A 72,089-nucleotide genomic window follows, 5' to 3' on the forward strand; every position below is an offset into this window, starting at 1 on the left:
TTTTTACCTTGCAATCACATTCGTCTTAGTGTTTTCATTTCTGTTTTGATTTTTTTTTTCTTAAGAGACCTATGCTTTCACCTGTGTACATTAGTTCTGTCTTGATAGGTCTTCATGTCCAAGTTTGGGGGACGCCGTTGCGCACTCACATAGCTGAACATCTACGTCGTCGTCACTCCACTTGGTATTATTGTTCTTTTACCCTCTTTGCGCTTAGTTTGATTTACTTGTCTTCTCACATTGAGGACAATGTGACATTCAAGTTTGGGGGTGCATTTATGTATTTTTGGTTTTACATTTTTGCTAAGCAATGATAATGGAATTTGAAACCTGTTGGAGATGAAAGCATATGTTTAAAACTTTGTGTATAGAAACAGCTGATATTTTTGAAAATAAAGAAAATTTGAGTTGAAATGATCATGTAGATTCAAATTAGTCTGTATAAATGTCTTAATTAAATTCTCGCTGGATTTGACACTCTTTTAAGCTTCACAATGCACAGATGCACATTGGAAACTTAACTGTGAGGCATGCAACTTGATTGACCTTGACCTTGCCCTAGTTAATCTGATTTGATGAACCTAATGGATGAATACTTTTGGCATGAATCAAAAAAAAAAAAAAAAAAAAAAAAAAAAAAAAAAAACTTAGAAAGAAAGAAAATAATGATCAGTTGACGTTCGTAGCCTTTCCAACTCGAGTTATTAAGCCCTAGGAGTGTCTCTACACTTAGCACCCTAAAACCGTCTGGTTTGGGAGTTGTTGGCCTAACGCTTGCTACAAGGGTTGGTTAGAAAGCTTAAGGGACTTAAACATTGCACGGTCATTCAAAAAAATAAACTGGTAATAAACATGGTTCGTTGGAGTTCGTAGCCTTTCCAACTTGAGCTATTAAGCCCTATGGAGTGTCTCTACACTTAACACCCTAAAGCCATCTGGTTTGGGAGTTGTTGGCCTAACGCTTGCTACAAGGGTTGGTTAGAAAGCTTAAGGGACTTCAGCATTGCACAACCATTCTATGTTTCGCTTGAGTTACAATAAATTGTCAACAAGCAACAAAAGTTGTCTTGTAAATAAAATCATGCCTTAGGGACCTCATTTAAAGGGGAATTCAATGATTTGAAAACTTGCGCTTTGGAATTGGAAAAGAAAGTAAAAGCCGCATGTTGAGAATCTAATTCACTTTCACTGAAGCTAGAGTTGATTTCCATTCAAGAGATGATAATTGAGTTATTTATATAGACTTTGATGTTGATGCATGTATGTGGAAATGTATTTAGCCAATTTTTGTATCAACGCTTCATATATGCAAGGTAGTCTTCCCAATGACCCCATCTCTAGCTCTTTTTCTATTTCAAGTTATTTTTTGAGCAATGTATATATCTTATTTTACCATGGATGATATTTTTGCAGTAGCAAGCCCATGGTTGTCTTTTCATTAAATTTTTCATTGTAGTTTTGCTAAGGGACTAGAAAATGTAAGTTTGGGGGTGTGATAAGCGCCGAATATTATATATTCAAGCGCCCTAAATTGCATTAGTAAAGTCCGTTGTATGTTAATTTATGTAGATTATCTTCATTTCTATGTTTTTATGCATTTTCAGGTTCATTGGCCAAAATGGAACAAGAATAAGGCCTTGTGGAATCTTGAGCAACAAAAGGTGCCAATGCTGAATTCTGGCAGCAGTAAAACCTGGGATTTGCTCGCCATTTTGACCTTCCAAACTCGAGAACTGGACTTCCCTCATAACATAAAAGATTTAGAGCTCTGAATCAGCTTTCTAAATCTTCAAACGGTTTGTCATTCGGAGCTCGGAGCAGAGAGTTATGGCCTTGTTACCAGAGGCGCGCAGAACTGCCTGGCAGCAATGAAATTCTGCCTTGATCTTCATTTTCGACCAACCATCCTTGAGAATTGGATCTCCACCAAAACATGAAATATTTAGAGCTCTGAATTAGCTTTCTAAATCTTCAAACGGTTCATCATTCGGAGTTCGGACTGCAAAGTTATGGCTGTTTAACCAAAGTAGGTCTGGGCGGAGCAAGTGAAGCATGGGCATTTTTACACTAAATTCGAGTGCTCGAGGCCTTGCTTAGAGTGCTCGAATTTTGAGCAGAATGCCCTTCGGAAATGGCTCATTTCAGCCCACTTGCACCTTGGTTTCTTCACTTTGCTTTCCTCTTTAATGAAGTGGTTGGAGATGTTGGTTGGTGACCTTTTGGTGGTAGATAAGGCAAGGAAGGCCACACATATCATTATCCCATATTCTACAAGATTAGAAGAGAGAGAAGAGAGCAAGGAGATAGAGTTCTTCAAGCTTGAAGAAGGGAGCACGAAAATGGAGGAGGTCTTCAAGCTTCTTCCTTCTTCCATTGCTCCTATGGGTAACTAAATCTTCTCTAGGGAGGTGATGAAGCCCCTCCCTTGTAAGCATGTTCTAGTGTAGATTTTATTTTGGGATTTCAATGTATAACCTATGGTCTTTTCATGGTCTAGAGCATTTTGCTTCTTGTAATGGATCTTCATGTATTTTAATGATTATTGTTGAATTAATTATCTATCTTAGATGGTTTATTCTTTTAATCATAGTGTTTGCACTCTCATGGTGACAATGGTAGTGAGATCATGGAATAGTCTTAATGGCATGAAGTTAGAGAAATTTGATAGTCCATTGCTTAGGTTCCCCCTTTGATGGTCTATTCTTGATTCCTAACTTTATGTGCTTTTATCATTCAATTAAGGGCTTGATAATCTTTGGCTTAGGGAGCATGTTGAAGACTACACCCTAGTTTAGGTAGTTTAAGCATGTATTTCTTTGATGGATTATTCTTGTTTTTGATTCAATGACCCTCTTGAAGATATTATAGCAACCAAGGGTTGTTATGTATCATGACCATCGTTTATGTTGATTTCCCGAATTTAAATTTAGCCTAGCATGTGTATAGGGATGGAGACGGATTCACTTCCTTAGTTTCTCTTACTCGTATCTTATCTCGCTTCAATTATTGTAAGTTTCTATTTCATGCACTTCACATATTCAATTTAGTGACAAACAAACAACTCCTTATTTCCCCTTCATCATTCTAAAATGACTTTAGACACTTAGGTTGCCTTAAGACTAGCGCAGTCCCAGTGGTTCGACTTACCCGACCAATAGCCCTATTTTACAATGATTCGTGCTATTGCGAAGGTTGATGTATAGTTGATCAACCGATCAAACATCTAGACTGTGAGTTATGTCGCAGAATAAATTATGAGAAGTTTGAGTTATTATTGAGAGATGATTAATCACGTGTTTTTCTATTCAATCTACTCTACTAAAATTACTTGTTAATTAAACAATTGCATGCAAATTAAAAGCAAGTAAAATTTTGAATGACATCGGATTTTAGCGAGGAAACCAATTGAAAAATCTCGAGGTTTTGTACGATATCCAAGCATTAAAAGATCAACTATGTATGAAAACAAAGTACACCGAACTTTGACTCAAACTCAAACCCCTTCGCTCTACCAAGACTCAATTCGCTGAACGTCCAAAACTTTGCGATTTCCCGTCCAACAACTCTCGATTTCAGACTTATGCCTTAAACCTTGTAGAAGGATTGCTGGTAGATCAATGACACTCCACAAGCGCCTCAATCGCTTCAAATTATGATCTGAAATTCTTCTTATTTGAATCTAAATTTGACGTAGAAGAAATAAGATATGTTTTCTCTCATCGTTATAGATGCAATCTTCAATAGATTCGAACATGATTAGGATATAAACAACATCCTAAATTCACTCATGTGTATATAGTGTGTATACTCTTAAAAATCTCACAAAAAGACTTTTGATGGAAATTAGAATTTTAATACACACACAAACCTAAATGAGAAAATATGTTTATTTATATAGACTTTCAAAACCCTAGTTATATTTGGAAAATAAGTTAATTTGGTTTTTGGAAAGAAGTCTATGCAAAATAGAAAGTTAAAACATAGTAGGAAACAAGTTACCTAACACTGTAGAACACTTGAACCGGTTCAAGTTGGCCAATATAATTTATGTTTTAAAAAAAAAAAAAAATGAAACTTTACATTTTGAACCAATTCAGCTACCTATTTCAAAGAAAAACTTTTTCTTTGGACATTTCAAATGAACTCTCCTATAAGTTCCCCTGCTTTCGAGAATTGTGACGTTCATTGACATCATTGTACACATGATTTTATAGAAAATTCTCGTGCACACAATTTTGTAGAAAATTGAGCAATAGAGTTCTATATATTTACATGGTGTAGAATCGTGACAAAAAAACCTTTTGATTTTTCATTTTAAATAATTAGTTAAATGTTACAAATAAATTGTTTTACTATAATTATAATAAATAGTGTTCTAACTCTTTATCCAGAATTCAAAAATAATAAAAATATGATATATTATTTAAAGATGTCAGTCGAAAATAAAAATCAATCCACACTTTTTATCATTTAGTATAATAGTTGATGATGGGGAAAAATAAACCTAACCTACCTTGAGCTAATGATAGAGACAACTAAGTGTTGACCAGTCGCCAGACCTCTTCAACTTTCGAATGATAATATTTCCATTGGATAAGAATAATAATATTTTATTATCAAGGATAATAAAATATGACGTGGTTCAACAGGGTAAGGATAACCTTAGCACAATTTGAGGAAGTCAAAGGGTAAATCATATCCCCGACAAATTTGGCATCAAACGGATATCCTCTGATCTTGCACAAGCGGATCTCCTCTGATCCCGCAAATGAACTGAGGGAGAGCGACTATAAGAAGGAGATCCTACCAGTCAATAAAGGTATGAGAAAAAACCCCTAAACAAAAAATACATAATTATTATGTGATACGATTACAAGTACTAACTTGATCGTCGAAGGGTCCTCGGCTAGCACCCCATCGGTGCCATTCGAATTGACGTCCCTTTGTTTTGCAGGTAAACGTTGTCGTTCCGAGTCGTGAGGATTTTCGCATCAAAAGCTGGTGCCGTCTGTGGGAACGATTAGTTCTCTGAAGAAATAATAATCCTGACACGACTTGGCTCAAACGGCAAGACGAAAGTTCCCAATTATAGAAACCATCCCAAAGTTATCAGTTGACAATGGGTTTCCATGTTCTTATATAAGGACGGGTCTCTACATCATAATTACCCGTCTATCATATTGGGGGTAAACGGTGGGTTGCGTGATGTCACTCAGTGTACAATGACAATAATCAAAATTTGGCACATCAACCCAGGCAGTCCAATATGGTGTTTTCCATCTAGCGATGCTTGGTCCCCTCACTACTGAGGTTTGGTCATCTAAGACCAAACTCTATCTCATATCTAGCAGAAGCCAACTACTAAGGCCTGATCGTTGAAGACTAAGGCCTGATCCTTCTGCGCCTACATAAATGAGTAAGTCTCCACCCATCAAGAAGATCACTACCAATAAGGGGGTCTTTACTTACTAGTAAAGCCTCTACCACTGAGGATATATCTAGCAACGGAGTCTCATTACTCCGTCCGTTCATGCAATCAGGGTGGCCTTCTACACCCAAGAATGTATCGAGGCCTTCAGGTCCAAGGAGGTCCAATGTCCCTCAAGATCCCATGTCCAATGAGGTCTGTATTCCCAAGGAGTTTCCTAAGTTAAGGGCAATCATTAGACCCAACGAGGTACTGGCCACCAAACCATCATCTGTCAATCATTGGGTACCACACCCCCATCCACCAGGCATCAAGCCAATCGCTGGACACCAAGCCTCCACCTACCAGACGACAGTCATCACCTCTCTTCCCTTGCAGGAATTGCCTATCAATTTCAAATTATGCAGAATTTTGGATTGATAATCCATTGCAGGTTAATTTTCAGTAATCATGTGACGTTTCCGACTTTTAGCATTTTTCATTTTTCTGGAAATTTTGTCGCCACAAGGGCATTTCTGTCCTTTCACGTCTTGCGTACGGGATTGTGGTTGGGTCCAATTGCATTTTGTACATTTTAATTTATGAGAATTATGTGGTATTTGGATGATGTGTATTTATATGTTTATATGGTGTATAATGGAGGAATAAAGAAAAAGAAAAAATAAAAAGAAAATTGTGGGGCCCACCATCATTGGTTATAAGGCTAGAGACCATCCATTTTTGGTCTCACATTCTCTTCCTCTCTCGCTAGTTCTCTCTCTCTCTCTCCTTATTTTGCTTTTTCTTTTTCTTTTTCAATTACAACTTCAACTTTAGATCTCTCTCTCAATATTTGATCATTTTGGGTGCCGTTTGCGGCAAATTGAAGAGCACGTCGAGGGCTTCGAGTTGATCAGAGCCAATCTCCATTTGGCCACCCATTGAAGGATCTCTAAAATCCTAGGGTTTGAAGTAAATTGGGGTTTTTAGCTTGAATTGAGGTAGGGGTCTCTAATTCACACCCTTCTTGTACTTTAGTGAGTTATTCTCCTATGTTTGTGGCTAAGCATGCTTAATTTAAGTTGATCACTTGTCTAAATTATTCAATTGTGCATATGAAGAATATATGTATGTATACTTGTTGATTTACATGGAGATCATGCTTATTTGTTGATTAATTGTGCCTATCGTGTTTATTAAAAGTGCTAAATGATGTTGCGAACAAGCATGATAATTTTGTGATGTTAAATTCCCCATTTTATAGTATTGTCAAAGCATGTATATGCATTCAAAGCATTGGGCATGAAAAAGGAAAACACTATTTTGATATGAAAAATGGGGATTTTGGGGAAAGAAGTTTATTAAAGTGTTTTAGAAAAACCTGGTCGCCGTAGGGATACCAAAGGGCCGGAGGGTTAATATAGCCTAGAGGGAACTAGGGAGATTGCCCTAGCGTGGTTGAGCTAGCTGGGCCCAAAATGATGCCGCGGGGGTACCAAGGGTCAGGGACACTAGCCAATCCTTCTCTCGTATTGCTGCGGGGTCACCAAAGGGCGGGTTGTATTAACCGTTTGAAAATGATGATTTTGAATAATGAAAATGGGGAGTGACATTGGCACGCATTGCATTCCATTACATCATTTTGTGTATACATGAGATTGACTGTTATGCGATATTATCCCGACGTTGTATGATCCCTATCTCCCATTGTTTCATTCTTTGTTTGGATTCACGGGGCTGCAAGGGGTGTGCCTTAGGCGCTACCTACTGAGCTTTACGCTCACCCCATTATTTAGTATTTTTAGGAACCAGAAAAGACGTAGTAGAGGATGACTAGAAGTTTACCTTGTACCTTTTGTATATTTCTCATTCTTTTATAAAGTCCTATGTTCGTTGGAAGTGTATTTATTTGGTAAATTATGGTCATGTAATATAACTAGGACACTAAATGATTTTTGGATGTAAATTTGATAGAATATAAACACTTGTTGATAAATGGGAAAGGAAATCAAATTTTAATCTATTGTCGGAGTCATTAAATTGTGTTGCATCATGTATGGCTGCCATGAATTCGGATTTTTAGTTCATAACAAGTTCCTCAAAGGTTTAGCATGCAATGCATATAGACAGTATGCAATCCCAAAGAGTTAGGTTGCCTCCCAGGGCCTTTCGACCGACTGATCCTCTTCATCGACCGACCGAACCCATCGTCAACCGACCGAAACATCTGCACAGTGAAAGTCCCGAGAGCTATTTTCCTCACCATCGTTTCGGTTGACCGATCCAGCTTTGTTAGCCAGCCGACCATGGGCCATCAGCCGGCTGACAGTCCCTCTTTAACCTATAATGTTTAGACCTTCTTGTAAGCTTGATTTGGGACAATTCGGAACCTTGGTTTACCTTGTATAATGGTTATGAATCCAAGAAAAAAATTAACGGTGTGACCTAGTTGACCTCGTGTTCGGGTAAGGCCCCGGGTAACGGTCCGGATCCACGGATTCAGGTCGTTACAAATCATTTCTAACATAATCTAATATTTTTAAACAACTGTAAATTGTTGCAACACCAGGCATCCCGTCCGCTGTATAAACGTATATAGAATGGGTCATCATCCAAGATCCCACAATCGAGGGCAGAATAATGGATCACATGATATCAATCCTCGATCTACATATGATGACAAGGTTTAGAAAATTGACGTACCAACCATGGTACATCGAGCTAGTTGGGTTTCTAGTCTATCTCCTATAGCGACCCCTCGGGGGCACTCGTCGTCCAAGACCAGTGCCCGATCCTCCGAAACCATAACTTGGTAAGTCTCTACACACCGAGAAGAACTCTAAGTCCAATAAAGTTTCTACAATCAATAAGGCCACCGTGTCCAAGGTGGTCCCATGAGGTTTTTAACCATCAAGCACCAATGATGATCTGTTCTACTAGGAACCAAGCTTAGTCACATGCACTTCAAATTTCATGGGTCACTACCACCACAACCACAAAGCAAGGCAAGCATAAAAGATAAGTCCACGAAAGTGAAAAACTTTGACTCCCTTATTAAAAGGGCGAGCTGGGTAAAGCTCGTAAAAAATAACCCTTTATTAAAAGGGCGGGCTGAGTGAAGCTCGAAATTATTATTTCCCTTATCAATAGGGCATGCTGAGTGAAGCTTAAACATATTACAAACCCCTTACCAAAGGAGTAAGAACAACTACTTCCCTTATTAAAGGGTCAAGACATCAATGGTCAAACAGATCTAAATACGACTCTAGAACCCTTGGTTATCATAAATCAATGCTTGGTTATCCAAAACCAAGGCCTAATCCACCAAGATTAAGAATTGATTGCCCAAAGTCTACAAAGGCTCGATCATCCAAGATCAGTGCCTGGTCACCCCAAGTCTGGTCATTAGAGACCAAGACCAGGGCCTAACTGACAAAAGTATGGTCATCAGAGATCAGGACTTAACCTACAAAGGGTAACCTACAAAAGTATGGTCATTATTGATTGGTAATTCATTGTTTTACATGGAGAGTAGCTCCCTCACGTGTTATACCAATGTGGTAATTAATACTTTACAAAAAACTTACAAAAAAACTAATTCCCTTACTAAAGGAACGAGCTGAGTGAAGCTCGTAAAACCTAATTCCCTGATTAAAGGGACGAGCTGAGTGAAGCTCGTAAAACATAATTCACTTACTAAAGGGACGAGCCGAGTGAAGCTCGTAAAACCTACTTCCCTTACTAAAAGGACGAGTTGAGTGAAACTCATAAAATTTAATTCTCTTATTATAAGTGTGACTAGCTGAGTGAAGCTCGTAAAATTTATCCCTTGCCAAAGGGATGGGCTAACTGAAATCCATAAAGTTTACAACTAATATATTGGATTTTTAAAAGAAAAATCCAGTTTTACATCACTAAGAGTCATTGATCATGGGTTTGAATCCATGCCGTTCCAAAACAGAACCTTGATTTTGTATTTGTATTAATTCCACCATTGGGACTAGTACCTAAGGGAATATTACTCAAGAGAAGAGTACCCAAGGAAATATTACCCAAGGGAACATTACCCAAGGGACCATTACCCAAGGGAAGAGTACCTAAGGGAAGATTACTCAAGGGAACAGTACCCCAGAGAACATTACCCAAGGGAATATTACCCAGGGCAAAAAATAAATAAATAAATAAATAATAAAAATAAATAAATAAAAATTCACATTCCCGAAGCTAAACGAGCAAGCTTGGGAATGGGGGGCAAGTGATAGGGAAAAATAAACCTAACCTACATTGACCTAAGATAGAGGCAACTAAGTGTTGACCAATCGCCAGACCTCTTTGACTTTCGAACGATGATATTTCCATTGGAGGGGATAATAAAATATGACGTGGTTCAATAGGGTAAGGATAACCTTGGCACAATTTGAGGAAGTCAAAAGGGTAAATCATATCCCCGACAAATCTGGCAACAAACGGATATCCTCTGATCTTGCACAAGCGGATCTCCTCTAATCCTGCAAATGTACTGAGGGAGAGCGACTATAAAAAGGAGATCCTACCAGTCAATAAAGGTACGAGAAAAAACCCCAAAACAGAAAATACATAATTATTATGCAATACGATTACAAGTATTAACTTGATTGTCGGAGGGTCCTCGGCTGACACCCCATCGGTGCCATTCAAAATAGCGTCCCTTTGTTTTGCAGATAAATGCCATTGTTTCGAGTCGCGAGAATTTTCGCATCAACACTTAACACATGCAATCTTCTTATCTCATGTAGAAAATCAAACCATATTTTTATCATTTAGTCTGATACTCGCACCGTATGATTCTGAAAGTGTTTATGATTTATGAGCCTTCCAATAGACCTCCCAAACATTTTTGTTGTGGCTTGTCTAAAACATTAAGCCATTTAGGCCAACTACATAATCGGATCCACTAAGAAAACAAGATACGCTTAATATTTATTTTATATAAATATAAAATTTAGTAAAATAACCGGGTTTAATCCATTTTTCTCCGCGTAACCAGATCCAAAAATCTCCTCCCTCGAACCTTTTCTGGTATGAGAGAGAGAGAGAGAGAGAGAGAGGAAAAAAAAAAACTTTTTCTGGTACCATTGTAAGCTCTTGTGGGGCCCCCTAGTATATTGTACTTAAACTCAAGATGTCGGTACAACTAAGGGCTTTGGGAACTAAATTTAATTTCAGAACCATCCCTAAAAAGTCAATGTTGTTGTTAATTGGACTTACAGTTTTGTTGTTATTTGGACTTGTTTAGTTTATGTTTTTAATGATAATTACTTGATTTTATTGAAATTGTAAAAATGATTGAATATATATATAATCAAATTTCCTATGAAAAAATTAAAGCCCCTTGCTTGTAATTGGTTACAAACTGAACAAACCATTGCTTGTTTGCAGCTCTTCCACATAAGTTATTGGACAAAAGGACAAATACAAAAACGAAAGAAAATATTATCAAGGAAAATTGTCTCCATTAAAATAGATCCATCAACCAGAAAATAATATAGAATTCCCACCGGTAAAATCCCTCAAAACAACTACTACCCAAAACATCAAACAACAAAAAATATAAAGTATAATCTCCTAATAGGGTTAAAAAAAAATACTAACTACTTAATCAACCTCCTCAATTTTAGGGCCTGCACCACTTCCACCGGCCGAGGGTCCATCTTCAGGCATGCCACCAGCCATGTCGGGTCCGCCCCAAGAGTTTAAGGAAAAAAAAAAAAAAAAAACTACTACTAACTCATGCCACAAGCACCACAAGGCAAAAAGTGTATTAAATCAACTCATGCCACAGAAACAAAGGAAATCAATGTAACCACATCTAGAATCAAATTTAATGAGTCCTATAAAAGCGACCAATTTATCTTATTTATATGAATGAAGAAACCAAATCTGCAACCAAAACAAACAATATAAAGTATACTCGGCAATGATGCGGTTGCAGATGCTCTCAATCTCCTTCATCTTGTCCTCAAAACTCATCTGCCTTTCCAAGCTGGTTTCCTTCCAACCTTTGAATGGCCTCGTCAATAGCATCCTCAATTTTCTTCTTGTCTTCCGGTGAGAGATTAGAACTGATCTTTTCATCCTTCACAGTGTTCCTCATCTTATACGCGCAATCCGCCAAAGTATTCCTGGCCTCAGCCCTTTTCTTGTAGTCCTCATCTTCAGACTTGTACTTCTCAGCTTCCTGAAGCATCTTCTGAATCTCTTTCTTGGACAACCTGTTCTCTTCATTAGTGATAGTGATATTGTTCTTTTGACCAGTGCTCTTGTCCTCAGCCAAGACATTCAAGATACCATTGGCATCAATGTCAAAGCAGACGTTGATAACTGGAACTTTTCTAGGGGCAGGAGGAATGCCAGAGAGCACAAATTTGCCCAACAAGTTGTTGTCGCTTGTTCTTGTTCTCTCACCCTCGTACACTTCAAACAATATACTAGACTGGTTATCCGCGGAGGTAGAGAACACCTTCTCCTTCTTGGTAGGAATTGTAGTGTTTCTTGGAACCACAAGAGACATGACACCTCCAACAATTTCCACGCCAAGGGATAGGGGGGTTACATCCAACAGCGACAGCTCCTGGTACTCACCACTCAAGATTGCAGCTTGCACAGCGGCACCATAAGCAACGGCCTCATCTGGGTGAATGCTCTTACACAGATCCTTCCCGTTGAAGAAGTCCTGCAATAGATTCTGAACCTTTGGAATTCTAGTAGAGCCACCGACAAGGACTACGTCGTGGACACTGCTCTTGTCCATCTTGGCATCCCTCAAACACTTTTCAACACTCTCCACACACTCCCTAAAGAAATCCATGTTTAGGTCCTCAAATTTAGCACGAGTAATGCTTGGGTAGAAATCAGTTCCCTCATACAATGAATCAATCTCAATGGTTGTACAGATAGCTGATGAAAGAGTCCTCTTTGCCCTCTCACAAGCAGCTCTCAACCTCATAATAGCTCTAGGGCTTCCACTGATGTCTTTGTTGTGCTTTCTCTTGAATTCCTGAACCAAATGGTTCACCATGCGGTTATCAAAGTCTACTCCTCCAAGATGAGTGTCACCAGAAGTGGCCTTCACTTCAATTACACCCGTCGCCTTAATGGTGACAAGAGAAACATCAAAAGTGCCACCGCCAAGGTCAAAGATAAGCACATTCTTCTCGCCCACACTTGCAGCCCTCCTGTCAAAACCGTAAGCAATTGCAGCAGCAGTGGGCTCATTGATGATACGAATTACATTGAGGCCGGCAATGACTCCGGCATCCTTAGTGGCCTGACGCTGAGAGTCATTGAAATAAGCAGGGACAGTGACAACTGCATTCTTAACCGTGGAGCCGAGATAGGCCTCAGCAATATCACGCATCTTAGTGAGAACCATGGATGAGATCTCTTCAGCAACGAACTGTTTCTCCTCACCCTTGTAGTTTACCACAATCATTGGCTTATCACCGGGACCAGCAATGACCTTGAATGGCCAGTGCTCCATATCACCCTGAACTGATGCATCACTGAACTTCCTACCAATCAGTCGTTTCACATCTGGAATTCAGAAAAACACAATACTTAAGGAACTAGAAAACAGATTAAAGCAATAAAAAGTCCAAATATTATGTGTCTCCCATCATCAATATTAATGTCTCATCTATAAAATATATTACACTAGTTTTTTACATTGTTATATCAATTTTTCCTTTCTGTGCTGAAATGACTACTGCAAGAATTAATAACAAACCAAGAAAAAAAAATAATAATAAATAAAATAAAAAAAGGCTCATTTGGAACAGACCAAAATGAAGTTAAGTATTACCAATGTGAAATAGTATAGATTGTATGGTCTCTCTCTTTTCAAAGACCGGAGTTTGATAAGTCTTGCTTGTGAGTGTGCGTGTGTTTGCTTCGGCTTTCAGAAAAAATTAGCTATTGGAGTATTAATGCTATGCCGACATAATTCTTGACAAAATATTCCTATTCAAAATGTGTCATCCAATCCAATTTGCACCCGAACTTCACTAAATTTATGCAAAAGCCAATATAAATTTTTTTATATATCGCCAAAATAATAATAAGAATAATAATAATAATTTATTATATACCCATTAGTTGAAAGGTAAAATCAAAATTACAGAAGATATACAAATCTGAAATTAATTATTAACATAAATGAAAATAAATATTTAGTGTTAATACTGATAAATTAAAATATACTTAGTATTAAAGTCGAACTCTCGACTATAGAATCTACATTTAAATAGTACTTAATAATATAACACAGAATATATATGTATTTGTACCGAAGATGGTGTTGATAGGGTTCCCAAGAACTTGGTACTTGGCGGCATCGCCAATGAGGCGTTCGGTGTCGTTGAAGGCGACATAGGACGGTGTCGTGTTGTTACCCTGATCGTTGACAATTATCTCGACGCGTTCGCGGAATGGGCAAAACGCTCCGACGCAGGAGTATGTCGTTCCCAAATCGATTCCGATTGCCCGACCCACTCCTTTTCCGGCCATTGATTTGGAACAATGATGCAGAATCCAGCAAAAACTAGAGAGAGAAAGTGTAGCTGATTAGGGTCTAGATTGTTTGAGGAAGGATTGAAGTGCCGGTTTCAATCTTATATGATTGTTTTGATAAGGATTATAGTAGAAGATTCTACCTTTCACTTTTAGCCGTTGAAGGACGACTTGAGGAGTCCGTTTCGTGGAACCTGGGAGAGTGGACATTTTGAATGAGCTCTCCTACGCGCTCCCTAGCTTACCAGAGTTGACCTCGGTGTCCTGTACACGCGGTTTTATACAAAATTGAGCAATATAGTACTGTACTAACAAGAGATTCTTTATTTTTCTTTTTCAGTTATTAATTAAATGCTACCAAATAATAATATATATATATTTTTGGATTAAATGCCTTGACACCTCCCAAGTTTGGATTTATTGTTCTTACTTCCCAGATTTAGTTTAACTTACTCTAACACACTTTTTGTCAAATTGATAAAATAAAATGCTTAAATTTCCCTCTATTATTTCTAACTATAATTTTACTCTTAATTTGTTATTCTGCAACGGGCCGGTGTTACGGGAGGCGTGTGGTCGAGCTCCTTTAGCTTCCGTCTGGGTCGTCTCGCCGCCGTAGCAGCACAGCCCGTCGTCTCGCTGTCCTCGCATCACAATACGCTCAGCTGCGTCCGATTTAGCCCCAATACGCTCCAGCCAACCATCGTTTCCTTCTCCTTGGACCGCACCGTCAAGATCTGGAACCTCACCAACTACGAGCTGGGTTTGACGCTCGCCGCAGAGCAGGACAGAACGGCGGAGGTAAGGATGAGTGAACTGCACTAATCGAAGAGCACGCATGAACCGGCGATGAGCAAGGAGGACCGGCGATGACAGAATGACCGTTACCCCTTTTTCTCTCTCTAGAGTATTTCTCACTCCATCTCTCTATGTGGCTTACAATCCAATTCGGTTCAATGATTAAACCCAAACCTCTTGATTACAAATTGCAACCTTCCAACTACTTCCGACCAGGCGTACTAGCTTGGCTCTAAATGGGTTTTGGTATTTTATTTTTAAAAAACTGTTAAGACTTGAATTTGGATAATTTCTGGAATTACTGTTCGGAGCTCTCCGGTGTTCATGGTGAAGGTAAATCAAAGGGTATATGGTAATAAAATCAATAAAGGATAACATTGTCATTTAATGTTTTACCTGCATATATCAACAATGACACAAGCCTTAAGAGTTAAATAAAGTAAAGGGTTTAATGGTAAATGGCTGATGTTTAATATATTAAACCAATAAATCTAAACTTCAGAGGTGGTAGAGCATTTAGCCTTTTTTTTCTTTGATTGCAATAAATAGTGATCCATTGCGGACTCTTTATCCAATATTTAATAAGAAAAAAATTAGGACAAATTACAATGACTTACTTTGAAGTTTGGCCTAAATACAAATGAATTTGATATTAGCTATTTGTTTTTTGCAAAGACTATCTTATGTCAAATTTAGTTATTTTTTTGGAGAGATTTTACTAATCTACCCTTTTTATTATTATATTGTTAAAAAAAATTAAAATATCCAAGAATAGAAAATGACCATATTTCCACTGCACTCACCTTACAATTACACTCACAGTTGGGCCAAATATATATATATATATAAGGGTCACAAACAATAAACACTCATATGGTATGCAAATATAATATATAATGTTCTTATAAGTCTCTAATTTTTATTTTTGGTGCAAACAAGGATCTGAAATACTGAAAAGGTTAAATTACCCCTATGTAACATAATATAAATATAATTAAATTTAAAATTACTAAAGTACCCATCTCTTCTTCTTTTCTGTTCATCTCCTGCACCCACCTCCCACCATGGCCACTACCAGACTGATATGGAGCTTCGCTGAGGTGGGTTATCGTTGCTTGTAACGTCGCCGGACTGCACTAGGTTATGGCTCGAAGTTTCGCTGGACTGAGCAGCATGTCGTTTTGTCTACTGGAGCTCGTTGCCGGAAACAATGGAGGTTTATGCACTTGGAGCACGCCAAACTGTTCGCTGAAGTATTGTGCTATTCCGAAGCTCACCGAATTGAGGTTTCTTAGAAGTGAGAGAATTTCATAGAGGGTTTTGGTGAATCTTCCAAACATAACTCATACAAATCCCTTTCTCTCTAATTTAATGACACGATTTACATCACAAGGACGCATTCGATTGCTCTACAATGGTGATGAAGTGTCGAATGGTTTGGAACCCAAATACCCATTTCCCCATAACCCTCACTATAAACTTCTTGACGGTGGCTTGAGGTTCGCCGACATAGCCCAAATTCCACTTTGATTTCTCAAGTAAAGTTATGCGTTTTATTATCTTTATTGGCAATTTCAGTCGTATTTGGAGTTGTAGGTTCTTGGAATGGACCAATTTGAGACATAGTTTTAGAGGAATAAGTTGTTTTATTTTAGTGTTTAAAGATTATAAGTGTTTGTTTGAAGTTCCAAATGAGGTTCAACCTTTATTTGATGAAATTAGTGACCTTGTCTCTGAGAACTTCGGATGGCCTTCAACTCACAAAGGAAATCAATCATTTATAGATATTATTCTAAAGCCTCAAGGTGTGGAGAAGTAGTAGCCTTAAGCCATTCTTTGTTCATTTTTTTAAACTTAACGACTTATATATACAAGATAGACGTTTTATTTATCCAAAATGTAAACATTAAGTGCCCTATATATAATTTGGAACAATGCTTGGATCCTGTGTTATCAGAACAAGTTTTGTCCTCCAACTTGATTTGGCCCCTATGTAAACTTAACACTTGTCCAAAAAATAAAAATAGATCATATTGGATTAAATTGGTTACCGGGTAGAATCCATAAGAGAAACCCATTTTCTCTCTCCTTCAGTCTTTTCATCTTCGCCAAACCAACTCATTCATCTTCGCCGGTCACCGTTCCGAATCCTCCATTCCACCGGCCGAGTTCAGCCCACCTTGCCGCAAGTTAGCCGCAGTTCATCCACAGCCGAGCTTCTTCTTGCCCGCCGGCACCACATTGCAAACCCACTGCCGTTCAATCTCGCCAAATACCACTGCAAGCCCACTACCGTCTTCATCCTCGCCGGTCTGCCATCGCCACCGCTGGTCAGATTATTCACAGCCGAGCTCTTCACATCCAAGCTTTCCTCAGCCGAGCCGTCCTCGCCACCATCTGAAGTCAGCCTGTTAGCTGCGCCCATCACGGCCGCCATCATCCGAAGCCGAGCCCTCCACCGGCAAGCTCACCGCCGACCGGCTTCATCACGGCCGAGTCCTCCACCGGCAAGCTCACCACCGACCTCTCCACCGTCGAGCTTTCAGCCGCCTTCATCCTTATCTGGTTCATCTTGTCTCCAACCTCGATCTCAGCAACACCCCACCTTCACCACCCTCTATAACCAATGATTGTGGGGATGTAGGTGGCGAGATCTCGTCAGAGCCGCCGAGTTCGGACCAAAGCTTTAGCAAAAAAAGCCGTTTGTAACGGGTTGATCCAAATGCTTTTTTTTTTCTTTTTTTTAATAGTATACAATATTGAAACAGGTGTCAAGTTTTCATAGGGCCACATCAGGGTGGATGACAAAACTTATCCTAATAAGGCAGGATCCAAGCATTGTTCTATACTTTATACCCATTTGTACAAGATTAAACAAACTCAAAAGAAAAGGTGAATTTAAGCTAACCTTCAGGGAAAGCTGCTGAAATTGATGTAAACTTTAATTATTTGTACAAATCATTAATCACAAAAAATATATGAATCCCAAATCTTAGGACTTCATTATTCTCACATTCATAGTTAGATATAAATAGCTCAATCTGTAATTGTAAATCTTGTAGAGATTAAGGCAAACGTTGAGATCCTTTTTGCAGAACGAACAATGTAATAAATTGCAAGTACAAACAATAGCAAAGCGTTTGGAAACTGATTTCTCTCTCTTAGCCTTTTACACACATAAACAATATACATGTTATTTTCATTAGTATACATAACTAATGGGAATATGCATTTTTATAAAAGTAGAGAGGTGACCAGTTTTCCTTTTAATAACTTTAATTCCACTTACCATCAAAATAAGGAATAAATAGGATAATACTTCTGTAATACCCCTAATTTTAAAAGAATAGTCTTACTATTAATTTTTTGTTTTAATTGCATTTTTAATTAATTACTTGATTACATGGCTAATTGTTTAATTGTTTAAATTAATTGTGTGCTTAAATGATTTGTCTTAATTAATTTAGTAATTAATTTGCATGCTTTGATAAGGTGTAATTTGTTTGTATAATTTTACTTGATTAGATGTTGTGTTGCTTAATTGTAATTTTGTGTTAGGATTGAATGATTTTAATTGTTTTATTTTATTTTATATTTTAAGGAGTATTGAGATGGATAGTAGTAATTGACCAAACAACTGGATCGTATGAACTACTTAGATAGGAGGTGTAATGGGTACAGATATTACCCATAGATGGTTGTACATATATATATATAGGTATATATGTATTGGAGGATAATTTATTAGTATTATCATTATTGTTAAATAATTAATACTAATGATAATATTTTAACAGTCATTAAATACATATATATAGCTTTAATTATACACATATGTCTAAATCACGTTGGTTATGTAGCTTATATATATATATATATATATATGTATTATTTATTTAATTTTATTTTTGTTATTTATTTTCCTTTTATGCAGACTTAAGGTATGGCTAGGATTAAGGTTTTGTGTATCCTATATATATATACTATTATATGTCTGTAGAGGGACTGAGATATTACGTATTTATTTTTAGAGAGTTTTAGAGGAGAAACTGAAAGGAAGAAAGCTAGGGTTCGGCCAAGAGGGCTAAACCAAGGAGGAGGAGGAAGAGGGGCTGGCTCGTGGGTTCAACCAAGAGCGGTGGAGGAGATTCAACAGCAACTAAGGTCGCCGAAAAACCTAGGAAGAAGACGGTTAAAGGTTTCAAACCAAAACCTTAAGAGGCAAGTTCTTCTCCTACTCTCTCCTTTTGATTTGTGTTTCTATACATGCTTAGGAGATTTCAGGATACTTAAACAATATAATCGGATTAGAACAGAGGATTTCATAGTTTTTTTCACCTGTTCTTGTTTTGTTTATTTTGGATTTATGTTGCATGATTTGTTGTTTAAGTTTGATCTTTACATGTTAGGACATTTAAAATAAATTAATATGAGAGTATGGGACTTAGATTGAAGGTTAGAATTTTATCAATGGAGGTTGGACGAAAAAACAGAGGAGTTACAGGAAGAAGTAGTCGACTATATTGAAGGGCATAGTAAACTACGCATAGTCGACTATATTGAAAGGCACATTGAAATAGTAATCTACTATGTTCAGTAGACTATCTTGAAGGCACAGAAGACTACGTACAGTCGACTATGTTGAGGGCACAATCGACTATGTTGAGGGTGGTTTTAGCAATGGGTTTCTTGGTTATTTTGCCCATAATTTGTATTATTCCATTTTTACTATTTTAAATGATTTAAATGGACATGGAAAAATCCCATAATGCATAATCTACCGTAATACGCTATAGACTTGAATAATATGAAATTTTAAAATAAATTTGCATACTGTTATTGAATATGGGTGCTTTAAATTGTTTACTTTTGTTCTAGCAATTTAAATGGATGTTGTATGATTTTAATCATGTATTAGCAGTATAATATGCTCAGTTAATTATCTGATTTTGATTATACTTATCTTTGAATTAATTGATGTATTATTTTATTTCTTTATCAATTATTGGATGGAATAGAAGAATTAATTACTTAAAATTAACTTAGCAATTAATATGGATGTTATATGATTTTAATCATACATTGGAAGAATAATATGGTCATGTATTTGGTTTGATTTATATTATGCTCATTTCTGGATTTAAATTGATGTAATATTATATTTATTTTCATCAATTGTGGATTGTGTGGCTAAATGCACTTGTATGGGACGGTGGTATTTTAGGGACGGATTAACCAAAGAAGTTAAGTCCTACCTATTTTTTTATAAGGGAATGGATTAACTAAAATGTTAAGTCCTCCTTATATTCGAGTTAGGTCAACTAAATTAGTTAAATGACTTATAGAGGATTACTTTAGAGGATTACTTTATACTGGATAGGATGGATTTTTCATATACATATGGATATGGGCTATGATATGAGTTTGAGTGTCAGGATCTATGGTTTGGGAGAGTATACTGCCTTGGGAAGTCTCGTTGGTTATAAGAGTGTTGAGAACCTTGGTAGATTGAGATACTTATGCTCACTATATGTGCGTTTTGCATGTTACTTTCTATTCAGGTTGAGTCCATCCTATAGTCCAATAGTAACCCTTTTGTGTGTACCTATATACATATATTTACGGACTATTAGTTATTATTGAGTTAACTAGGATGTATATGTGTATCGGATCTCTGCTTAGACTGTAGTAGAGTAGAACTTATTTATGAACCTGACCCACCATTATTTTTCAGGTATTCATCAGGAGTAGAGATTGTTCGTGTTGAGCATAGATTAGTCTACTTATTTATTCCGGATTGTCTACATAGGAGTTTCCTTTATGATTCAGTATTTTTTTTGTAGACCGTTGATTATTCGGTTTTGGTTTTTTCCAAGAGTCCATATAGTATGGATTCCCAAGTTGTATAAATTGAAGGATTTTTTATATCAAAAGAATTTGTTAATGGAAATTTATTCTAAGGATTTATTTATCATTTTAGTTTCTTATCAGCATTTTAGTTATTCGTATTTTATCATATTTGTATTCTGTGTTCGATTATTACCGATTTGTTTTTTATATCCTTGGGTATTCGGGTGTGGGCCTGACCAACCCGCATTCGAGAATCCGAGGCTATCACAACTTCTCTAATAATTAATTACCAAAAAGGTAATTTATAAGTTGACCAAATAATACAATATTAATATGATATCTATTTTATTTAACCACCAAATAATAGAAGTAAATCACGTGTCCAAATCATGTGGACCACAAATATAAGAAAATATCTTACAATCTCCCACTTGGCCCATATGATAACTTCTGTAGTGATTTAGTAAAATAGTCATTAGTGTGCACCATAAATCAGATTGATTTATTAAATTGGTCATCATAAATACCATGATAAATAAACTACCAATGCGAGTCATGGCGGTTATATGTCCCTAAATAACACAGTCCATTCCATGTACCACAACACTAGTAACATATTCAACATAGTTTATAAATGAGAAGTATCAATATTGATCTAACAATAATGCCTTTTTCCAAGACTATTCCTATTACCATTTATTAAAGAAATACGTACATGTACATTAATTAATAGAAAATATCATAAACATATTTTAATTAGCGCAAAATGTCAAATATATATAAGCACTATTAAGCAATCCACAATTAAAAATAATAACCATCATTGACTACATTCAAGACCCATTCTTCCAATATGTCCCATAAAATGTCTTGGGTAGAAGTTTATTTGTTAATGGATTGCAATCATAAGTTGTGTGCTTATATATTCAATAGACACTCGTTGTTTCTAAACATATTCTTTAATGATAAAGTATTTTAACTTTAGAATATTTATCATTTTTCATACAAGAAGATCAACAATTGCATCATAAATTTTCAGCAATCTGAAAATGGTACCCATAACTCCAAGTCTTGAAATAAATTCTGCAATAATAAATTATAGCCTCAAAGCATGTTACAAATTAAAAATTCATAATAGACAAAGTAATAGTAAATTAATTTACACTTTTTCATAATATTGTTCCTCTAGGCAAAAGGAACAAATAACCAATTGTGGATTAATTATTATCCACATATTCATAAAAAATGTCTTCCTAAGTGTGATCATATACTCTTTTATCCCTTATCAACTTGTATATACATCAAATTCCATAATATATGCATAAAGAATATTTTTCGTTTCTTTACCTTCTACCTAACTCATTCTTTTGGATTGCATTAGGTTGAATTTATCCCCTTTTATATATGGAACAATACTGGTTGAATAATGTTCCATACCAAATCTTTCTAGAACTTTTTCAATATATGTTTTCTGATACAATCCTAAAAATTCATGTGATCTATCATGAAATATTTATATTCCTATCACATAGGATGCCTTACTCATGTAATACCCCGTAATTTTTAAGAAAGTTATTAAATGGATTTTAATTAATTATTATTGGATTAATTATTTTATTTATTTACATGCGTGTATTTTAATTATTTGTAATTTAGTATTTATAATATTTTAATTATTTTAAGTAATTAATTATGTGCATTGATTATGTCTGGTATTTGATGTGTAGTTAGATTTAATTTTGAAATTTTTGTGTAATTAGATTGAATTTTGGGGTTGTAATAGAATTAGATAGAACTTTGGGGGAAAATTTTGTAATTTATGATAAGTTGGTTAGAATTGTCAATTTTTGGATGCTTTGGTCTGTCAAAATTTTGAAGCACCGAAAGTGAAATGAGAAAATAAGAAAGAAAAGAAAAGAAAGGAAAAAAGAAAAGGAAGAGTAATGATGGTGTTGAATAATGATGGGTTGAAAAATGATGATGTCGGATTTCATGAGCATGATTATCCTTTATAAAATTTTAGATTTAATCATGTGTATGTGTGTGTGTGTATATATATATATACACACACGTGTGTGTGGTGTTATGATTAAATGTTGTATGTATTATTAAAATAAAATTATAATTATATTTTATCTTGTGGAAATAAATAATCTATTAATCGGATTTTATATTTATTCTTTGCAAATTTATAAATTTGATTATGTGAGTGTGTGTGTATATATATATGTTGTTACGATGATTAAATTTGTATTTTTTTGAAATTTGTATAAATATTTTTAATTTTGTTGTGTAAGATTTATTTTATATTAAATGAATGATTAGGACATTATATATCAATTATGGTCCAATTTATTATTCTTGGCCCAAAAATATTAATTATAATTTTTGGGATTTTTCTGAAATTTTCCTATATTTTTGGGATTATTTTTAGATTTGTTATATATTTTTCGTAGGTCAAAATGAGCAACTGTGATTCAGTGTGATGCGATTCATAGTGGGTTGATGCATATGCGGATCTGGGCCACAGTTTAATATGGTGATGCTTAGATGATTCAGTGTGATGCGATTCACAGAAATAGGGTGCACATGCGAATCTGGTGGTTAGATTTAGTTGATGAAAGGGCATCTGATCCAGTGCTTCTCGATACATGGAGATCTAGTTTGTGGGTGCATCTAGATCGTTGACTTGGTCTAGTAAACAGAAGAATAAACTAGTATGGGTGCATACATGTGAGCTTAAGTGTGAAGTGGTTTGGTCCAACGGTAAAAAGAGGGCCCTGGTTCTAACATATCCAGGATGGGACTCTCCAACGCCCCATTATAACCTCTGATTTAGTGGTGCTGTCGTTCTGAGGCCGGTTACAGCACCCTCGGTTTGTAAATTGGGGTAAGTCTAAAGGGCATTGTACAAGGAAGTTCCGAGTTCCAAATAATAATAATAATAATGATGATGAGTGGATTAAATATATGAGGTTAATGTTCATCCTAAAAGTATGTTATTTGCATGCATAAAAAAGTATGACAATAATATCACTCCAAGAAAATGACAATTAACATTACAAACTTACAAAAAAAATCACAAAAATAATTCATGATAACAGTAAAAATTTATTCATGCTCTTATTTACCCGTAGATAATTACTTATAAACTTAAATAAACCAAAACAAATAACGGTTATGCTACTTTTTATCACACAATTCAATAAAAAATAATTTTTTTGTGAATTTTAGTAACTTTAATTTAATATTTGCACACCATTTCTCAGTAGTTGTTGCACAGGAATTTTTGACCCGCACTGTTCCAAGGTGTTGGTCTTGAAAATAAAATAAAACTTTTAAAAATTAAACAGTGCAAATTGAAATACTGGCTCAATGCCAGAAAAATTATTTGATGTAGCAGTGCCTGTAAAAATTTATGGAGTGAGTTTTGGTGTGTTAGGTCACTAGAAAAATATATTTTTTTGAAAAGAGTTTTATTAAATAGCTCACGATGAGTCTAGCTAACGACGACGAATTTTCAACTAAGAATATAACCAATCACAATCAAGAATAATTTAAATAATTAAGTGGACATGCATATATGAAATTAATATATTAAATCTGATATCAATGTATTAATTATTAAATAATAATTAATTAAAAATTATTTTTTTTGCTTTTTTAGATGCAAACTTACTAATTAAATTATTATATTCAAGTGTGGTTAAAATATCTTTTTCAGTAGACAATATAGCCAATTCATTTAATCTTTCTTGTAACATAGTTGATTGTAAATATGATTGTCTTATGAATCAAGCCACTGGTATTTTTTTCTTTCACTATTGTATAATCTTCTAATTCTTTTAGATGATTTGAATATTCATTTACTGAACTTTCATCCAAATTTTTTGTTAGGTTTTGATTATTAGTTATAACAAATTTATCAATAACTCCCTTTTGAGATTGAATTAGTTTATCTATTCTTCTCTTTTTTTTTTGAGTTTTTCAAATCCGGATTCATATTTTTTAGCATACATATTAAAAAATATGGGTAAAAATAGTCACAAGACTCACAACTCACAAACAAATATACAAATATATGAAAAATATAGATATATACAAATTTATAATAACAAAAGTTAGTAAAACAAAAAAATAATTAAAGAAAAAAAAACAATATAACTTGATTTAGAAAGCTCTAGTTCAATACTGTTATAAATTCTTTAATAAAAGAAAAATACGTTCAAATTGAGATTTGAGACTAATGAATATTGAGTCGAAAAGAAAGAAAATTGTAAAATTGTAATAAGAAAGGACTGAGAGGGGAGATGACTTATACCTCGTAAGTAACTTACTGAGATTGCTGAGAAAGGAAAGAAATCAGAATGAACGTTACAGTCTAAGCCATCAATGACAAGCTCACGGTCCCTCAAGGTTTTGATCTGCACCGCTCGATTTTGCCTCAAGTGGCCTATTGGGGGCTGGCTTTTGCCATCAGTTTTTTTCTGAGAGGCAGGTAAGCATATGGAAGTGGTTTTAATCTTCTTACTTTTACTGAGTTGTAATGGGTTGGGAAAATAATATCTCTGATTCTTTGCTCTTCATGTTCTACTCAGCTACATGAATAAAATAGCCAAATGTAGTGGAAATTATTAAATGCAATCCAGAAAAAAATCCTTTGAGTTGAAAAACACACTCAATTTTGACATCACATGTCACTTGATATGAGCGACAATAACCCAGCTTGGGAAAAAATTGACTTTCGGAATTTTTAATGTTCCATTGATTGATCAAATTGATGAATGAACTGTAACTGTTGTTCCCTATTTTGAAAAAAAAAAAAAAAAAAGTCTTTGTGTCCTCTGATCCCCTAGTGCTAGCTACCTATATCTGCTTTGATAGCAAGCAACTTAAATGTATTTATAGCTCAACCAGACGATCGTTTGACAATTTAGATACTGCAACCAGCATGCTCTATTTCATTATTTGGCTGCACTCATAGTAAGTATGGCCTTTCACTACCTCTTCTTCATTGGCGAAGCGAGGTGGTACAGTCCATGAGCTCCATTCCTTGTTGGTTGAAATGTTTGCAAGTTTTACTTCAATCTCTATATAGCTTTTACAATTTTGATCTCTGTATATAGCGAGATCTTGACTCTTCCCTTCATACACCATATCAGTCATCAAATATTATTTGCATTGTTCAATGAAATCTATTGGTAGAGTGTAGTTCAATGTGCTGCTTTCTAATTGGTTGCATTCTATGCATTTTTTTTGTTTTTTGGTCTTTGCATTTGGTAGATCTAGTTGCTCCTATTCTTCCTGCCATGATTGACTGGGTCCATCAATTTTCATTCAAAGACTATACTGAAAGGTGTGAATAGGAGGGGGAGTCTTTGCAGTTCCTCTTTCACTATCAGCAATAACTCTTGAAGGAAAAATGTGTTTGATTTCGCGAAACTTCCTTGAGTCTTCTTCCAGTCCTTTCCTTTCACCGATAGGAGAATACCATATATAGATGATAACTTAAGGATATACATTAATCGCTTGTTCTCTGAGTTCTCATAAGTTGCTGAATTAGAACTTGAAGTGTAATTGAAGCTTGTCTTGCAATGGGAACTTCAGAAAACGTTGAGGCTGCTTATGAATCTGCCGCGAAGATCATTTTGCAATGGGATGCAAGTGCAGCCAGAGGAAAAATGATCTTTGGCAGAGGAGACCACAATGAGATAAATCAGTACTTGCAGGCCGTTGATGAGATCCACCACGGGATGGAATCTTTGACGACAATGGCAGATTACAACAGCGTGATCAAGATAGCCATGGTTCGGCTGGAGGAGGAGTTAGGCTACATCTTGACCAGGACCGGCCATAGCACTCCAAGGTATTCCACTTGTTGTAGTTCAATAAGTGATGATAGTGTTAGCTATGAATTAGTTGAAGAGGATTATTTAGACTATGATATTGTACCATCTGAAGAAGAAATCAATGATCTCCGGAGTATTGCTGAAAGGATGGACTCTGTTCAGTGCGTTGAGGTTTACGGGAGAGTAAGGAAGGCTACAAATGATGCTTGTCGTTAATTCAACTAGGAAGAGTCTTCACTTTGGAAGATACATGAGTCGGTCCTCAAGACCACAGTTTCTATTTTAGGTAGGGGGTGTCTACAAACCTAAAAAGCTGGCCAAAGAGGCCAGCTTTGCCCATCTCCAAATGAGTCTTTGGTTCTTACTATGGTTATTTAGTTACAGTAGTAAAAGTCATCTTCAATGGAGTTTGTTATTATGTCTTGTTTTCTCCCATATGGTCCTTGTTCAGACGATGAAGGTCGGTGTGCGTGTGTGTGTGTATATATATATATATATATATAGTGGTTTATATTGCCCTTTGGCTTTCTGTATTAGGTGATAAAATCGGATGAATTGCATTGTTCTTTACAGGGGTTTGTTGATTTCAATGTGGCGGCTAAGACTTGGGCAATCACCAGTACAGATAAGGAAGCAAACTCTGTTAAACCTAAGTTGTACTCGTACATACTTTGACTTCGCCCAAATTTTTTAAAAAACTGTCACAAAATTTAGTTGTTAATAAATAAAACTTATAATTCTTGTCACGTGAGAACTTCCTCGATATCATTACTCGCATGTCACTATCCCGTAACCGATCCACGAAATTTCATAGTTATGATAGGCTGATACCATTGGCCTCAAGTTATGTCTACGTTGCTAGTAAATGCTAGAATTTTTGTACAATTATAATACAGTCCTTTTCGGAGATCATTTTGAGCTTTAGCCAAGTGGAAAGAGATAAGAGAGATCATTTTAGTATTTTTTTCGGTCAATTAGAGTGGAGTTGCAAACAGATATCAGGTGTGGATCCAAATGGGCTAAAGGACAGCGAGTTTGAACACTTTTGTCATAAAATGGGCTTTAGGTCTGTTCCCACCCCTGTACAAACCCTCATGCTTTTACAGGCTTAAGCCCATTTAAGTTTTCTACCCCTTGAAACTTCAAATCTTGAAAAGGCCCAGGTTGTTCCATGATACAATCGTCATTCAATTACACTCGAATTAAAATAAAGGCATAGCCGAAGTTGCACACAATTCTCTTAGATGGTGTTACTTTTATGCTTCACGCGTATTTCTGTTCTCATATTTTACACGCATGCATTTTGTTCTCTCTCTTATACTATTTAGATTTTGTCACTTTCAAACTAATGCTCTTGTGGTGACTTAGGAGAGAAAAAGGAAGGAAGAAGGCATCCAATGGAGTAGGTCCCATACTATAAATGTGTCATTAGGGGTCAAAATAAATAAGACATGATCTTAATACCATATTATCAATCGACAACTCCAAAAACTTTAAGCTGATAAGAAAGACATTACTTTCTCATTTAGGTACTAGTGTAATGTCATTTTTGCCCTCATGTAGCTACTCTTTAGCCACCAAAGCAAAGCAAAGCAAAGCAAAACAAAAAAAAGAAGAGTCTAATCTTCCCTCCAATCAGATGAGATGATAGGAACAAAGCCACTACTTGGCACTCCATTGGTTCACATGTTTTAGGTCAAGGATTGAGTCACAATCATACAAAATTATACTAACATATTCAAAGGAATTATTTTCAATCTTGCATGCTTCGTAGCAATCAATCTTTTCATTAGTTTTAGTGCGAAGAATTTTAATTTATTATATATTTTGAGAGCTTTTGGTAATTAAATGCAAAACTATTTACGTAAGGTTGGATCTATGAGATAATAATTAATTAGCATCTACCATAAGTGTGATTAATTAAGTCTATGTGTCAATCATAGCTACTTTAAAGAACATAAACACAATACTTTAAACAGAAAGATTATTCTCATAAAAAAAATAATAATAAATAAAATAAAATAAAATTTGGTCAAAAGTATAAAAATTCCACCACTATACCCTATCAAAACTTAAAAGTTGGTGACATAAGCCAACTTTATAATTGTTGCTAAATTATATGCCAACTTGTGGCATACCCTCAATGTTGTGGTTAGGATGGTACTTTGCGACAATTATTTAAAACAAAAGTTGGAAATTTTACATTAATGTACGTTCTTAGTGATTCTACTGTTATTATGGCTATGATTCTTTGTGTAAGGTTCAAATAATGATTCTGTTCTAGTAAAGCAATACACGAAAAATATTTTAATGTATAGTAATATTTTAAAATATTAACCGATCAGTAGCCCAGTAATACTGAACTCCTACTTTTTAAAATGAGGTTAAGGATTCAAAACTCAGTGAAAGACTCGTTTAAGGCGAACGGTGAAAAATTCGATTCTCATAAAAATACGAAAATATTCAAAACAGTGACTTAGGAGGAGCAAGCTATGCATTAGCAACCAATAGGCCTGTGGCCTAACAGTACCCGGCCTCTACTTCTTGAAGGGAGGTCAAGAGTTCGAACCTCAGTTGAAACATGCCTGTGTGAGTACCAACTCAGAAAAAAGAAAAAAGAAAAAAAAAAAAAAAAAAGAACCTATGCATTAGCATATGGAAAGAAATGCCACCTTTGACCATCTATATAAAGCACAAAATGCCCCAACAAGCTAATTATTGGGGCTATTAAAATTGAATCATCAGACTTAGAAAAGTAAAGTTAGCTGTAGTTGGATGATCTCATTGATCAGTAATTATATCCTTACTGAAATGCCTTTAAGCTTAAGGACATCCTTCAAATAGTACTTGTCAACAAAGAGTTGGCGCCTTTTTTTTTCTTTTGCTGAGATCATGAGAGAGACAGAGATGATATATATATGGCTAATGATACTCTCTTTTGAAAGTTTGAATAAATGATGCACGTTCATTGTTTTTCTAAAGAGTTCGACCTTCACTTTTTGATAGGTGGAGGAGATAGTTTTAGACTTACGAGTGACGTTTAGTGATAAATATTCAAACACATCACAATACTCTTGCAAAGAGTTGAAAACTCTACCTCTCGTTTTGAAGAAAGATGACATACCATTAAGAGTTGGCGCCTTTTTTTTCTTTTGCTGAGATCATGAGAGAGACAGAGATGATATATATGGCTAATGATACTCTCTTTTGAAAGTTTGGCCAATGATACTATTGTTTAAAAGTTTGAATAAATGACACACGTTCAGTGTTTTTATAAGGTGGAGGAGATATTATTAGATTTACGACTGACACTTGGTGATAAATATACTCAAATAACTCTGACAATACTCTTGTAAAGAGTTAAACGCCCTACCTTTCGTTTTGAAGAAAAATGACATACCATTAAAATACAAGACTCGATCATTTAGCAGCTCATTTGTTGAAGTTATTTTATAATAGATATTCTTAATTATATAGATGATTTTTTCTTTTGATAATTAATTCTATTTTTATATGATATATTCTCCCAGTCTATATTGGTCATCTCGACATTATAAAATGGAAACATCTAGGCAATATCATCCTCGACTTGAGTTGAGACAACATTGACTGGTTTCCTAGGGTTTGTCCCTTGAGTATGGGTCACTAAATTTTGTATTAAACAGAAAAAAAAAAAAAAAAAAATGCTCTCTCTCAATCTTACTTTTGAAAAAGCTAGTGCTTTCAAAACTGGTCAAACTCTCCTCTCTCTCTCTCTCTCTCGCACACGCACACGCACACGCACACGCACACATTTGAAGAGAGCTAGGGACTGTTTGGCTGTATTAAAATATACATATAATGTTAACACTAAACAATTAATGATAGCATCCAAATGAATATTAGTGCTTCATCACGCAAGCTTGCTTTTACAGTGTGTGGTAGTTCACGTAGTGGAAGAGAGTAGGGTACGTACTACAATCAATCACCCAACAAAAGATCTCATAATCATGCAAATTGCAAAAGCCATCATTCAAGCCATTATTATTATTATTATTATTATATAATAATAATGGAAACTACTTGCAATAAGTGGCGAACCCACATTTAGAGGCTAAGGGAATCATGGCCCCTTAAAAATTATGTAAAAATTTAGTAATAAATAGGTGTCGTGTCGTACAAGGACAGTGCCAGATCCAAAATTTTATTGAAGTAGAAGCGGCTTTTGAAATGAGCATGGTTTAATTAAAATAAATTTAACTTAATTATAAATGAATACTTTTTTCATCTTAAATTTAGTGTCATTTTTTATAATCGTGACTCACAATTCAAATTAAGTATAGCCTTTAATACCGTGACTCATATTTTCTTGATGGATCCACGGTGGTAAACTTTGTGAATAATTAGTAATTATTTTTTCTTCTTTATTGCGCAACTTAATGTGCGAATAAAACTTTAGAAATGACTAAGAATCTAGCACATATATGATTGAGCACATGTGACAGAACGTGAGGACTCAGAAGTTATCAGAATGGCTTGCAATCGAAGAGCATATATATCTAGAGAGAGAGGACCAGTAACAAGGACGTCTCCAAAGCGAAAGCTGCCATCAAAACATAGGGAACTGAAACTAATTTTAGTTTATATATATATATATATTGTTCAGATCATAAATAGGTGTATAGATAACAACAATATGTGAAATTAATTAAATGAATTCTTACGTAACCACATGCATGAGTGATATCATAAAGAGACTAGCATGAGCTCGATCTTCAATGCCCGGTCTCAGTCGATCAAACTAGTGTCGGAATCAACCTCTGTACTCGTAACCACATAAAACAAACCCACAAAGCATAGCTATTAATGTACACCATGGTCAATGAATTGTCTGATAACAAACAATAAATTGGACTCACTTTACTCTCTATCAACTTGGTATTTTGCAGATATATATATATATATATATATATATATGGGAATGTTTAACAATTTATTTCTATCTATTTACCCCAAAAAAAATATTTATTTCTATTTATTTAAATTTCTTTACAATGAAATTTGAACTTGCAAACAACTTGCATGTTAACCACCATTTATTTTAAAACTTGAACTATTATATTATACACAATTTATACTCCTGAATTATTACATTTTGTTACAAAATGCCCCATGCCGAGACTACTTTATTAAACGATTATGATGCACTTTTGTTTTGAATTATGCTTAATCTATTTACTTATTAAAATAAATTATGAAAAATATTTATATTAATTTGATGACATATTCTTCATTAAATTTGCATAAATTTACCTTAATTCTTGAAATTAATTATTTAAACAAAAATCTTAAATAAAATTTTTAAAAATAATTTAAGTTTTTTTTTCCTATGAATATATTGCATGAAAATGAAAGTATTTTCTATTTAACTAATTTATTCAATTTTCATGAATATATTGTATTAAAAAGAGGTATTTTATTATGATAAAAAAGTTTAAATCAAGTATAATAAGTTTTATTAAAAATAGTAAAGTTTTAATAATAAGTTAACCATTTAAAAAAATGGTAATTATAACTCTATTTTTGTTCCATTCTTATGATAAATCGATACTAATAATAAAAGCAAGGCAAAATAATATAGTAATATTTAGATAAGTGAAAAGATAATAAAAATAATTTAATAATAAATGACAAATTTAATGAGAGAAGGGTAAAATAATTTTGGGTTAATTATAAAGTACAATGACATTCCCTTAAGATTTGTCATATTGACCGTCATATATAAGCTGACTGTTTTTTGGACAATGACATTCCTTAAAGTTTGAAAAAGTTGATAAAAACAACCTTATAATCATATACAAGCTGACTGTATTTTGAACAATGACATTTCTTAAAGTTTGAAAAAGTTGATAAAAACACCTTATAGCCACCTACTACATATGACACATGGGGATTCCACCAACTTGTCTTTTAACCGTTTGGTGGACCTTTTTAACTTTACAACTTAATGAACTGGACCAATATATCCCTCATTAATTAACATTTGATGAAAAAAGTTGAGGTGCTGAATTAGGGGAAAAATCTGCACAACTGTGAATAAAAAATTCATAGAAAATTCGTTTGAGACCGAAACGGAGAAAACGAAAATGTTTTGAGAAATAGACTCACGAAAGTATAAAAATGAAAATTTTGGTGATGATCCGATGTCCAGAAGGCTGTCAAATAAATAATTTAAAAACATGATTTCAAAAAGTGGAAAATTCCAGACAGCAGTTGTTGTCGAATTTTTATAAAATATGTTTGGTAAAAAATTACGAAATATTTTAGACAGTAACTAGAAATGCAAAGGAACCTTTGGTAAAAAAAAAAATTCATACAATCAGAATATCACAATACCTTGGACAAATTAATGAATTCCATCACAATAGTTTGGCGTCATTTTGTGGCTAATATTAAATCAGGTAATTTTGACATTTCAACATGTATGATTTTTTACAATAAAACTAATTTTAATATTAAGGGGCAATTTCATCTTTTTGAATCATTTAAGGTCTTATTTGGATGATAATTTTAAGAGCCATTGTCCCAAAAATAGTCAACTTATAAATGACTGTCCATATAACATACCGTCATTATACTTAACCCAATAATTTTATAGAAGACAAGGACAAATAGTCTTTGTGAGGGGGTAGTTAATTTGTACTTGGATTATTATTTTTTTTTATTTTTTGCACTGTATTCGATAATATTCATATCTTCTAACACTTGTAACTAATTACATCCATGTCGAATTAAATTAAAAAAATAAAATAAAATAAAATAAAATAAACCAATGTTTGAACATTAAATTTTAAAAGACCTCACATGTACATGTCAAGGACAATCACAGACCTTATAATGTGCCCTAGGTGGCTTAGAACTGGGGCTATGATTCAAAAAGGGTTTTGGCTAAATAATTAGTAAAAGCCAATGAACCCATGCTTAAAATATACGCGATATACCCACAAAAATTTATATGAAAGACAAACCATACCCTTCACCACATGGTTGACCGAGTGTGTGCTTGAAAGAAGTTTCTAGTTCTCTCATTTTCCAGAGCACTACAAACATTTATGTGCCGATAAAATCAATTTTATTCTTTAATTATGTATACAAACATTCATGATTTACTTTTCAAAGCTCTTAAAATTTGGAAATTATAATAATGATTAATTATCGAAAAAAAAAATTGTAATAATGATTAGATATGCTTCTCCACATTGAATATATATATATATATATATATATATATTTGACAAGAACATCTGCCAATGGTGCTTCTTAGATAATATTACTTTGGAAATCGTTCATGTATTCTGCTTTCACTGGGTTAAATCTCTGACCTTCATTTAAAAAATAGAAAAATAATTTCCAGAGCTCTTCTCCTTCCATTTATCTCTATCTTTTTAACTTTTTCATTCTCCATGCCTGCATTATATCCACAATTTTGGGATCCCTATAACAGTGCTAATACTATACGACCCACCGACCAAAAAAACCATCTTCATATATCACTGTTGCACTGTTAGAGAGAGAGAGAGAGAGTGTGTTGCTTTTTTGACAGTTCTTCCTCGGTTAGCTTTATTCCTTACTAAACGGGGCATTGGTTGTCGCAAAAGCAAAATCCGACCAGATTCCATTCTCTAAGATATCCCAACCCCAATCAACTAAAATGACGTCATGTATCAAAAGTTATTAATGATAGTTCCTCGAGAGTTCAAGATTGCGTAATTTGCAAGGTTAAAAAAAATAATAATAAATAAATTGACATCATATTCGTATCTATGAAAATGATAAATACATTTCGTTTTATTTTGCAAACTAATTGAGGTAAATGTCTCTGGTATATACTTGATATTCTCATTAATGGAATGAGATATAATAATGTCATTTTACATTTAAAAGTAAGTCTATTATTAAAAAGGATAAAGTAGGTTCGGCATAAGGGTTGGCCAATATGTTAGCTTATTTTTGGACAATGATACATTCTCAAGTTTGATAAAATTGACAAAAACACCCTGACATTGATGAATTGACTTTATTTCCTTTTTATATAAAATTGACAAATATAATTGACTTAAATACCTTGAGATCAAATAGATTTAAATGGATTATTAGGTATAATCCATTTGAAAAACCCAATTTTTCTCTCAAACCACCATACACTCAGACCGGCCCAAACATCTGGCCGGCCACGACATCCACCATCCAGACCTATATATATATATATATTTATATACATATGCATATGTATGTGTGTGTGTAATGAGTGTATAAGGGTAAAAACGTCATTTTAATTAATAAAAAATTAAAGGGCAATATTGACTTTTTATAATTTTTAAGGAACTTTTTGGATTCAATTTTTGACAAGGGGGTGTCATTGTCCAAAAATAAACCAACTTCTATTATTGATTGTCCTTATACCAGATGTCATTGTACTTTACCCTATTAAAAAATCAAGTTTATCATGAAATGCACTTCTTTTTTTCTTTATATATATATATATATATTTTCACTTGTTCATCCACAAAGGAATTCTGAAATCTTTTATTATTCCACACGGTCAGAAAAAACAAAGAGTTCATTATAATGAGATCATCTCTCTCACGCACATATACGGTAATGATTTCTTGAACACTAAAGAGTAAAAAATTTATTCACCCCATGTATAATGACGGTTAAATATGATTCAATTGTATCTAATAATATTATGCTTGCTGTAACTAAATTTCTTATTCCCTGAATGCAAGAAATCATTTCCGTGTATATAAATATATATTTATTACATATACGTGAATACGACGAGTGAGAGGAAGTGCGAATGTGAATGAAACATTTTTAATTTTTTAATTTTTTTTATTTGAATACGAGATTCTTCTTGTTGTTCTTTTGACCGTGTATGGTTTTGGGTCTTACCTTATTTTTCACCAACATGATTCTAGAACCCTACTTCAGTCCATGCATGGTTTTGAGTGAAATTTTGGCGTTTCTTAGTTTCCCCCTACCCTCTCTACACACACACACACACACACACACACAACAAATAAGTACTTCCCATTTAATTATTTTCTCATAATTCCAAAATCATTGTAACACACTACCCTTTGGATAAAATAAAAAGTGTAAAGCAATGGCACAAATTGAGATGCATTGTTGAAAGATTTCAGTAAAAACAAACTAACCTCAAGTAAAAACTCCAAAAAAACATGAGACATGAAGGTCTCTAGGAATTTGGGATTGCCACATAGATGATTAAAGGAAGAGTACACTGTACCATCAATGCCACACATCAGCTTTCAAGCTTTATGTCTATGACCTAAGCCTTAATCAATATAACCCTGAAATTTCATCACAATTGATCCACTGTTCCGATGAAGAGGCCATCCTAGATAAAGAATTGCTCAGTGCTGATCTAAAGAAAGCAAGTTGACAATAATGTTTCTGGGCACTATGTCTTTTATATTTGTACATCACAGAGAGAGAGAGAGAGAGAGTTGCAGGGGATGGGAGAGTCTTGCGTTTAATGAAGATATATAGACAGTCTAGCTAGTTAGTTTCTGTAGCTACTCTTGCTAGCTAGCCAAGCATGGAAGAAGAGTTCTAGTGACTGTCACACGCCATTGACCATATGAAACTAAGATTAAAAAACAAATGAAATGATGTAAATGCAGATAGGTTTTTGTTACAAATATAGAGATGTACACCTACTATGAGAGAGGGTTTTTTTCTTAGGATGCTCTTAATTGGAGTAGCACAAGAACCGATCGATTTTTGTATCATCACTCAAAAACAAATGCAGCAATTTCACATACCTGGCCATTTCATTGAGTCAATATTCAGGCTAGTATATGCTAGCTACTTGAAGCTACTTCTCCAAATAAGATACCAGATCTCGAACCTTGTGGGTTGAAGTACAAATAGATACTTAATTCAAACAGAAATAGGCTTTCAAGGATGACATAGCCCTTCTAGTGACATATCTATGAACACTTTCTCTCATAATCGAATGTTGATTAAGAAGTAGAGGAGAGAAAAAAATTCAACAAAATGAAAAGATATTTTGTTCCTATCTTCAACATCTTAAATAGATTTATGATTTTATGGTCTAAATCAGAGGGAGTTTATGAATAATTGCAAGTTGAAGAGAGATATGAGGGGGCTTCAACAAGTTTGCTTCTGATTCCGCGATATTGAAGTACTCTTTTCGAAGGTAATGGCCGGTAATATTGTATGAATAAAAATGATATTGAAGACACATTTTTTTTCCCGGTAAATATTGATCCAAGACACATTTTCATAGAATATATCACATCATATAGAACTGCTTTGGACCAGTTATAACAATTTACCCTTCAAGTCAGATAATGAACTCCATGAACAAACCACCTACTTCTTTAAACACAACCAAATACTAAACTCATAAACAAACCAAATTCAAAAATTAAAATGGAAATACTCTACCCACTTCCTAGGTTTCTCAGCAGATCTTCAGGAGACGAATTCATCGAGCAATCGATGCTAGCTGCATATGAATTTTCTCATAATATTCTTGTGGTTGGTGCTTGCAAGTTAAGAAGGGCATTGATTGAAACTTTGATCCTTAAGTTGATTGAAGAACCGAAAGGAAAGTTTGAGTAGGGTTTTGAAGAACAAGAGAGACTATTTATATAGAATCACAAGAGATGGCTTGTGGAAGAAGTGAAACCAGAGAGATCAGTCCATGCATTGCCACCCCAATACTGATCATTTCCTTGAATACCCAAAAAATTTCTTGACAAATTCATCCCTTGATGATTTGCTTCCATCTTCACCTCAGCCAGATGACTAATCCCAGAATCCAAAGGCTTAGACCCAAGCTGATGACCAGTACTGGGCCCACCTGCATAACCCTGTAGCTCAACACCTTCACTACTCTGATCAAATTGGTATATCCCACCAGACGGTGGCTCCAAACCACCCAAGAAAGGGAATTGCTGCAGTGATCTCCACTGTCCACCACTCGAACCACCACCAATTTGGAATCCCATCTCAGCTCCGCCACCTATTCCTGCCGCCACCGTTGGCTGAATTCCCCCGAAATTCAACCCCATGTCCCCGGCACCAAAATTACTAAGATGATGCAAAGAGGGCAAGAAAGGTAATTGTGGTGGTGGAGGGGGGAGATGACCTATTACATGATCAGTGGTGCAGGTACTGGAGGAAACTGCATTGGAGGAGCTAGAAGTGGCAGCTTGGCGGCCCTCCGCGGTGGTGACGGGAGATTTGGATCTTCTTCCTTTGCTTCGCTTATTCCTCCGGCAACCTCCTCCCACCGGCACATTTCTCAGTGCACCCCCTCTAGTCCAATACCTCCGGCAGGTCTTGCAGAAGTGGCGAGGCTGCGAAAGGCTGTAGTTATTGAAGTAGCAAAACTTTGTGTTTGTTGATTCACATCTCGGGCATTTCAGCGCCACCTCAGGCTGTGGCAGCTTGGCTAGCCTGGCTCGATCAGCCATCGACGAAGGCCTGATCGAGCCGGTGGTGCCACCACCTCCAACCGGAGGAGGAGGCGGCATAGATTGTGGTAACTGAGGAGAATTATCACTTCCACCTCCTTGTTCATGATTTTGTTGCTGTGAAATTGAAAAAAGCAAGAAAATCAAATATATGGTATATTCAACAAAGAGATTAAATAAAGAGGAAAAAAAAAAAAAAAGGTAAGAATATTTGTCTTTGAATTTGCTTTTTTTTCTAGGGAAAGAAGTTGAAAACCCTTACCTGTTGTTGCCAGTTGGGAGGATCTAGATAGATGGGAACGGATGAGAAAACCATGGTGCTTGATCTTTAATTCTATCTTTTGTAAAGTTTGATGGGGTTATATATTGTGGAGAGAGAGAGAGAGAATCAAAACAATTAAGAGAGTTGCAGAGAGAGAGAGAGAGAGAGATAGAGAGATCTAGAGAGAGAGAAAAGAGAGGAGGAGGGAGGAGTTCAATGGAAAGATAAAGGAGAGGTGTTTATTTATTTTTGTTCTTGCTATAGTAGCTAGTGCACTAGTAGTACTCTCTTTTTGTTTTTATTAATTTTTTAGGGTTTGATTCAACAGGTAAATTTCTTAACCATTTTAACTTTTTCAATATGCTGTTTAACTGCACTGGTCAGATAATCAAAGAAGATTAATTAGTGGTAGTCATGCATACACACACATACATATATATATATATATATAGGGAGAGAGAGAGAGAGAGAGAGAGAGATTTATATGAAAACCATGGAAGTAGATTAAATGGAAAAAGTAGTTGAGTCTTTGGTGGTGGAGTCGGGTGTGGAAGTGTCACCATCGGATGTAGCTTTCTTTTTCCGGTGTGTCCCCAGCTATTATATTATATATACATGTATGTATATGCATGGAAATATGAAATGAATTCTTTGTTCCTTTACGTAGAACAAATTGTTGGAAGATGTACATGAGGTTTTTATATATATATACACCTTTTTTCTTTTAAAATAACCGTCTTGCCATTAGGATTTCATGTAAATAGAAAAGTTTTTCTACTACAAAATGATCTCCACCATAAGAGATTGTTTTGCCAAAATTGGAAAGGATTGAAAAGAATTATATATTGACATTTTTAAGCAAACCCCTGTTGGGTGATCCACTCCAACTTCTCTTTACAAATATGTCTCGGCATTGAGTTTAATATTTATAACCATATATTAATATGTGTGTGTGTGTATATATATATATATAGCATATATATATATATATGCTGCTTTAATATTTTTCGAGCTGCTTTTTTCCCGCGAATGTATCTGATACTATAGGTTCTCCGATCCTAGTGGCTTTGGGCCGGCCTCCTTTAACGCTCATGTCCCTTTGAGGTGTTTTAGGGCTTGCCTATCTCCTGTGTAGTATATTTTCCCTTTTTTTCTAAATTAAATTAATCTCTTTTTATTTTTTTATTTTTCTCTTTTGGGTTAGGTATATATTAATGGGCACACAAATTAACGTTATGGGTTTGAAGTTTGAACCTCTTTGAAGTATGAGGGATTGTATCAACTGAGCTAATAACTCGTTGATAAATTAAATTTATCTTAATAAAAAAAAAAATGGGAAAAAATAAAGTAGGATAGAAAGTTTAAATAGTTGGTAAAATAGAAGCCGGAAAAATAGTATGTGATGCATATTGGTATAGTTGGCATATATATGTGTACGTGTATAATACATGGCCGTAATAGGATTCATATTTTTCAAAGAGAGATATTGAGTTCGAACTTTATTAGAGACAGTATGTGTGAGTGAATTGTTTTATCTTTCAATAAAAAAAAAATAAATAAAAAAAAAAAAACATGGGCGCTGTTGATTCGATTTGATTTTTTTTGCTGGTTAGAATATTATCCCTTTGAAGCACGTTTAAACTATGAAAGAGGCTTACTAACACTGGGACTTGATAGTGTGCTTTGTACGTGCTTATTGTGAATTATTAGTTGTTACACAATCTTTTTCTTTGCACTATTGTACAATTTGTACTATATTATATATTATTCTACAAGAATATGATCCAAGGTAATTCGAAAACGACATGTTTTGATCTAGGATATTCTATTCCCATTTTGGCATAGATTTATTTTGAAAGATGAGTTTTTAAACATGTTGAAGTGAATTATTTGGAGTGTAAAAATCATTTGAGAATGTTTACAAATCTTGAAAAAAAATTTCCAAAAATTATGAAAAAGCGTATTACGCGATTTCAATAAAATATTAGGAACCTAAATACCATATTATAATGATGTGGTCATAATCTAAATGTGCCTAAAAATGTTCGAGAATCTGTCCTAAACATGTGTTACTAATGATTGATTAAAATTACGCAGTAACATCTCCATTAAGACTTTCAAAATTCATATTTTTGGATAAAATTTATTAATTTGAAAGGACAACAAAATGAATTTTCTAGAATCAATATGGTATGACCGAAGAATAGTTTTTCATGGCAAAATTATACGTACACATACCATACTTATATATATATATATATAGACTATAGAGAGATGGTAAGAGAGGGGAGGAAGGGGGGTGGAGAGAGACGGACCAAGTGGCGAGAGGTGGAGGAAAGAGAGCGGTCGTGATCAGATGCTTACGGTCGGGGATACCTACTTTTCCCACGTGCCACATCAGCTCCATGGAAGGTCCCATAACACCTTCTTGTCTACTGCCTACCAAAGAACACATACATACATATATATATATATATATCAACGTGCTCCCTCACACTCCTTTTCTTCTACCCTCATATATATATATAAACATTCTGTCAGGCTCTATGGCTCGATGAGAAAGTAAAACCTTTACTGTACAAGATTTTATATCGTGTTTTTACTGAGTTTTTTAAACGTAATCTTTTTGAGTATTACACAAATTCCCTTCATCAATGTTATTTATATAACGATGTAATACCAACTGGCCTCTTAACTCACATATTGTGAATAATGGATTTATGTTTGTTTTAACTTAAAAATAAAAATAAAAAATTGCTATAAATTTATTATATATATATATATATATATATACACTTCTCTAGTCATTCCGTCCAAAATTTTCTCTCTCTCTCTCTCTCTCTCTCTCTCTCTCTTTCTCTCTCTCCCTCCCTCTACTACACCCTTTTCATGGAAGGAGCTACATGTCTCCGCTCCCACTAAATTCTCCACTCACACTCAGGAACCAAAGTAGAAATTTGATTTAGGGGGAACATTAACACATCATAATATATTTTTTTTTTGCTAGTAAACGAAAGAAAAATATGAGAAAACTTTTGAAAAAAAAAAAGGGATTTGATTAAATATGAAATGCAGTTTTTTCTAATTTTGCAGAAAAGAATAAAAAATAAAAATAAAAAAAATGAATAAGAAGAGGAACAAAGAAAGAATTAGAAATATTTTTTTTTGAAAAATAATAATAATTTTAGGAGGTCATTTGTATAATTTAATAATACATATGCATAAAATGTATAATAAAATAAATAAATTCCCTGAATTTTTTTGTATAATTTAATAAACTATATGTATAAAAAAAAAAAAATGAATAAGAAGAGGAACAAAGAAAGAATTAGAAATATTTTTTTTTGAAAACTAATAATAATTTTAGGAGGTCATTTGTATAATTTAATAATACATATGCATAAAATGTATAATAAAATAAATAAATTCCCTGAATTTTTTTGTATAATTTAATAAACTATATGTATAAAAGGTAAATAAAAACATTTAATGAGTGGAAACCTTGTAACTACCGGCCTTTTAAACTTTTGATTGTAAAATATAATTTAGATTTGTACAGTCACTTATAAATTACATATATCATTTAAATTCGAAGATTTTTAAGTGCCATGAGATAAACAATTAATATTCGCATCAAATCTTTGTAGAAAAAGACTAAAAATCTTAACTTGATTCCATGAATGTGCAGCCACCTTGTCCACTTCCCATTAATTAGTTGATATAATATATGTCACGATATTTATGCCTTGTATCACTTTGTGATGGTTATTCTAAGTTTGGTATACGATGGGGGCTATGATATATATGTCTCACCTTTTTTGTCATAAATGTATATATAGTGTAAGAATTTATCCCATCATGCTAAATTATAAGGTTGAGAATTATAGTCTCCAATAAATAAATAAAAATAATTAGTGCATTCATGGGGAAATTTAACATATCAATCCATCATCGTATTTGAAGTTTAAAAGCGGACATTCATGTGTAGATCTGACTGTTTAATTAATCGACACATATACTTTTCTGTGAGGACAAACTTAAGAAATTATGTAAAAGGGAAATAGCGTTTTTTTTTTTCCAATAATATCACAATGTTAAAATTTTATAGACTAAAAATAAAAAAATAAATAAATAAAATGTTATATATATATATATATATATATATATATATATATATATATATATATCAGTAGTACTAATATTTAAAAAATAAATAAAAATTTAGTGGGGACAATTAAACAAGTCCGTCCCTATTTGAAGCCCATGAAATGGATATATAGAACATCATGGCATGGGAAAGTTTAAGTTGAAGTAGGAGGGATTTTGAAGTAAATAGTTGTGGATAGTACGACACAAAATTGCTAGTCATAAGGCTGAAAAGAAGAAAAATGGTTCAGGAAAGACCACTTATTAATGTGGTGGTCCAACACTCCAAAACATCAATTACCAAAAAGGACCCTACTACTTTGCTTCTTCCTCAAAGAAGGCCCGTACACCTTGTGCATCTATCAGCTTTAACTTCAAAACTATTTAAACCTAGGAAAAAAAAAAAAAAAAAACAAACAAACAAACTATTTATGAATATAAAGCTCAAGAATTAATAGGTTTTTTTGGGGGGGTTAAATTGGGTAAAAAACAAATTACACAGTGTGGAGTCTGAAAAATTATTACATGGTCCCGTTTGACTATTTTATTGTATTAAACATAATATTTTATTAATGTATTATCAACATGTGGCCTATCATCTTTTTACTTTTTAAAGAAAAATTAGTAATTCAAATTTCAAAAGAGATGTGTGTGTGAGTACCAATTAAAAAAAAAAAAAAAAAAAAAAAGGGGGTAAAGCTACATCGTGAGGTCCACCTCATAGTTGTTGTTAAGAGATCTTCTTTAAATAAGTAATATACTTCGAGCAAGAAAAATGATGCATAAGTTTCTTTTTTTTTTTGTCTTTTTATCTGAAAGTTGCATAAGTTTTTAAAATTATGCATAAGTTTTTAAAATTATGCATAAGTTAGATCATCACATTGCACATATTAAAATGGCATCGTTCTAAAACAAAAACTAAATCAAATTATCTTAAAATATTACACGAGCAAGTTAAAAAACGAAAGGAGAACACAAAAGTTTGATTGATCCATATCATAATATTGTAAATGAATTTTGAAACGAAATTTTAACTAATAATAATTCTCGCAAAATCTTGTTTTAAATAATTAAATGCGTATCATGACATATGTGATGAGGTACACTTTAGATATATCATATTTTTTCCTATTACTTAGGACAAGAGCTAGCTTGTACAATGAAGTGACTCTTTATTTAAAATAGTAAAGTTAAGGTTTGAGACACAATCTTGTATGAACAAAACTAACCTTGCGCACTAAATCAGTCTTGAATTTCAAATTGGATAAAGATTAGATTAAATCTTGAACTAACCGCTTTTTTTTAATTTTAAATTAAAGGTGTCGATACGATACTTCCAAATAAGGATGGCAATTTGCCCCGATAGGATGGAGCGGCCCTGTTTAAACGAGAATGAGGTTTAGAAGGAAAAAACCGTACGGCTGCGAGGTGGGGGAAGGTCACCCCACCGTACTCTGTTTAGATTTATGTGTAGATTACTAAATTATAGTCGTTTTTATTAGTATATATAATTAGCAATAAAAATTATAAGTCACATTCACTTCTAAACTACCAAATATAGCATAAATTTCTTTTAATTTCTATTTTTTTTCCGCTTTTAATTTCTATTATAGAAATTAAATCAAGATGTCAATTCCGGTTGTGTAAGCACACTTCAAATGTATTTTAGTGGTGGAAATTTTTGTGGTTGATTTGAAAATTTTCCCACATGCAATTGTATCTGAGGAAACAAATAAAGGTCTTTTTAATACTTTTTTAAAACATTGATTTAAGGTATAAAGTTATAGTAAAGATCCAAAGAGTAGGATAGTTACATTAAAGAGCAAACTCGGTCCATTGGGTCTTGCTGGCCCTGCCTTGTTCCTCTCATTTCCATCACTAATTGTTCATTATATTTCATTATACAAATAAAGTGCCATTTTTTTTTTTTTTTTTTTATCAAATGTCAAGTGTGAAGAGGGTGAAGTCACCAACCAAAATCTAAAAGCTTTTAGATTCCTTATCACGTTTTTAACAAAGATAAGGAGAATGATAAAAATGTTAATCTCATACAAAAAGTATCCGTTATTATGAAGTCTTGAAAAAGCGTAGATATACGTAACTTTCAATTCGAATGCCAGAGAGAAGGTTTTTTATTTTAAATTCGCGACTCCCAAATCAAATTGTAGCGACCTTGTTATTGCGTCAAGTATGCAAAATGGGGGATGGTTGAAGACAAATGAGAATTATTGTTAATTTAATTAACCGACTAGTGGTGGATCGTGCATGCAACACATTGTGATTCTGTGAATCAAATCTGTAGCTTGTTGAATGTGTGCATGTGATTTTGAAAATCAGGAATTTAAAGTTGGTGGTCTCGGAATCTAATTCCCCTATCTAATCAATCTTTAGCAGAATATGTCTTTAACTCATTTTCATGCAAAAAGCCGCCCTTTACCTGTATAGATACATAGTTGGAAAGTAAGCACAACCATTGCAGCTTTTTACACCATTATTAATTCCTTCACTTGCTGTCACCTCCCCTTCCCACATCTCACTCGCTCTATATATATATACACACACACATATTATATATATAATACATATTTGGTATAAGACTGGGCATTGGAATTAAACTTTGCCTAGCACAAACATTTATATTAAAACAATTCGGTCTCTCTCACTGTACACCATTGATCACGTGCTTGTAGTAGAGAATTTGAGACCTGTAAATCAATTTTAAGGAGCAGATAACCTCATTGTCAATTGCTGCTCACGTGATTTTTATATCAAGATGCTCCTACTGGGAGATTCCAACATAGATAAGGAAAATTAATCGATGCCCCCAATACAATTTGTGTACACATACAAAAGATGATAGGGTCCAAAACATTCTGAATCCATTAATTTTATGACCCTTTTTTTCCCATAGGGTAGATGTTGGTCCAGTCAATGCATATATATAACCATAGACACAGTTCATTCCATACGCTATAATGGATTAAGCATAGATCAGCATATATATATATATACATATATATGTTTAATGTGAACCGATAAACCATATATTGCCCAGTGCCCACTTTTTTTAGTTGATATTACTCTATGTTCCATTACATTGTCTATATAACCAAAATACACGAAGAAAATGTTGCTGCAAGAGTGCTTTAGGTCCAGTCATCCAAGTTCATTTTCATCCTAAACCACTGAAAGTTTTAATTTTCTTGAGGGCCTCCTCTTCCATCTCAACAAGCCGTTGACAGAATGTGTCGACATCACGTGCCTCTTCAATAAAAGGGAACCTGAAATCTTTCCACTGGTATTCACGAGAACCATCAGCCTTTGCTGGACCTAGAACCATTCCCAGCACGTCAAATCCTTTCCGATCTATGGAAAGCATAAATGCATCCTTCACATGAAACCAAAGATGAGTTATTTTTGTAATTTTCAATGGGATCAAAAGTAATGATAATGGACATATTTTCACACCAAAATTAAGAAGATGGTGATATGTCATTTTGGATGCGTACAAACCTAACCAACACACAGTCACATGAGAAACGGAACACAACAAGTCAAATCTGACCATAACAGTTCAGAAAACTCAGATTTGAGTTTGCACTAGATCACAGAAATAGGGCTAGAGATTGCAGGAGGTCTTTTCTTTGTCTTTTCAATGGACAGATAATAAGGAGATTCTGGGTAATCAGATTAACAGCCCAAGGAATAAACAGTTGACCTCTTTTTCATTTGAAGTCTGAAGAAAGAAGAAATTAAAAGTACTGTGAATAGTTTTCCGTTAAGAGTTGAACAAAATTTTATTCCAAAACCTTTGATTAAAAAAAATAAAATAAATGAAAAATATTTTGAGGTTTCAATTCCAAATCTCAACCAATCAGTAATAGCTAAATATAATGAGGTTTCATTCATCAACATTCAGGAAGAAGAAGAATTGTTTCTAGAGATCAGACAACATCCATGGTAAAACTTCACCACCAGGTGAGTCATCCCCTGAATACTCAAATCACATTTATTTTGGCCAAGCTCCCAAGAAGGGATAAGTAATAATTAGTGTCTTCCCACCCTCCTTTTGTTGCAAACTTGCAATTTTCGAAAGCAACTGAAAAGGAAAACCAAACTCTAACAATGGAACATTTCTGTCCTCAGTTTGGAGATATTTCATGGTTAGGGATCAAAGCATTCAATGGTCTGAGCTGATTTCTAAATTGGCTAAAGAATTAAGGGGCAAAAGGTTAAAGAAGAGAATTGAAAAGTTATCTCTGGCAGCTTCTGTGTATTTTTATTTGGAGGGAGAGAAATGCTAGAGGGTTTAGTCATAAGTGAAGTTCTGTTTTTGCAATTCAACAGGAAAACTTTTTTTTTTTTTTTTTTTTCTTTTTTAAGAACTCAGCCTCCTCCAACTCCCAGTCCTGCAAATGTTGTTCGAACTGCATACCCAAGTCATCCTCCTATTATCAAGACAATAACAATGCTTATTCGCTGCGATCCTAAAAGGTCTCAGAAATGTGCCTGGAAGAGATCTATCCCCCACACCAAGTGTCCTCCCGAAAACAAATATACCTCCTATAATACCCCTAATTTAACAAGGATAGTTCTGGAATTTATTTAATTATTTAAATTGTGTTTTTATTTATTTAGTTGTGAATTTGTTGATTAAGTGTGACTTTATTTAAATGACTTATTATTTAGTGGTGGTTTTGTGAATTAATTAATTAATTATTATATTTTATTTTATTTTTCTGTTTTTCGTTAATTGAACTTAGGGTTTTGTTTTATTTTTCTTTAGCCGACTTAGTTTCCTGTCTAGTATTAGGACTAGAATTAGGGTAACCTTAATCCTATAAATATATACATTAAGGTTCTACCTAGGGTTTTAGAACCTAAACACGTCTGTGGAGACAGAGAGAGAGAACAGAGGAAGGTTTACAGTAGTCGGAGTTCGCCGGAGAATTTAGGAAGCAACGCTGTAAGGTTTCAAACTGAGACCTAAAGGCAAGTTCTAAACCTATCTCTTTCCCTTTAGCTCGTGTTCTTTGCACGAATGATACAATTCCAGGATTTAATAAGGATTAAAAACTGAACTGGATTGCATGTTTTAAATGCTTAAAACTGGATGTGTGTTCAAGTTGGTTAATGTTTGTATTAAATTCTTCGTTGCGTAATTTCTGTTTTAAATCATGTAGGTTGATCAATAATGATTTTAATTAGTTTTATACCATGTTGGGAACCACTGGAATTAATTTAGTTTGCAAGTTTGGTGTGTTAAAACAATTGGGGTTCGGGAAGGCATAAACTGCTCGTATTAAACTCTTGATGCAAAATTCATGCTTTAATTGATTTTAGTAACTGAACAAAGAATTTAGTGGATTCTGGAACAAGTTGGAACCTGATTTAAACACTTAGGAACCTTAGGTATGAAGGTCAATTCATCAGAAACTCACCGGAATTGAAAACGATGAAGAACAGAGAGAGAGACGGCTCACTGTTTTAAAGAGCAGGCTCTTCCGGAAGAAGAGCAGGCTCTTCTTTTAAGTAGAGCCGGCTCTAGGGGGTCTTGGAGCAGGCTCTTCTTCTAGTAGAGCCGGCTCCAAGATGGGAAGAGCAGGCTCTTCTTTTGGTAGAGCAGGCTCTTCCCTCGGGTGTGCGTTTTTTAATTTTTTTGCGACTTTGTGGGCTACAGAACTTGGAATTTGGAATTTTCAGTTTCTGTTGGAAGCTATATTGAGGTGTTTAGAGGTGGTCTAAGCTTGATTAAAATCCTTGAGAGAAGATTTATGCAAAATAAAACAACTTTGTTTTAATGCGACAGTGGACAATGCTTAATTAATCAGTTTACTGTGTTTTTGTTATGAAATGATGCAGAATTGCTTAACACTTAGAATAGCAGTTCTTAGCAATAAAATTCTCAATTAAACCTATCCCAATGTTATAAAATAAGCGTGTGGATTTAAATGGTTTAGTATGCTTATTTGGCCCCAAGTTAGTTTACAGTTTGGATGGGAGGAACTGCAAGATGTTTAAGCTTTGGTATTAAAATTCTTAGTGATGATTTGCAGTTAGTCAAGTTCCAGAATTACTAAAAATAAACCTGTGAACATTTATATTCTGTTATGGTTGATTAGAATTAATTGGTTTACATGTATAACTTGTAGTATCAATTAATGGACATTTCAGAGTAATATGGATTAAGCTTGTTAATTGACAATTATTTTATCATGCTTAATATGGAACAATTGATATTTGTACTTAATGTTTTATTGTCAATTGTGGAATGTATGGATTGGTTGATAGTTATAATTTTATTTATTCTATCAACTGCCGGATGAATTGGATTGTATGCACCGGTATGGGACGGTGACATACTAGGTTTGGATTGGCTCAAAATTGCTATATCCTACCTATACGGAATAAGGGAATGGATTAAAAATAAATCCTACTTATATTTAGGCTAAGTCAAAGAAGCTGCACAAGCTGAATGACTAGCTGGATTACTGGTTATCTATGTTAAGTCTGTGCAGTTAAATAAGCTGAACGACTTACTAGATTTATTATGGATGGTTATGAACGAATTTTAAATATAATATTATGGTACCGTGACATGAGCTTGAGTCTCAGAGTCGACGGTTAGGGAGCGTATATGTAGTAGGATGCGTAGCTGGCTATGCTGGTTGTAATGTACCCTGTTAGGCTTAGGTAGTCATGCCCACTCAAGTGCGTTTTGCATGTTGCCTTCTACTCAGGTTGAGACCCGTATCATAGTCCAACGAGAGTCCATAGTGTGGATATATATATATATACACGACTTATATAGTTATTGTTGAGTTGGTTAGAGTGTCTATGCGTATCGAGTCTCTGCTTGGATTGTAGTAGGTTAAAACTTATTTGTGGGCCTGACCCACTCCTATTTTTCAGGTGTACGTCAGTTCCAGGCTTGAGCTTGTTCGTGCTGGGCAGAGACAATCTTCCATTCTACTAACGATGTAGGACTTCCTTCCAGATATTTGATTTGGATTTTATCTTCAGTTTACTTTCATTTCAGTTTGGTTTTTAGGGGTCCACTAGAGATGGATTCCCGAGTTGTTAACTTATGGAGGTTTTGGATTATTGGGATTTAAGTATATTTAATATTAAAGGTTTTTATATTTTAGTTTTCTTTCAGCTTAAACTATTGTTTCTTAAATTTATTTTATATTCCGTGTTCGTTATAACATATTAATTGTTTGATATTCCTCGGGTTTGGGCCTGGGCCTGATCAACCCGTGTCTCGAATCCGAGGGGTATCACACCTCCCACCCATCACCTTGAACCGAATATGATTTGAAAATTCATTGCTACCCTTCTGAATGAATTTCCAAACTCAAACCCCTACCGGAGACTTCACCTACTTAGAGCTCCAACCTCCCCTAATCTCCCCAACCTTACAGATGGCTTGCTGATCAATGGGGTTATCACAGGTGAAATTCAGCTAGTTATTAAAATTGTTTCCAGATTAGTTTGTATTCTTTTAGTTTCTCTGTATCTTTGGTACTGGATTTGTAGGCTTCTGGCTTCTATTTCTAGCTTGATGTGTGTCTACCATGATTTTAGTCTTTTGTAGGTTGTTTTGTTCTAGTTTGTTGTTGTTGCAGTTTGTGTTTCTTTGTGCCTGGGGATGCCCATTGTAGCTTGTATTGTATATGTGTTCTTTCTTTTAATAAATATCTAACTTACAGGAGGGGAAGAAAACAAGAATTTCTACCAACCTCTGAGCATGTTACTTATAAACCATCTGTGAAATTTGGAAAAGAGAAGTTCTCCAAAAATCTTTCAAGAATGTTAAGCTTAGAAAAGAACATGGGAAGCCTTCATCTTTAGAGGTTCACAAATTAGAAAATAACAAAGCATTGTTGTAACCTTTATTGGTGATTAAATAACCTGATCTCATTCAGATAGTGTAATTGATGCCGACACCTCTTATTTAGGAAAATCACCGCCGACTTGACCCTCCAAGCTTGGAAGTCCAGTCGTAAAATGTCCACCATAACCCATCAATGCGATTGTACCCCTAGGAGTAGAAAGTTCTCACCAATACAATAGAAAGCTCATGATATATATGACAATAGATAATCGGCAAGATGATTTGCACCAGTAAGAAAGACAATTACTTATAAGAGATTCTTATATTCGTTAACACAATCTAAATAGCATAGATGGTCATATACTCATATCTAACTCGAGAAATACAGAGATTACAGCAGGAGAATAACTTCAAGTAAATCTTTGTCTTCTCGTGCCCCTCTCTTAGACAAGTATTTAATTCAAATGTATACATAATAACTAAATAGAATAATACTTATCAAAAAAACTAATAATAACTAAATAGAATAACGATGACGCAACATTTGTAACAATTAGGATGTGAATATTAAAAAAACAGTTTAGTAAAGGACAACTGTAGCTGCAACCATGTCTAATAGTAGATATATCCATGTTTACCAGTAATATGTTGACTAGTTTCTTACCTTTGCATGTCTATTCAAGCGTGTGATACAGAAAAGAACCAGAGCTCTACGCCTCACATCACTTTGATTAATCCCATCAATCAGGCTTGCAGAAAAAGGTGCTACATGGAAACAAAAAATATACATATATACAGGAGACATAAGCTTCCATGACAAAAAATAAAAAATAAAAAGATTGTGGACCATAATGTTTAATACAGAGTAATCATGCTTTATATGTACTTGCAATGAGAATCTTACATAATGGATCTGCCTTAGATGCTTCAATATTCTCCAACTCTACTTCATGAGTGCTTCCATCGCCATCAATATACATATATGAACTGTAAAGTTGATAACTTGTATCAGATGTAAGTTTGTAATCAAGAAGTTTTTGTTCCTTTTTCTTTTTCCAATATGATTTTTATTTGAATACTGTAAATGACAGCTTTAATCTTCAAACACATTCAAGCTCCTCTTTGACATCATATAGAAATTTTACATGACCCAAAGATTTTAACCATGCCAACATCAGTTATGAATATTGCCATAATCCTATAGACCTGCCATTATTACTTGCAAAATATTAATCCTATGAAACTTCTTAGGATTAATAACACATAATCCCCATTTGAAGAATTTTTTAACTTGGAAGAGTAACCTACAGAAAAATGGTGAGATACCCATTTGAAATGCGTCATGTCATGTTAATCTGTTTAAACATTCATGACATGATAAAAGCTATTTTAGTAATAATTTTATGTTCTTGGATAAAATGAAAAGGTTAATTTTATTTAAAGTAATGTATATTATGGTGTTCCCACAAGCACAAATGATTTGCTACAATTCCATGAAGTGTGTAGCAGAAATCCATTAGTGGGCAGGTAGTGTAAGTACATTTTAAAATAAGAGATATAAGGATAAACCATACTTTTCTGCAATATAAGACCCATTCCGTGCCATTAAAGCGCATTCAAGTTCTGAAGCTTCGATTTCTTTCAGAACTTGAAATTTATGCCATGTTTCTCTGATTCAACAGACTCATTCACCCAAGTATTTTGGGATGATATTTTAGTCAAAAATTATGCTCATGACTACAGTTATGCAGCAACACCAAAAAAGAAAAAATAAATAAATAAATAAAAAGAGATGAAAACAGTCCAAAGGAAAAGGCCCTACCTCATATTGAACTTATAAATGGTGTATTGCTCATTTCCATCTAGTAGATCCTGAAGGTTTTCACTGCGAGATGTTGAACCAAGATTAGCAGAACTTAGTATACCAGAAACTGAATAAGCAGACTCCTTAGTTGCTTTTCGTTCTGACAATATTGTGTCTCTAAGGCTTTCTGCAGCTAGCTCAGCCTGTCATAAGATGAGAAAAATGCTCAAGCATAAATTTATCTAGTGATCAAACAAAATATTTCAAACTGTCATCTAACAGATTCAAGAATCTTCAGATAAGTTTATTTACTAATTCATTTGATAATAAAATGATCAGTTTCAAGGTAGCATGAATGGACTTGCTGTGATATAGATCACAATTATATAAACAATAATATGAAGCAAGGAAAAGTAATAAAAACGCATATAAAATGCAATCCTGATAAATATACCAACATTAGCTCCAAATTCCCAGTCAAAATAAAAGAGATTTACACTTACGAAGAGTCATAGTATAATATCTTTACCTTTTCATCACCAAGAGGCAGAACATCTCCACTCAGAGCAACCCGAGCTGGTAACTGCATCATACAAATAAATGATCTTTTGGTATATTCTGGCATTAAGTCGAGGTTATTTTGTTAAAGACATTAAAATCTGTACATTATTGTGCAACTGGTTACCAAGAAAGCCTAATATTTAAAATCTATAAAATGAAAAACACAGAAATTGACCTCCCTGAATCAGCTAAATTACGAAACAAGATAACCAAATTTTTAGCAGTAACCTTTTTTATTGATGTAAGTAGCTTTCCAAGTGGACCTGGGTAGGGACTGGTCACAGCAAAAGAACCACGCTCATCAATGATCGTATTCTACATGAGAAAAAGGGATACAACGGAAGACTTCAGAGACAAGTCAAATTTCACATTCAAATAATTAACTCAACTAAAATGATAAAATATAAAGATTTTATATCATGTATGGGCAATCTTGAAAGTTGAAAATATCATTGTCAATCATACAATTAGGTATCAACAGCTACAGCACTAAGATGTTTTAGGAATAGATATTGTAGCAAAAATGATAAAGATAGCTGATGTATAATGGAAAACTGAAAGAAAGAGAAAAAATAGGAGGATGGAATTGAAGGAAAGTATATAATATGAACCATGCAACCATAACTTCCAAGGAATCAGCACTCATTTTTATGACCATACTAAAAGCATATATGGAAAGCAACCTCTACAAAGTTCCACGTACAAAGTGACGAACACAGGAAGGAGATGAGGTACAATGGCCTAGTCATGCTGAGAAACAAAAAGATTTTAGTCGCAGCCTGAGTTTAACATCCCTAGATCAGTAGGAACAAATTTTTACAATTAAACTATTGGAGGTCTAATTCTATGGTCTCTAGTGATGGAAACAGAATTTCAAAATACCATAATAGAACTACTTCTGAAACATAAAAAGATGTACTGAATACTGACAAACAGCATCCTACGCTAAAATAAACATAAAGCAGGATTCCACTAAGGCTAGAACTTGATAATACAAGTTCCCAAGTGGCCATGTCTTAAAATTGAAACATTTTATTAAGATTTATATCTTCTTTGTGTTCTCTTTTCCTTCAACTTCTTATAAATGCATTAGTAGGGCTTTCTAGGAGCCCATAGTAATAAACATCCCTTTGTTAAAGTTATAAGATAAAAAATAAAAATAAAAATAAAAAAGATAGATTAGGTTATTGCATGTTCATTTTTTTTTTTATTTTTTTATTTTTGATCATGTAAGTTCTCACACACACTTTTGTCCACGCCTGGGCTCAAACCCCACCCCTCCTCTTTGAGGATAGGGAGGTTATACCATTGGGCTAGAGGCCCTTTGGTCATATATAATATTTTAAAAACCTTCACACGGTTATATCATAATGGCCCAGAAAAAATTAAGTTCAATGTTGAAAAAAGAAATCATCAAGAAACAAAGAGGGTTGTGATTGTTAGGAATTGTGGCTCATATTCCAATTAGAATTAGGTTTCTATTTTAAAGTTATTTTATATGATAATTTCCTGTAAAGCAAGTCGTGGCCTACAAATCAAGGCAAGTCTTAGCCACTAACGAATTGTAATCCTTGTCCACCAAATAATTAAGTTTGGGTCTCTATATATAGATACCTAGGGTATTGTTGAGAGGCATGAGTGGAGAAACATGTATCCTGTAAGGGCAGCCTCACGAGGGAGTGAGTTGTGCGACATCAAACGGTACCAGTAAAACCAGTTGGTCCTCGTAGCAGAGAGAGTTTACTAGAGAGGCAGAGAAAAAATGTGGTGCACAAGGGCATTTGGCGAGTTTCCAGAGAGTTCTTCGTATTCGACCTGTTCGTTCGAGAAGGTGTCTCGTTATGAGAAGGTATCTTGCAGTACACAGCGTATTGCTCGAGTATCGGTCCTCTACCCTGGGAGCAATAATACATCAGAGAAAAACTCTAGGAGAAGAGTTGGTGTACACGGGCCGGTCGTACATCTTGTGTTGTGCTGTGTGAATGCTTTATTGCTTTGGTTGGATTTTCATGGCCTTGTTCACGACAGCGGTATTCTGGGGAAGCCCGACCAGTCGCACTATTACCAACAGGTCGCACTTTTCCAGGTTCATGTTATCGCAATTTTGTTTGCGCCTCCGCTGCGCACTCCTCACAACAATGATGCACTATATTGATGCAAAATACTTACTTGTTAGGACTCTCAATCCCTTGAACAAGCAAGAAACCATCAAACTAAATAAGTGGATTGATTCAACTGAGCAATTGAAACAATTAAAAGAACATATTCCACTGTATTTCACTATTCTGGTAAAGATGACCTCCCATCTGTTCATGTGCAAACTACAAAGTCGCAAACTGCTTAGGTGATAGGACAAAAGAATAAACACTTGGACTACTCAAATTGATTCAATTCCACTTTGTGATGAGTACTTATTGCAGTTCAATAGCATTTCAACAAGCCTTTTGATAGGATCTAAACAAGCCTCTAACATACTCTGAAAAGCAACCTCAATCCTTAATTTTAATACAGTGATGAACATGGTGATATCCTATTATATTACCAAAATTTGTTAAATATCATATAAAATAGAATGAGATGATTCAATTTTCAAAATTAATCACGAAAACGTTAAACTAAAAATGTGAAGCAACAATTCTATCAGTAATTCATCTAAAGTTTAGAAACAAAATTATACAGTACAAAAGGAAAGCCTACCATATTATGCAAGTCCTTTTCGGGCACCCAAATGTAAGCCTTCCCTCTCTTGACAAAGTACTTGACCTTTGAAGTGTGAATTCCCTCCTTGCTGAAAATATCAACACAGAGATAAACACAACAAAACCATTTCTAAACAAACAATTCATCAAAAAACTGCTAAGAAATATCAAAACATAGAGAAACACAACAAACCCAATTCTAAACAAACAATTCATCAAAAATACAAAAAAAAAAAATGCTCTATTTCGGTAAGAAAAACTAAGATTAGCTGATACTTTAATTATTCATTCAGATGTCTTTGAATAATACCTTCCTTTAGCATCGGCTTTGATGGTATTAAGATTACCTTGCCAGTTCGATGCTAATATACTCTGCAAAAATTGAAAATAAATCAATAATGTAATGAGTGACGCCACCAAAACTGAAGATATCAGGCGATGAGAGTAATTATCGTGTGTATATATGGATATATATAAGAGAGACCTTGCATTTCTCTGCAAGTGTTAAGACGGTGGTCTTGTTGGCTCTCATTACTCCGATGTATATTGCACAGCAGGTGCTCGATGAAATTACTCAGCTGAAGTGAGACACAGCGCTCAAAGATAGTATGGATTATGGATTGATGAGTCGCTCTCAGGTTTTATGGGTATGATGGTGTGTGTGTGTTTGTGAGAGAGAGAGAGAGAGAGAGAGGTACTTGAGAAATGCGGTCAGGAGGGTTCTAGTCAGTGATTTCTCGAGGAAGTCTCACGCTCCAAGTATGCTGCTAGTATTATGCACCGCACCTCTTCGATTTAAATTCTCACTATTTATGAATTAATTATGTCATTTTTACACTTTTGCCGAAGCCATTAATGAATTCAACTCACAAAAATTAGTAGATAATATTAGAGAGTAATGACTGATTTATATATATATATATATATATAATTCTATTTTTTTATTAATAAGTTGAGCAATGTTATGAATTTTTTTTTTCATAATATTTAAATTTAGTAGAGCAGTGACATAAAGTTTAAGACCTTGTTTGGGTTGAAACTTTTAAAATTGTTTTCAACAACAGTTTTTACAATACGAGGACAGATAATTTTTTTCAATTTAAAAATGTTTGATTGAGAAAATTACAAAACAATTTCGAGAGAAAAAATCAAAAATTCGTTTGTGTATCAGCTAAAAATTGTTTTGGAATGATTCCAACCAATTATTTTTCAATTTATCATTAACCTATTTAATATTAACACACGCATGGATTTTTTTTTCATAGAAAAGAATAACACTTAGAAAGTTTTAATTCATATCATAGTCGTTTGTCAATACCATTTAATTTTATCATTGAAATTAAATGAAAATGAAATCCCAATTTTATATTAATTTTGAATGACATGTAATCTCCCACACGAACCCTACGTTTTTCCTTTGGTTCTTCTTTTCACAATTGTTTCAAAATTTGTCAATAAATTATAGTCTTTGGGTATTTTATAGTTTTAAAATCCTTGACAATTCATTAAAGTTGTGTGTACTCAAGTATAATATTTTTGCATTGAAAGTTACAAATTTGCACCTAGAAAGCACGAACGTTTCTATGAAACCGTGAATAAAATTCAACTCCTCTCTATTGGCTCAACCTCACCTGCACAGGGATTGGGACATCACCCATGTCATCGCGCCCGAAAGGTGCAAATGCTTGCTCTCTTCATTGACGAGCTTCAACTGTGATGTGCCAGAAAATGACATGCTAAATGCTTTTTGTGATCTTCAAATTGTCTGTTTAGACAGGTTGGTTCAGACTCGATAAAATTTGATCAATCCTTTTTCCTGTCATTTAGGTGAAGAACTGAATCGAGAGAATTCTCTTTTTTCATCATCAATCGAATCACTGTTCGCGGTATATAACTTGATAAAAGACCAAAACAAGACTTTCTTTTGTTACCAGATCCCATCTGGGAGATATTATTTTTATAAAAACAAACACAATCCCATACCATCCAAACATTGTTTAAGATACCTACCTCTGGATTGCAAGTCTGAGCTCCAAGTTATTGTGTCTTGCCTCATATTGCCATAACAGGTACTATTTATGCATAATCTTGCAATGTGATGTATGATGAATGAGTTATAAAATGCAGGTCTGTTTGAGATATATATATATATATATAAGGTTTATAGCTTTTAAGGATTTGTATTTTGTCACCTTGGAATTTTACAATATTTAATACACAAAGATCTGAGAAAAAGGTTTTAACTCGAATGATTCTTCAAAGGTGATACCTTTTGGTCAATCTACACACGGGACACACTGTCGCGGGAAATTTCATTCATTGTTGTTTAGGAAGAGGCCCAAAAGCATCAACTTATAGCCAAAAACTCTAAATTAATCCCTTATTTCACCTCTGTCATTTTTATTTTTAACAATAGACTAATACATATAAAGTTCTCTCAAATCTTCTAAAAGCATCAATTCTTCAATCATCTGTTTGCTGATTGATGATCTGATGGTCTTAATCCATTGATAGATTGATCATAGGCCATGGGTAGCTTCAGATAATGTGGGATAGCAAGATTATGATTTCATGATTGATGGCAAAAAAAATTGGAACATAACCAATGGGCATTTGAATTCGAGCCTTGCTAGGGATAATACTGTAAGTTTGTAAGTTTGTGTGTGTTTGCTCGAACTCTACCATAGGAGGGAAAAAAAAAAATTAAAAAAAAATTGTTGGAAAATTAGTGAAGACAAGGAGGGAAGGGGGAAAACTTTATGGTCTAAAAAGAATTGCAATATTCTTTGATAAAAATCAATAGTACCATTACCCACATGAATGTACAGTACCAGAGAACTCAGAAGACATGGAGATTGAATAAAACAAACCAACCCACAGGAAGGGGAAAACTTTATGGTCTAAAAAGAATTGCAATATTCTTTGATAAAAATCAATAGTACTATTACCCACATGAATGTACAGTACCAGAGAACTCAGAAGAAATGGCGATTGAATAAAACAAACCACCCCACAGGCTACACAGTTCTCCCACTAGCATCAGACCACCTCTCGATGTTGTCTACCTAATGAATATTCAAGATAACATTGAACAGGGGTTTTGCAGATCAGCCACTAAATTCATTCCCAAACACCCACAATACAATTAGGAAGAAAAAAGAAAACCCAAATCCGAAAAAAGAAAATTTCTTGTAGAATGCATACAAACAGAGAGAGAGAAAAAAAAAAAAAAAAAAAAAAAAAAAAAAAAGAGTGTACCCAATTTGGTTGGTTCAGTTGATGGAGTTCTAATGTAAGATGGCTTTCTTGTTAGCTGGTGTTGTGAATGTTGAAGGAGAAGAAGCTAGAGGAAGTACCTGTGAAGAGCTTGAATGGTACAGTGGTATATCATGATGGTGATTTAGCTCTCTCCCCTCTTTGTTCTTGTCAACAATAAGTGTGATAAAAGACTCATTTTCCTCATCACTCTTGTGAATTCCATTCTCAGTCTCAGTCTCAGTCTCAGTCTCAGTCTCTTCCATCATTTTTCTTCTACAAAGTTTCTCCTCAGCATCTCTCAAGAACTTGAACTTCGGAGGTGGTGATGCCCTAATCCTATTGAACTCTGCATCAATTGATGATTCAAAGAGAGGGTTGAATCCATGGTGGTTGTATGACAAGTCCAAATTAGGGGTAAGAGGAGGAGTGAAGTATGGTGGTGAAGCAAGAGGGGTCAGAAATGGAGTCTCCACTGTGACAACCAAATCACTCAAGCTTCTACTTCTCAACCCATCCCTAGACTTATTGCCATCTTCAGACTCCAAATCCTCCTTTGTTTCTTCTTTGATGGTGAAGAGAAATCTTGGTGGGCCTGAGATGTTTTGCAGCCTCATGAGCTCAGTCTCTGGACCATACTCTTCAAAGGGTTTGAGCCACAAGCCCTGGTTTGAGTGCAGATGGAGCTGAGATTGTGGTTCATGGACATGGGTGTCTATGATTCTCAAAGAGGAACATAGTTCTTGGGGATTCAGAGCTGTGGAGCTGAAAGATGAAGATGGTCTTTTCCAACACAACAAACACAGAAACTCTCTTGCTGGGCTGATATATTCATCTTCAGTGTCTCTGTTGGTGATTCTCTTTTTCCACCATAGCAAGATGTAGAGTTCAGCAACAAGAGCAAGTAGAAGACCCCCAAAAACAATACTCAAAGCAAGTCCTACACCACTCAAAGATCTCATCTTTCAATCTATTTATATCACATCACAGAAAATAACTGATAAATTGCCTCAAAGAACTGCTTAAAGTTTCACAAATTCTAGTGGAACTCACCCAAGCCCAAAATCAATAGATATACCTTAAATTGATTGAAAATGTTTGGATAGCAAGAAAACCCCATGAAAGTGAACTTTTTTCCAAGTTATCTCATCTTTAGGTCTATTTATATCACATCAGACGAAATAACTGATAAATTGCCTCAAAGAACTGCTTAAAATTTCAGAAATTCTAGTGAACTAACCCAAGCCCAAAACAAATGGCTATACCATCAATTGATGGAAAGTGTTTGGACAGCATGAAAACGCAAAAAAGATAAGGAAACAAATACACTGGGAACTTTTTCCAAGTTGTCTAATTCTTCTCTGAACGCAACAGGAACCCAAGAAGCCAGAGCATGAACTTTTGACTACAACTCAGAAACACCACACACCCTTAGCTTCTCTTTAACAAAAGCCACAATCTTTACTTATCTTTATCTGCAAATCACAAAACCCAAAACAACAAACGACCCTAAAACAAAGAAAAGAACCCTCTTTTAGTGAAAATCACATTCTTAAATCATGATGTATGATTGTAAAGCTCACACATCTTGCTTTTCTTCTTTTTTTAATTCTTTTCTTTTCTTTTCCACTTTAAACCCACAAATAGTAGACCACCCAAATGTGGATAATCTCATCTATAGAGTGAAATTTTTAAGAACAAGGACCAAAAAATGCCTAAATTGGTTTGTAAATATATATATATATATATATATATATATATGATTTTTTAAACCTTAAAACCACACTTATCTTTGGTAATGTGCACAGAAACACTGGGAGCTTAAAAATCCGCTGGAGAGGGCGTGGCAGAAAAGTCGGTCACTATTTTATGGCTGAGAGGTCGCATCTCTCAAGGGATGCTCACATGGGATTACATATAAAAGAAGGGAGGTGCCATTCAACACATAGCGAGTGTCGTTATTGTCAATGAAGTGAAGTGAATTACCAATTTAGTGAATTTACCATATGATCCTTACCCTTCCTTTTTCGTTTTTTTTTTTCTAATAACAATAATAATAATAGTAGAAGAAATATTATTTTTTATTCTCAATATCTGTTTAATATGGTTTTTAAGAAATAAATTCTAAATCAAACAGTAAAAATCTTGAAAATATTTTATCTTTAATCATTTTTGCTCAGTTTTTATAAATTTTGTTGAGAACAATGAACTAGATTTCTTGCCCAACAAAGCTAAATTTGAAGTGATTTTAGCCTCTTTTTTTTTTTTTGCCTTGGTGGTGTCTAAGACCCTCACGTACAAAAGAGAGGATCGGTGTTCTTTTTATATTTTTATTGATTTGATTTTCATAGATGAAAAATTCAAGAGAATTTAAATCAAATGATCATATCAAGTCTGAGTGGATAGATGTTTTAAGAATAATACTTAGGTGCAACTCAGGTTAGATAAATTTCATCCAATCTACTAATGTGATCTAATAAAATTACGACAAGTGTTAAAATTAAATATAAAATTAAATTAGATATTCCCTAACTTTTGTTTTTGGACATGTGTTTTAAATCATAATTTTTGCTTTTGACATTTGTTTTAGATCTATTGAACCACATCAGCAGGTTGGATGAATTAAGTTAGACCCAAGTATTGTTCATGTTTTAATTTCCTCGGGTTTTAAGTAATGAAAACTATGTTTAATTTTTCTATATTTTCATTTTGCATCCGATTTTTCAACAATTATTCATTTCAAACCCTCTCAAACGTAACACAGTTAAAGGCTTTTTTATACATTCGTACTTGGTAGGTTAGGAGATAATAATAATAATAAAAAATAAAAACAAGGAATTTTGGGCAAAAATATTGAATTCATTCACAAATTCTTATTAATGACACAATTTTTTTCCGGTATTCATGTTATAAAAGCACAGATTAATAGTTGTTGGACCTCTGTCAGTGTAGTTCACAGCATTATTTTGTTCTAATAATAATAATTGGTACATTGGCAGTAACAGTAATTAAAATTCAGATCAAATTGGCTAAATTATTGCATTTGCTATAAATAGACAGGGTAAAGTACTAAAGGTGGATAGATACTATTAAATTATTTTCTTTGCATTTTTAGCCTACCAATAATAACACATGCAAGTGTACAACCTAAATTGTATCCATGTTAACAGAGCCTGGTGAAATAATCCAATGTTCAAAGCTTTGATCATCATGATGTTTTGTACCAATCACACACATTAGATCAAGTTTCGGGAAATTAATAATCTAATGGAGAAAAGTTTCGTTGTCTCGTAATTCAAAAATAAACTAGATTAATATCATTTTTGATCTCTGAATCTGATAAAGTTGATAATTGATGGAATGAAAATTTGAACTTGAGCCTTTAATCACAAACATTATATGTCTTACCTACCACTGGATTATCACACCGTATCCCAATCTCTCAAGAGTTGAGATAAAAAATTTTACAAAGTAGTGAGTGAGAGAAATGAATCCACACTATTTCAAAGCCCTCACACTCATATGGGGCAAGCCACGGGCATGACTTTGACACGTAAGTCCATTATGGTTAGATTGAATGTTGCAAAATTAAGAATTAGTTGATTGTGACTCCCATGGCTCAAAAGGCAAAACCCTAATAAGACCACAATCATGACCTTTATGGTACACAAAATTGAGTATAAATATAATAATGTATGTTACATTAGATAATCAGAGTTATATTATATGTGGGCCAGTGGACCAAATTGAATTCCGAAAGAGTGAAAAGATAACATAGACGAATAGGTGGGCCTTCATTGCATTCGGTTTCATGATTGACGGTGGGGCCCACCTGCCCACATTAAAATATTATCCTTTTACTTTAACAACACAGACAAAACGCAAATAGGGATGGAAACAGCAGATAATTTCTTGGGCTGGGACCAGGGCCTTGACTGGGCCATATAGTAGCCTTTAAACCATTGGGAAGCTAGATCCCCGAAAAGCAAGAGCTTGGAGCTCCTCCTCGTATTTTCTAATTTTAAACTTAATCTCGCTTTTTCTTTATTGTAATTTTAATTTTAACTTAAATTAGGTTTCTGACTCTTGATTAAAGAAAAATACAATAAAGAGAGATAAAAAATCCTAAATGAAAAAAAGAAGAGAAAATAATAAGGACTTTTTTTCTAATATAAAAATGCTATTTATTGTGACATTAGATAATATGTGTATGACATAATATGAAAGAATCATAACTCATATTTGATTTGTTAATGTAACAACTTATCAAATTTATATCATCAATGTCTCAATGAATTTTTGGGTTTAATATTTTAATTCCCACCTCACGTCTTATCACGTTACACTTAGATAAAATTCAACCCAAAATTGGATCTCTTGACAAATCTACTAATCTTAATCAATTATTTAATTCTTTAATCCACATAGTTTTTTTCCTTAGAAAAAATGGAATAGGATTTGAACACTAAATTATAGTATAAACAACGTAATTTTTAATTATTTTACTTATATTTTTAAAAATATTTTGAGTCACATAATCAAATAAAAACCGAAATAATTCCATTTAGAGTCACCTACTATTTTAATATATATATTTTTATTATCAATCTATAATATTTCACTCAAACGTTTATAAAAACCACGTTTACAAGGTAACTGTTACTATTATTTGTCAAGAGTTCGCATTAAAATTATTTTAGAGGAGATTGATATGTCGCTAAGCTTTGTATGTAATTATGCAATGACAAGCTTTCGAATTTCCAACCCTGACTACCCTCATCATAGTGAGATTTGTTTTTGTTAGTGACTGGTTCCATGATAAGTTAATGCTACCAATGAGACTACTAGCTGCTTATATATATCGCGGATAAATTATTAGATGGTTTTGAACCATTAACACTTAGTAGACCAGTTAAATATAAACTCTCGAATTGAAAAAATGGTTCAACAAGAGTGTATTAATAAATTACAAAGTTTCGTGATCGGAGGGTTTTCATTGAATTAGTCTACCAATTGTCAAATAGACCATGACCATCTAATAATTGATCACATATAGACATCCATCCCTTTTTTTAATGGACAATTGAGATGTATCATACATCTAGGCGGTTATACATTTTTTGACCAGTTAATGATGGATTAGATTATGGTTGCAAATGAACCGAGTTGTTCATGAACAGCTCTGGCTTAGGCTTGTTCGTTAAATAAATCAGCCAAGCTCGAGTTCGAGCTCGATTTCTAAGCTCGTTTAGTAAACGAGCCGATCCCGAGCAGTATTTGGCTCGGCTCGTGCAGGCTCGTTTATGTTCATGAATATAAGCTCGTTTATATTCATGAACTGTAAGCTTGTTATAGGGCTTGTTTACATTTATTTTTATTTTTTGATGAATTTTTTAAAATTTTGAAAGTATAACATAAATATAAAATAATTTACTAAATGAGCTTTAACAAATTTTGACTATAAATTCAATTTGTTTTCTTAAATGAGTCGAGCCTGAGCCCGAGCTCAGATTTTTTTACTCTTCACGAGCTCGAGCTAAACAATAAGTAAACAAGCCCCGGCCCGAACAGCCTAAGGCTCGACTTAGCTCGGTTCATTTGCAGCCCTAGAATAGATAGGTTCCATTTCCACTCATGCGTGCATGATCCACTAAGAACAAGTTTTAGAAGGGGAAAAAACACACATATATTGGAAAGATACAAAATTGCCTTGTTTGGATTATATGTACACAAAATAGAGGAATTCGTTTATAATATTTGTTATAAAGAGGGGCAGAGTCAGGAATTTGGTTCAAGGGAATGTTAACACTGATAAAATAATTTTTTTAAAAACAGATCGAAAATATAATAGCGTAACAGCAGTGCATTAGAAAAAGTGAATAAAAAATGAATAAGAAGAGAAAAGAGAGAGAGAGAGAGAGGTTATTGCACATAAATTATGCATGAGTGCAAGAAAAAAGAAATTTTTAAGAAGAAAATGAAATAAAAAGAAAAAAAAAAATATGAGAGAATTTTAAAGAAAAAAATAGGTTTTAATTGTACAAAAAGAATGCAAAAGTTTTTGAAGATGACAAAAAGAAATTTGAAGAATAAGAATTAAAGAATTAAAGACATTTTTAGAAATAGATAATTTTATGGGGGATAATTTATAAATTTTATGGAGGTATTTTATAAATATTTACAAATTATATGTATAAAATTAAATAAAATTTAGTGAATTCAGGGATAAAGGGGCCATTTTATTAATTTTAAGTGAATATTTTATCATTTTCTACAAATTTATTTATAGAAAAAAAAAAAAATTCTGGTGGACCAGGGGCAGCTACCTCCGGCACATGCTGGTCCGGTTATAAAAATAAGTTAATCTTACACTTGTTAGTACCTTTTAAATTTGTATTAAATTCGTTTTTAAAAATGGTTGGGTTGAATTGTGTTGATGTTTATTATGGAATCCAAATACCATATTAATCGAAAGATTTAGAATTGTCTCATGAATACTATGTTTTAAATTAAAATTATTTTTTAATGTTTTATTTAGAAAGTATGAGTTTGTTGATTATACTAGTATTACTTATATGGAGGTCAAGGTGTAGGGGGTGGATCTTCATTATTGGAGATGAAAATACTTGTGTGAGCAACATTATTATAAATGTTCTTATATATGGATTTGTCTGATAATTTGAAATTGTTGAAAGGTTTTTCTTGTATGATATTTAGGGAATAATTATATAAAAAGCTGTTTAACTACTTTATATTGCCAAAATGTTTTTTTTTTTTTTAAAAAAAAATAAAAGTTGTCTAAGGGTAAAATAGTTATTTCAGCAAGTAGAAGAGCTTTAATAAATGTTTTGCTAAAAGAAAAAATAAATAAATAATAAATAAATAATAAAAAAAAAGACTTTTGCTCCTCTTTTCTTCTGCATAAAAATAAAAGTAAAAATTACGCCAAACGAGCCCTCAATCATTATAATAGTGTGTTACGTTGTAAGTTGTAATTCACCTTACTAGAGAGTTAGTTCGCGATCCCATACAAATATGTGAATGCACAAGTATGATAAAAAAAAAAATTCATAATATAGTTCCCATGGTTGGATATTCGTGGCGGTGGCGGTGGCGGTGGCGGTGGCGGTGTGCTTTTTTTAGTTCACTGTAGATGAAGTGTTATAATTAATTGCAGGGTGAGGCTAGGTTACGCCCACATCAGTTGATGGCCCAATGCATACAGTCAACCCATAGGTCGAAGGAAATTATCATAATTAATTTACTACTAATGAGAAAGACAAATATATATAGAAATTTATAGGTAAGAAGTAGTAAGACACAATTATGCTAAATTCATTTAAATTAAATTGACAATTTAAACTTCTTTTTCTACCCAAATAATGATTTAAAGACTTATTAAATTTAATTCATGTAAATGTGGTGATATGTCTCATTATATGATATTATAATAAATTAAATTTTGCTGAATTTAGTTTTTAAATTACTACTCTTTTCTCAATTTAATTTATGTAATACGGTTATATATATATATACATATGTTAGTATTTAGATAATAAAAATACAAGATAATCAATAATACAGTTGGTGAGAGTCAGATCAAGAATATATGTGCCTGAAATTACAAAAAAGAGCCAGCTGTGCATTAACAACCGTTACACACTGATTGGTACTAATTATTATCGCTTTGATTAAAATCAAACGGCTGAAAACTATGCGATCAGGAGATCACAGCGGCCACACACCCCAAACCTAAAACCTAGTTTCCTATTCCGAATTATCTATAGGGTTAAGTGCAAAAAAAAATCGTCTGAATTATTTGGGATTTTGCAACTAATCTCCGAAATTACAAAAAAATCCTTCTGAACTTTTAATTTGTTATAATTTACCCACTCAGACTGTCGGAAAAGATAAAAAGACAAAACTGCCATTCCTATAAAAAGACGTTGTTTGCTGTATTATCAATTAATATATATCGTTATGGTTTTGTTTCTTTGGGCAAGAGAAAAACGTATATTCAATTGATAAAATCGTACGGCATCCAATTCAACCCTCTCTCTCCTCATCTGACGCCGCCGCTACCAACGTTCTCTCCCGATTCACTCTCTCTTCAACCTCCCTCACGATCAGAAACAGCCGTTTGTCCCCAAAAACTGGGCCCTGGCTATGACGGCGAATCGGCGATGACGACGGAAACGTATTGAAGAAACCCTTACCTGCTACCAGATCAATCTCTTTCCAAAATCCATTCCTTTAATTCTTCAAACCCTGATATAATTGATTTGGCTGGAATTCCCAAAACTATCAGTAAAGTAAATGATGGGATCACGGTGGTGACGTGATTCCGGCGGGATCAACCATGGTGATGCAATTCCGGCGAGGCTAAAAAGATCAGCTGTGCATCTTGGTAAGGATTTCTTCAATGGAAAGAGATGACCGGGGCACCAAAATTGGACTAAGAACAAATCAGTATCCCATATTTTAAATTGGAATCTAATTCTTCTTAATCAGTTTCCCATACATATAGAAGGTCTGATTTTTCTTTATCAGTTTCCATACCTGTCTAATTTAGACAGTTCTTTCTTAATTTTTTGTTAGCGCCAAAATTGAGATGAATCTGGGAGGAAAAAAAAGAAAAAAAAGAAAAAAAAGAAAAAAACAGAAAGAGAAAGGGATTAGAGAGATGGATAAATTTCTTAGATAGGAGGAAAATTGTTGGTAGATAGGTGAGAAGCTTAAGCATTAACAACCATATTGACAAGAGTTTAAGCGACTTCACCGGCGAATTTTCAAGGACCTAAATTAACGTGTTGTTCCGGCGAGCTTTGAGCTTAAACGTCAATGAAAACCGGCGAGAGCTCTGGGCTTTGACTCACATGAAATCCGACGTGATCCTGGACTGACCCAGCAGCAAGCTTCGTTAATCTAGTTCCGGTGAGTCTCGACTGACCCATTAGTGACCTCCGTTCATGCCGCTCCGGTGAGTTTCGACTAACCTAGCAGCGACGTCTGTTCATCCCGCTCCGGTGAGTTTCGACTGACCCAGCAGCGAGCTCTAAGCTACCATGACCCAGTAAAGGTGAGTTTTGACAGAACTGCAAGCTCACAACCTGTATATATTCTCCGGTGACCAAACCAGCCGGTTAAAGCCTTGTTTGGATAATCACAAGGTTAAAGCCTTGTTTGGATATTGGAGTCAAAGATTGGAAATTTAAGGGCACTCTTGTCCTTTCATGTTTATAAGGGCAGTATGGTCTTTTAAAAAAACTCAACAAAATTTAACGGCTAATTGTTACCGGACCTTGGCCGAATGGAGTGATATGCAACTTTTTTATATAGTTCAATAGATTTTTTGTATTTTTTATAATTTGAGGGGTTAGTTATAAATTTCCCTACAGCTTTTTTTATTTTTTTTTTATTTTTATTTTTTGCCCTTAACCCTTATCAAATATAAACCACACTTATACATATCCTCTTTGTAATAAGTCTCTCTCCTGCGAACAATCTTTCCTTGCTCTTCAAGACCACACTTATACATATCCTCTTTGTAATAAGTCTCTCTCCTGCGAACAAGCTTACCTTGCTCTTCAAGAATCTCTTTCTCTCTCTAGGGTTTTCTCTCCAAAACCCTACTCCGCCCCCTTTATCTCTCTCTACATTACATATCTCATTCCCTGTAATTCGCATCTTCTAGTGTTTTCAGAGTACAATTGGAAAAAAACATGGGGTTCCGCAGAGGTGATCAAGTTGAAGTTGCGAGTAAAGAAGAAGGGTTTCTTGGTTCGTACTACGCTGCGACAGTGATTGCAGAGGTTCTCGAGAAGGAATACATTGTCCAATACAAGACCCTGTTGAAAGATGATAGGTCCGGACCCTTGAGAGAGATTGTCACCGCCGGCGAGGTCCGCCCGCGTCCACCTCAAATTCCGGCGACTTCCTTTGGTTTGTACGAAAAGGTCGATGCGTTTGACAACGATGGTTGGTGGGTCGGAAACATCGCTGGCAAAGTTGGGTTGGAGTATTTGGTTAATTTCGAGACCACATGGGATCAGATCGCTTACCCAATGAGTCGGTTAAGGGTTCATCAGGAATGGGTGAATGGCAAGTGGGTTGAGGGTTCATCAGGAATGGGTGAATGGAAAGTGGGTTTCTACCGATAGAAGGCTGTCGATCATATGATTTCTTGTTTCTTGTTGGAATTTAATTTGATTCTTTCTTAATTCATATGTATAATAAACCCTGTTTTAACTGTGTCTCAGCCCTTTTGTGTAATTTGTAATGTCCTAGGTTTTCTAATCGAATTGTTCTTTAATATTAGTCTCTGATTATGTGTTATGGATTTTCTTTCTTCTTTCTTCTTGTAGAGAAGCTTTAATGATGTTTTATAATCTTGATTTTGCTTCGATTTTCAATATGGATTTTCTAATTTTTTTTTTGGGAATTGATTTGTGCTCGTTTAATTTGGGGGCTCTATTTCAAGTTTAATTTGTGATATAATTGTGTGTCACTCTTTTGATTCATTGTTCCTGTTCTGTTTTAATGCTTATGCTACGTTGATTCTGGTTTATTTATTTATTTATTTTTAGCCTCTTGTTTGTTTTCTGTTTGGTTTAATTTTTGTGTCTACCTATATCCAATTTGCTGCCTTAAAACTCACTAGTCCTTTTTAATGGTAATTCTGTGTGTGTGTTTGTGTTGTCAACACCAATAGTTTGAGTGTGGCTGTGTGAGAACTGTCACATGCGTAAGCATCTCAAATGCATTTTTTTTTTCCCCCTGTCCATGATCAAGTTGGAACAAATATATATATATATATATATGTATATATATATATGGGAGATCTTAATACATGTTATTTTTGTCCCATACAGATTAAGTATTTGTCTTGGTTATATACCAAAAGGTATTGGTGTACCAAATACATCTTATATCAGTGTAGAGCTACACGTACAACTCGAATCAATCGACAAACTCAATATCTCGTTACGCAGACTAACGCACGTGCCCCGGTTTAATAAATTTTAAATTTGTATGACATTCATTTTTTTTATTATTATTACAATGGTGGGGTTTAATTGTTTTCATGTTTATTATGGAATCCAAAAACCAAATTAATGAAAAATTTCGAATTGCCTCATGAATATCATGTTTTTAATTAAAATTAAAATTTCAATATTTTATTTAGAAAAGTATGAGTTTATTTATTATAATAGTACTTATATGGCATAATTTTGATTTTTGACACCGATGTAAAACACAATAAAAATGCATGATTCACTGATTTGAATAAAGAAATAACCAAATTTTTACTTGACACATTTATATTATTCAAGTATGTTAAAAAAAAAAAAATGTTAATTAAATATGAAATTAGAAGTTAGCCTTGATAAAAAAAGAGCAACATGTTCAACAGTTCAAGTACTGCAACCATTTTCTCCTTATGCTAAATGGGCATGTCCATCCAGCAATTTAACCGGACTAGTCCAAAGATTATTCTAGGCCCAGATGGGTCCATTTAAAGGGTGGGTCTACTAATATGGACCAAATCCAATACAATGAACCATTAGGCTCGCAAAGAGGAGGCGATGTTCCACATTTTATGAATGTGTGTGAATATTTACCAAACTAAAAAAAAACAAAAAAAACATTTGAATTATACATTTCATATATGTAGCTACTTGATACTGTACATATAATCAGGTATTTTCTGATCAATAATCAGATAAATGCTGGAATATGAATGGCGAAGGTGTAGGATCGGAACGGTACATCAGACAACTAGAATGCGAGTAGAGTCACATATCGATGCAAGGCATGTGGTACGAATGCATGCACTCTGGCAAGGTACGTATCTCATCACCAAACCTGATGGAGTGTGATAACATTTTTGGTTGAGATTTAAAAGATTTTGAAATTGTGGGTTCAAATTTGAAAATAATTTAATTTTTGCACTCACTTTGTACAAAATAATAAAAATAAGTACGTAGTAGTATTTATATAAGGCTAGAAATGAAACAGGTTTGACTCGAAATCGGATTCAATCAAAAGTTCATTTTAACGGCTTTGAATTTTAATTTCAAATCCATCAAAAACATGTTGGATGCATATCTAAAATCAGCTTCAAAATTGGTTTGAATATGGACTTGGGTGATTCTTAGATACATGTGAATCAAACGAAATTAAAGATATTTTATTTTATATTTTTACTTGGCAAAAAATTACACATCCACTCTTGTTTTTACAATACTTAAATTTTTAACCTTTTATGTTGGACTGTGAGAAAATATTACTATGTTACACTTTTTGAAATTCAATCTGAATCTTTCTGAATTATTATGATTTGATGTGTAATATATCTTTAGAATCAAATTTGAGTTGGTATTTGAATATTAAATTAAAATATGAATTTGAATATAGAGTAATCCATTTCAAACTATGTAAATAACATAGGGATGTTTTCTGCTAATCCTCAAATGGGCTGGTGAAGAACTGGTGAAGAACAGGAGGGTGACTGATAAATCCATTATCGTTGTAAAACCAACAACTCAGAAGAAGTTCAATCGTAATATTTACGAGGGTATTGTAAATCTTTCGAGTATTTTTCATTTCTTTTAATGAAAATTGTTTTAAGAAAGGCTGACATGTTGCTCAACTTAGTAAGTAATCGTTGACAGCGAGCGAGTGTATTTCTCTCTCATTTTTGTATTGGAGTTTCTATTTATACTCATTCTTATTATGGTGTTACAATGAAAGCTATTGTTAAAGATAGATACTTAACTGTATATATACCATATCTTTCCTAATAGACGAATAAACTCTTAAAAAAAAAAAAAAAAACTCTATTCTTATAATAGAATCTTCCTCAATTTATTAATTTATGAAAATTCTCTAATATTCCAAAATCCTCCGTTCCTTTCTACTCTATACATGAACACTACTCTTAAACAATGGAGAAATTAAATGGAAAAGAAAAAAAAAAAAAAAAAAAACAAATTAGCTCTGTGATTGAGACTATTATATTTTTAGGTTAGTCATAGCCCAACTTCATTTGAAAGGTAGGAAATAATCCAACCAAAAACACTTCGAAAAAAAAAAAACGAAAAAAAACGTCCGACCAAAATATGAATATTAACTAATTATTATTCATTACAATAGTGTATCACAGCAGCTTTTACCAAAAGTTGTAACTCCGCTTAATAGAGCGTTAGTTCGCAATCTCATAAAAATATGTAAATGCGTAAGTATCTTGTTAGGATAAAGTAAAAAATTCATAATATAATTCCCATGGTTGGATATTTGTCGCAGTGCAATAGATTTCAAAAGCTGACCTAAGGGCCGTAGTAAAAATGTTTTGACAGTGTGATATATGATAACCAATAGTTTGAGTGTGGCTGTGTGAGAACCGCGCGTAAGTATCTCACATGCTGCTTTTTTTTTTTTTTCTTTTTTCATGATCAAGTTGGAACAAATGTTAATCACGCCATATATAAGTGTATTATAAGTGTATTCAGTGCATCGAATACTGAGCTCATTCGAGTCATACGTGTTATACACGCGTAAA

At 34.0% G+C, this 72,089-nt stretch overlaps 4 protein-coding genes and 1 pseudogene across 5 annotated transcripts; 1 reads left to right on the top strand and 4 right to left on the bottom strand.

Moving 5' to 3' along the window:
- Window positions 1-11,242: 11,242 nt before the first annotated feature.
- LOC132270949 (heat shock cognate 70 kDa protein-like) lies at window positions 11,243-14,974 on the bottom strand (annotated as a pseudogene).
- Window positions 14,975-36,631: 21,657 nt separating this feature from the next.
- On the bottom strand, window positions 36,632-38,622 carry LOC132270943 (dof zinc finger protein DOF3.6-like). The gene is made up of 2 exons (XM_059772165.1): window positions 38,227-38,622; window positions 36,632-38,081 (listed from the first exon to the last, which is right to left on the bottom strand). The coding sequence occupies exons 1-2, from the start codon at window positions 38,278-38,280 to the stop codon at window positions 37,143-37,145; spliced, it is 993 nt and encodes a 330-aa protein (XP_059628148.1). The 5' UTR covers window positions 38,281-38,622; the 3' UTR covers window positions 36,632-37,142.
- Window positions 38,623-45,310: 6,688 nt separating this feature from the next.
- LOC132270944 (uncharacterized) lies at window positions 45,311-56,043 on the bottom strand. 2 transcript variants are annotated; one of them, XR_009469611.1, is made up of 10 exons: window positions 55,758-56,043; window positions 55,584-55,645; window positions 55,272-55,362; window positions 52,803-52,889; window positions 52,543-52,596; window positions 52,032-52,216; window positions 51,114-51,196; window positions 50,874-50,974; window positions 50,287-50,416; window positions 45,630-45,760 (listed from the first exon to the last, which is right to left on the bottom strand). XR_009469611.1 is itself a non-coding variant. In XM_059772166.1 (9 exons), exons 1-9 carry the CDS (start codon window positions 55,803-55,805, stop codon window positions 45,545-45,547), a joined length of 927 nt encoding a protein of 308 aa, XP_059628149.1. In that variant the 5' UTR covers window positions 55,806-56,041; the 3' UTR covers window positions 45,311-45,544. The 2 variants fall into 2 exon arrangements, 1 of the variants encoding a protein (XP_059628149.1); XM_059772166.1 differs by lacking the exon at window positions 50,287-50,416 and having other exon boundaries at window positions 45,311-45,760; window positions 55,758-56,041.
- Window positions 56,044-58,191: 2,148 nt separating this feature from the next.
- On the bottom strand, window positions 58,192-60,424 carry LOC132270946 (uncharacterized). Its single transcript, XM_059772167.1, has one exon. It carries the CDS (start codon window positions 59,488-59,490, stop codon window positions 58,561-58,563), a length of 930 nt encoding a protein of 309 aa, XP_059628150.1. The 5' UTR covers window positions 59,491-60,424; the 3' UTR covers window positions 58,192-58,560.
- A 7,826-nt stretch (window positions 60,425-68,250) lies between these two features.
- Window positions 68,251-68,688, top strand: LOC132269929 (protein AGENET DOMAIN (AGD)-CONTAINING P1-like). The gene has a single exon (XM_059771148.1). It carries the CDS (start codon window positions 68,251-68,253, stop codon window positions 68,686-68,688), a length of 438 nt encoding a protein of 145 aa, XP_059627131.1.
- The last annotated feature ends 3,401 nt before the right edge of the window (window positions 68,689-72,089 follow it).

The sequence above is a fragment of the Cornus florida genome, unplaced genomic scaffold (genome assembly GCF_030987335.1).
Source record: "Cornus florida cultivar Cherokee Brave unplaced genomic scaffold, ASM3098733v1 CherokeeBrave_3.0.0_Hap2_Chr08, whole genome shotgun sequence".
Classification (NCBI taxonomy): domain Eukaryota; kingdom Viridiplantae; phylum Streptophyta; class Magnoliopsida; order Cornales; family Cornaceae; genus Cornus; species Cornus florida.

Excerpts from the sequence above, each read along its gene's own strand:
- LOC132270943 (XM_059772165.1), bottom strand. The coding sequence starts at position 38,280 with ATGGTTTTCTCATCCGTTCCCATCTATCTAGATCCTCCCAACTGGCAA. Across the intron at positions 38,082-38,226 it reads CTCCCAACTGGCAACAACAG|CAACAAAATCATGAACAAGG; the intron begins GTAAGGGTTTTC and ends TCAATTTCACAG.
- LOC132270944 (XM_059772166.1), bottom strand. The coding sequence starts at position 55,805 with ATGAGAGCCAACAAGACCACCGTCTTAACACTTGCAGAGAAATGCAAG. Across the intron at positions 52,890-55,271 it reads AAAAGGACTTGCATAATATG|AATACGATCATTGATGAGCG; the intron begins GTAGGCTTTCCT and ends TTTCTCATGTAG. Across the intron at positions 52,217-52,542 it reads TGCCTCTTGGTGATGAAAAG|GCTGAGCTAGCTGCAGAAAG; the intron begins GTAAAGATATTA and ends ATCTTATGACAG.
- LOC132270946 (XM_059772167.1), bottom strand. The coding sequence starts at position 59,490 with ATGAGATCTTTGAGTGGTGTAGGACTTGCTTTGAGTATTGTTTTTGGG.
- LOC132269929 (XM_059771148.1), top strand. The coding sequence starts at position 68,251 with ATGGGGTTCCGCAGAGGTGATCAAGTTGAAGTTGCGAGTAAAGAAGAA.